This window comes from Populus alba, chromosome 11 (assembly GCF_005239225.2).
Source record: "Populus alba chromosome 11, ASM523922v2, whole genome shotgun sequence".
Lineage (NCBI taxonomy): Eukaryota > Viridiplantae > Streptophyta > Magnoliopsida > Malpighiales > Salicaceae > Populus > Populus alba.
In genome coordinates, this window is record NC_133294.1 from 5,791,467 (window position 1) to 5,859,451 (window position 67,985).

General features: G+C 32.3%; 2 protein-coding genes across 2 annotated transcripts; one reads left to right on the forward strand and one right to left on the reverse strand.

The window, feature by feature from the left end:
• Window positions 1–26,112: 26,112 nt before the first annotated feature.
• Window positions 26,113–33,405, forward strand: LOC118051886 (apoptosis inhibitor 5-like protein API5). The gene is made up of 17 exons (XM_035062649.2): window positions 26,113–26,225; window positions 26,382–26,491; window positions 26,572–26,733; window positions 26,930–27,029; window positions 27,119–27,184; window positions 28,287–28,384; window positions 28,475–28,549; window positions 28,641–28,799; window positions 30,088–30,153; window positions 30,244–30,309; window positions 30,441–30,551; window positions 30,811–30,900; window positions 30,988–31,094; window positions 31,581–31,695; window positions 31,790–31,855; window positions 31,943–32,046; window positions 32,845–33,405. The coding sequence occupies exons 2-17, from the start codon at window positions 26,393–26,395 to the stop codon at window positions 33,029–33,031; spliced, it is 1,671 nt and encodes a 556-aa protein (XP_034918540.1). The 5' UTR covers window positions 26,113–26,225; window positions 26,382–26,392; the 3' UTR covers window positions 33,032–33,405.
• A 24,960-nt stretch (window positions 33,406–58,365) lies between these two features.
• LOC118051890 (glutamate receptor 2.9) lies at window positions 58,366–62,668 on the reverse strand. The gene is made up of 5 exons (XM_035062656.2): window positions 62,194–62,668; window positions 60,802–62,099; window positions 59,510–59,816; window positions 59,004–59,401; window positions 58,366–58,863 (listed from the first exon to the last, which is right to left on the reverse strand). The coding sequence occupies exons 1-5, from the start codon at window positions 62,519–62,521 to the stop codon at window positions 58,426–58,428; spliced, it is 2,769 nt and encodes a 922-aa protein (XP_034918547.1). The 5' UTR covers window positions 62,522–62,668; the 3' UTR covers window positions 58,366–58,425.
• Between the last annotated feature and the right edge of the window lie 5,317 nt (window positions 62,669–67,985).

Here is a 67,985-nt window from a genome sequence, read left to right on the forward strand (position 1 = left end):
TTTTCCAGTCATTTTCCATAAAACTACCAACATCGGAAAATACTTTTCCGGAATTCACTTTCCAGGAATTCATTTTCCCCGGAATTCACTATTCCAAAAGGAAAACCACTTTCCTGCAAACAAACGGAGCCAAAATGTTTTCACTTAAACATGTAATAAAATTATATATTTGAAACATGTAATTTAATGTATTTTCAAACTAAATACATGTTTTAAAACACACCCAAAACATTTTCCAACACAAAAAAGAAAAAAAAATCAGAGCTTGAAGCTCCAAAAGGAAAAAAATATATATACATGAAGCTAGAGGTAGGAACCAAGAGAAATGGTAATTGGGGGAGGGTAAAGAATACGTGAATACGTGAAATTGAGCCATATAAAAGTAAAGAATACCTCTTTAATGGCAAGCCTTCAATTTAATTGCATATTCTTGTCCAATTAAAAAATGGGGATCTAGCCATATAAAAGTAAAGAATACACATGAGAGTTGTGATCTAGTGGTTGAAGAGACTTTTTCTTCCTCCACACCAGGGTTCAAGCCCCACTTGTGTACGCCTGTCATCTTCACGGTGTTTTACATGCTCACTGGACTTGCAGGATGTTCAGTAAGCCCGAGGATTAGTTGTGGTACGCGCAAACTGGTCCGGACACCCCAGATTAAAAAAAAAAAAGGCGATCTAGCTAATAGAAATGGAAATGGCAAGCAACAATCCATTCACGGGAACAAGGCGTCGAAGAGACAAGTATCTTTTTCTTCCACGAAAGAGACAAATACCACTATTTTTTCTCCTTTTTCTTGCACGACAGCTCCAACTTTGTCTCTCAAGTTATGCTGATGAATATTAGGGAAGATCTTGTACTATAACTTGGGGTATATATGTTAGAACAGTGCAATCAAGTACACATATGACCTATTTAATAATAATAATAATTAAAAAAAAAAAAACATCAGGCCATCAATCACTACTAAATGCCAAAGTGTGGTAGCTTACAAATGCTGAAACCATATTTAAATAGAAAGCTGTGTAGAACTTGAAGGCAGATGTAGAGTAAACCCACTTAATTATGTTCTTAAATGCAGAGCCTGTGCAACCGTTAGGAGCCTCATCCATAAAACAAGAAAAAGAAGAACCAATGGTAATTTTTTTTTTAACAAAATAGCAAAATTAAAAACTTATTTATAAAAATAATATAGTTAATTGAGAAACGTAAGTTTCACCTGCGTGATCCTAAAACATGCAGATCATTACATTCACAACCCTTTTAAACACCTAGGTGTGACCTACTCATCAAATCAAATTAAAATTGTCATGAAACCTTTCTTCTTCTTTATCCTATATTTGTTTTTCCTCCTTTCCCTCCCCCACACCACCCCTCCCCTCTCTATCATTAAGGATTAAATCAATGAATTAGTTTTTTTATTATTATGTTAGGGTTAAGGTTTTTGCTGTTAGTTTTTGGGATTTGTTGATTTTGATTAAATTAATTATAAATTGTGTTGATTAACTCAAAATCTACACGGCAATTAAGTTGATAAATGATGTTATATAAGGATAAGTCTTATGAATAGTTTTATTTATTATGTTAGGGTTTAGGGTGTTTGTTGATTAATTGTTTTTTTTAAAAATTATATAACTTGATGAATTTATGATATGATAGATTTAACATTGGATTTTGTTGTGTTGTTTCACATAAAATATATTTTAGAAAGGGAATTATTATGTGATTATGATGATACCATTGTGAATAACAATAATTGATATTAATTATAATGGAGAAAGTAACAAGTTTTCTTAGTGCTAGATTATATATCTTGCTTGTTGAACTAAAACAATTAATAAATGGAGGCATTGGGTGTAATTTTTTAAAATTTAAGTTGACTTTACCTAAGAGGATGCAAGTTAGGGCTCATCCAAATCAATTATGTTGGTATGCCATTTCTAGTGACAGAAGTTTAAATTAATTGGGTTGGCTATTGAAAACAGGTTATGAATTCTAGAACTCTACTTAAATAATAGACTTAAACGAGGAAACTCATCTACTATAAAGTTCACCTTGAATTCTCAAGTTATACTCAAAGGACCACACAAGCATCACATGCAAGGCTGGTCCATCATAGGATCAGTGACGACGTTATGAACATAACATTGGGATGAGAATTATAGATAGAAGCTCCAATTGGGTATGATAATTGCTTCATATTATTATGATGACTCTGAAGCAAGTGATGAGGAAAATGGTCATCATGTTTGATGATGTAGTTAAGGAAGATGATCATCATGTTAAGCTAGTAAGAGTAATTCAAAAGACCCTTGTGTTTTCCTAAAATTTGAGGATGCTACTTGGGACTTCTTAAATGATAATACACTGATTTGATTTTGATTTTGTAAGATTTCAAGCTTAACTACTAAGATGGAGGTAAGACAAACATTTCAAATCAAGCTTGAATTAATAATATAGTTAAGTAATGGCATATAAAGAACTTATTATAATACAAGATGTAATCTTTCAACCATAACTCATGTACTGCTATAATGTACGTATAACAAAGCAGCATGTTAATAGTATTGTGTGTGGATAGTATCATAAGAATTGTGATTCATTTAAGGTCTTAAATTGAAAAGAACCTCGTACATGTCTCAACATAATAAATATGCATGGGCATACTTAGATTTGACTTATGATTTTATTGTTAATGTGATGTTAATCATTGTCAAAGACAAAATAAGTACTAAATATTGTTACCATTCAAGCTACTATTTGTAGGGATTTTTCGTATGATGTCTCATATAATAAGATATGGGTAGCTAAACAGAAAGTATTAGATTTAATTATTTGATTTGTATAAAGAGTCTTTTCAAATTAAATACAAGTACAATTGTTAAGTATGATCATAAAGTGGTTAATGGGAATTAAGCAATCTCTGAAAAAGAGAGTATTTTAGCCATTTGAAGTTGCAATCGAGGGTTTACATGCTATCGTTTCCACTAATAAATATTAATGTCACTCATTTATATGGAAACTACAAGAAAAATTTATTGATTAGAGTTGCTTATAATGTGAATAATAGGGTTTTCCTTAGTGTTATGCTTTAGTAAAAAAAAAAAAAGAAACAATAATTGAACATATATATATATATATATATATATAATATATATATATATATATATTGAACAATAATTAATTGAACATATACCATCAATAATTGAAAACATAATATAATTGAACAATAATTAATTTCGGTTTTGTCAAGATTTACTTGGATTGTCTAGGTTACAAGTCGACTCACTAATTCAACCAGATTTGATTTTTTTTTATCTTTACTGATTTTTCACATTACCCAAATTAGTCTAGTTATTAAAATTAATCAGTTTCTGAATTGACCTGTGGGACGAGGTTGAGTTTAATAGCTGTGGTTAAAGCTTCATGAGCCATCAATCTCATTACTCTACTCTTCCTCCCGTGGAAAGGTGTTTTAAATCGGTACCCTACCTACTAGAATTATGGGACCGTGAAAAGGAGAACTGAAACTCTGAAAGGAGCCGTCCATGACACATTGTCAAAAAGTTATTTATACCGTAGTGTGACCCTTTGCTTGTGGCACGTGTGAAACAGGTATGCATATCTGTGGGCTGGAATAGCTGATCTGTGGTCTGATGGTAGGGGCCTGAAATTGGTGAACCTGAAACTCGTCACAGCAGCATACGGTATCCTTTTGTAGTCTATTAAAGTCCATTTTCTGCCTGTAAATTTTCCCAGAGCAACATCCTGTCTGGCCCCACAAACATATTGCAATTAATGGCATATAATTTTATTGACCTTTATATTTTTAATACAGTTTGTGCTCGACTACAGGACGTGATGCAGAGCTCATGTGGGATATGTATAAGATGTAGGATGTTGACACTATTATTTGGATCATACGATTAGTCCTATCATATTATGTGACACAAAGTGAATGTGCTTTATTCTTAATATATATATATATATATATATATATATATATATATAAATCAATCCAAAAACTGAAATTAATTAATGAAACCTCAATTTATAGTTTATATAATTTATTAAATAAATAAAGAGATTTAAAATCGTGACCATTTGGTTATCAGAGTTCTAATATCATATCAAATATCTAATTTAACTCAAAAACATAAAATTTTAAATGAATTTTCAAAATATAATTTATATTATTTTTTAAAAACAACTTTAGTGAATATGATGAAAATGCATTCTGAAGTCTCAGGACACAAGAAAAATAATAAAGAGGAGGACTGTTGGATACTGAGGGGTGTACTTCAGCTGGTCAGGTTCTGAATTTTCTCTTCAAATATCATTATTTTCGAGTATCACAAACCTCAAGACCACTAAAAACTTACATGATTGTTAACTTCAAAATCTTGGGGTAAGCCATAAGATATGATTTATATTTCTCTTATAGGTGAAGCCACAAGATATAATTTATATTTCTCTTAACACTTTGGACTTGTTTGTTTTATAAAGTTGGAAAGCGTTTTTGTAAAAAATTAATTTTTTTTAGATTAATTTTTTTTTGTGTTTTTAGATCATCATGATGTGCTAATATCAAAAATAAATCCTAGAAAAAAAAAATATTATTTCAATATATTTTCAAATAAAAAATACTTTAAAAAATAATTATTACCACGATATCACACGGGCTCCCCAAGCATTAGCTATACAGTTTTGTTTACATTCCCCCCCCTTTTTCTTCTATGAATTTGGTAAAACTAGTTACACTTTTTTTAAATTTACTTAGGTAAATAAACCATAAGAAATCACTACCTTCTCTCTCTCTCTCTCTCTCTCTCTCCTCTAATTAATTAAAGGCAAATGTTGATCTATCTTCTCGATTCGTAATAAATTGATTAGCCTTTGTGGAGGGGTTGCTCTAGTGCAACAGTTGCTCTCAAGCTGGCAATCTGATCAATGTTCCTTTACAGCCAATGCATATGATTTTTTCATACATAAAGCCGATTCTGTTTATTAGGCAAATGTAGTCTGGGAGCAATGGTCTCTTCCAAGACATAGCTTCTTCTTATGGCTGGCAATTTTAGGCAAGCTGAAAACGAGAGATCGTCTTCATTTTCTCTCCCCTGATCCTATATGCCCTCTTTGTCAAAATGCTGAAGAGTCTTATGCTCATCTCTTCTTCAATTGTGACTGGTCGTCTCCTCTATGGAGAAAGGCCAGGCACTGGTTCCGACTACACAGAAATATGTGTTCCTTAAATATAGCCACCCGGGTTTTGCAAAACAGGAAAAAAGGCCTACAGCCGAGAATGTGAAGAGTTTCTCTAATCGTTCTTGTGTATTTGATTTGGGAGGAAAGAAACAGGAGAATTTTTAACAATTCTGAAAAATCAGTTGAGGCTATTTTCAGGAAATTTCATATACTATTCTACACTATATTGTATTTTCATGAAAAAGATCCCCTGGTTTACAATGTTGCATTCTGAATAATAGTTTGGAGTGCATACTTGGGTCTCTTGTCCCATCATGGTCTAACCTAACCTCTTCTTGCTCGTTTGCATAGGATTGAAGAAGTTTGTGGCTAGGAATGTTTCGGTCTTCAATGGCTGGAGTCTGGACGTGCATGGGCGTCTGCATAGGATTGATTGTGTTCTGTTTATTTTTGTCCTGGACGCTTCCTAGGAGAGTGCTTTTGGGCAATGCTTCTATCATCCCTGCATGGAAAGGCTTATGGATGATGAAGTAGCTGTTGGGATTTCATTGGTTCAAGGTCTTCTCATTGTTGCATTTGTTCTGCACGGAGTTGAGTAGCTGTCCACCGATTCTTGCATGCTAATGCTGGTAGTTCTCTTCATGGCTTAGCTATGTGCACGTCTTCCTTGCCTTGCTGGATGATTGTGCTGCTGGCTTCGATGGTTGCTCTCAGGTTGATTTTCAGATGGTTAGCTTGGGCTTTGGTTGTGCTGATTGCTGAGGAAATTGTCAGCTACTCTGCTGAGCTGTTTTGTTATTATTTTCTTCGTTCAAGGGAGTCTGTTCCCTTTTCTGGTTTTCAGCTTGCATTCCGCTGATTTTCAGTTTTTGTGTCTATGGGGAGTTTACTCCATATTTGCTTGTATGTATATATTCTGAACTCTGCTGATTTCCAACTTGTATTGCAGGCTCGTCTTGCTCTTTTTGATCTAATATACTTCTTACATTTGATAAAAAAAAAAAAAATTAAAGGCAAATGTAGGATTAAAACTACAACAGAAAGGACAAGTTAAATTATTCTTAGCTAGTAATTATTGTCATTTGAAAAAAAAGGACCAACCCTAATGTTTTGTTTGCTTTATCTTTTTACAAGTTTCGTTTCTATTGAATTTTTTATAAAGTTTTGAAAAAAAAATAAAAATAGCAAAAACAAAACAACATAAGACTCAAAAATATATTTTTGACATATTTGCATCATTTACGATGTTTTTTTCAAATAATTTAAAATTAAAAAACGATACATTTAATTTTTTAGTGATCTAATTGTAATTGTGGAAAGGAGAGGACCAATTTGAAAATTGAAAACCCTCTCACCAAGCAACCCATCTTTTTTAATCAAATGATCTATAATCATTCTCTTAATCCAATGGTTTATTTTCCTTTTCTTTGTCTCCAAGTTAGCAAATGAATGGTTGAGATTTATTTTTGAAATCCAATTATTGATCTTGGTTTGCTTTGCCTTCAAGCTAAAGAAACTTTTTACCTATAAATAGGTGGTTACACATACAATTAAAGAGTGGGAATTTTAGAAAAAAAAAAAACAATACCTACACATACTCTCCTCGTATCCATATAACACACACAAAAAAAAAAAAACCTTAAACCATTAAACCAAAACTTATCTATTGCACACAAAAAGGAAAAAAAAAAAAAAAAAAAGACTATCATTGTGCACAACCCACTACCCTCTGCCCAATGACCACAACCAACATACTCAATAGCCCCCATTATACCTAAAAACAGCTAGTTAGCCAACAAGAACAGACAGTCTACCATTCAACTTCTTCAGCCCTCCCACTAATCTTTACCAAAAATCACCATTATCCCTAACCTTTTTTCCATCATATTTTAACCAATACCCACATGTTTTTCCTCTTACCTAGTTCCATTTCAATCATCACACACACAAATCAATCTTCTACATTAACAACCTCGAGTTCTTCTTCATTGTGGGCAACCTAACAATCCACCTCCAGCTTTGTTTCTAATGCTAGCTGATATGTGTAAAATATACATATGTTTTCACTTATTCACACTATGATTTTTAATGTATTTTAAGCTTATTTGAGTTTATTAAAAGTTATTATGAATTTGGCATGTCTAAGAGACTTTGTGAATTAATTGCTTAAAATAAAAAACTCTGCATTTTATGTTCCAGACCTAGCTTTTTATGATAGATTTTTCATCAAGTTAGAGTTCTCAAATGAGAACGTGGGCTTAAGCTAAGTTGAAGTACACATGTTAAGCTTTTCAGGAAGGTATTATGGGTAAAAACCCAATCTTATTTGGATCTCTAATCAAACCTACAAACTCGGGTAAAATCTTACTCGCAACATGATTTTTTGCTTTCATACTAAATATTCAAATGAGAATATCTTGAGCTTTCGATATCGAAATCAGGAGATTCAAAAGCACAAATTAATCTACACATCCAGGACTACAACTTTAATGAAGGACCCCAAGTTAGATAAAATCTTTTTGAAGGCCAAACTCTGGATGCAATCTAGAGGACGAGATGGGTTTTCTAATCTAATCAGGAAACCAACGGTGTTAAGCATCCTACTACAGCTGAGAGTTGGAGATCAAAATGATGGGCTTTAGGACCCAAATTTTTTTTAGATAAAGCATCTAACATACCATAAATGAATGAATACAACTGGGATAGTCGGATATTGCAAGAAACAAAGTCTAAGTTACAACAGAGTTAGTATTACAATAGAGATATGACAGTAGTAAAATCAGTTTTCAACACTAACTCTAAGAGATTAATCCAACCTTAAAGACCAGATAAAGAAGGAACGAATTAAATATCATAAAGACTTCTAATTAACCTAATAATCCTCAAGAAATTTAGCAGCCAAATGGGTGGATAAATAAAGCAGAACACAACTGAAACAGGGTCCAAAAAAATTCCTTTCTTCTATGCTTTTGCTAATTTTCCACCAACTATAAACTAAACTCCTAAATTTGGTTTCAAGAGGGATACACACCATCTCCATTAATAAGTTGTGAGAAGTAATGTTATCATTGTAATTCTTTCATATTCAAGTATTTATTTTTTTCTTATTCAGAATTATGATATTGATTGTTATTCAAGTTATTGAATTGTTTTGAGATGGCATGTATGCTTTCTAATTTCTTTCAATCTGTAATTGTTGCTAGGAACTAGAGTAAAAAGTAAAAGAAATTAATTTGATTGCTGCAACGTCTCTCATCTTGATTTATTAGGAAAGAATAAACTAAGTTAAATTATCAAATCTTTTGAACGTTTTGCTTAGAATAAATGCATAGATTTTATTCCTAAGACTACTGCTGATTGAATGAAAATTGCTTTCAATATTACATTCACTTGGTGGCAAGAAATTGATTAGAGAGCTTTTTTATAATTAATGTACTCGTAATCTCATTGATTTGCCTCAGTTTTAAGGGGTGTCAAATTTATGTGCTTGACGTGAAAGAATATTTATTTTATTTCGATGATCAACAAATTTATAGAAATGGATGTATGGACTCTTGAACTGATTTAACAATATATCAATTTATTATTTTTAGAATTATTGTTTTCTTGAATTTTTCATTCAAATCCCTTGTTCTTCCTAATTTTTAAAATACTTTGAAAAGCAAAATCTATCATTATTACAAACACTTCCATATAAACTTTTACATTGCTTTTGTGAATTTAGCGGGAATAATCATACTTTGAATTTACCTCCATGTAGTTGCTATAATAAGGGTGTATTTGAGAGTATGATCAAACCGTGTTTTTTGAAAAAATATAAATTTTTTTAAAATTAATATTTTTTATGTTTTTAAATCATTTTAATGCACTATGTTAAAAATAAATTTTAAAAAAATAAAAAATATTATTATTTAAATATTTTTTTAAATAAAAAAAAATATTTTTTAAAAAATCTCAACCATACACTAAATGACACCGAAATCATGAACTTTTCATTGGGACCTAAAGTTTTTGCTCAAAGCTCCTGTTATTAAAATCCACAGAAAGGTCACCTTTTTCACATACCATTAAATGTCAGACCCAAAATCAAATATTAAAATTGACACAAAGAATCATAGGAAAACTGTTTTAACTTACAACGAGTTGCTTTTTGTTTTAAAATACAAGACAATCAAATGATTGCATGTGTTAAGTGACGTGTGTTAGGTCCTTGACCAATAAAGCTTGATTTTCAAAAAAAACTTTCAACATTGACATCTCTTAACTTTTATTTCAATAATTAGACTTGAATAGATATTATTTTTGAAAAGGTATGAGTTGATTCTAAAACAAGAGAAAATTCTTAGAAAAAAAAAACATAGACCGAGTTTGCAAAATCCTTGTTGAAAATGACATCAATACTTCTCAACACTCTTTAAATAGTTGAGCAACTAGGAGTAATACAGTGGACCCAAGATAAGAATGTAAATAATATTTAGATCAACTGAGGATAAAAAAAATTATCCCAATGAAATCCATCAAAGCTATGTTTAGCATCTAGCAATAACAAATGCCTCCTATTGATAGACAAAAGAACGAGCACATTTAGATCAACTGAAGGCAATGTTACTCAAAGACAGTCTATGATTGAGTGAACTCCAACAATAGTTGAGAATAACGATGCACTTAAGGGGCATATTTATGTCTAAAATTTTGGTTTACCCTCTGAAGTTTGGTTATGACACTTGAAAGATATGATCACATGGATGCATTTGGATAAATTACGCCACCTAGACTAAATGTGAGACAATATACTTTGAAGCCTATTGATTCAAGTTGCATTTCACTACATGAATATGGGTGATATAAAAGAATATCATTAATGATGACAATTCATTTCTTTTTATAATCCAGTTAGACGGGTTAAGAGGAATTCATTGAGAAGGACGTTGAGCATACAACAATGAGTCTTTGTTGCTTATCTGAATGACTTAACAATTCCATAAAGCTTGATGATAGCATATGCTTGAAGAATATGATTCAACTAAAGTCAACATCATGTTTAATTGACAATCTAAGATGATGTCCACACTAGATGATTATTTTCTAAAATAAAATAAATTGTTTTTTCTAAAAATCAAACCAAATTTTTATTTAATAAAAAAGTGATTTCTAATAACAAACTTTTCTAATTGCAAACAAATACAAGAAAATTTAGAAAATGATTTCTAAAAACTTATTTTCTATAAAACAAATAAGGTCTTAATAAAATCTAAAAGATCACCCCATAACATCTTGAATAAAAATTCAAAGAAAATGAAAATTGAAACTACAACCACATATAAATATAAATATAGATTGAGTTGCATATCTTTAAGGAATCGTGAAAGTAAAAATATTTTTCTATTATCATATGGATGGAAGTCATATTATAATTTGGTCTAGATTTTAAAACATTTTTAATTGTTTTAGCAATGAAATTAAGGTTAAGGTTTTCATAAAAAAGTGATTGCATCTCATTATTTAATTAAGAGAGAAAGTTGTTCGATCATCTAATTAAGGCTCTTTAAAAAAAAAAAAATTGTTATCATTAGTGAATTTAATTTTTTATCTTATTTAAAAATCCTTGTTCACTTCAAAAAAACGATTAAATGACATTAATTGTCTGTTTCAAATGAGTCAATTTTACAAAAACAATATTATTAAATAAACTATTAAGACAAGAGGTAATTCAAACACAATAGCAAGCGATATATAAGGAGTGTATGGCACATTGTTGAACTGGATTTGTTTTTATAAAAAAAAAAAATTTGAATTATTTTGATATATTAATATTAAAAATAAATTTTAAAAATAAAAAATATATATTATTTTAATATATTTTTAAATAAAAAAATACTTTAAAAAAGCAAAATCTATCATTATTAATTAAAAACACTTTCATAAACTTTTACATTGCTTTTATGAATTTAGCGGGAATAATCATATATTGCAGTTGCTATAATAAAGATGTATTTAAGAGTATAATCAAACCGTGTTTTCGATACACTAATATTTTTAATTTTTTTAAATTATTTTAAAAGCGTTATATTAAAAATAATTTTTTTTTTTTAATATATTATTATTTAAATAAAAAAATATTTTTTAAAAAATCTCAACCATACACTAAATTACACCGAAATCATGAACTTGTTCTCTCTTTCTAAGATTGTAAGCAAATATAAAATCAAAACTAGAAGGGAAAAGGACATCAAAAATTATTTTTAACTCGTACTTCGTGGTTTTGGAAAAGTGTGGCATGCTTTTATTTATTATTGTAATTCAACCAATAAAACAAATTCTAAGATAGATTTCAAAGTGAGGTGTTCTACACTTTGTATATAGCCTGACAATGATAGTTATTTTAAAAAATATTTTTTATTTAAAAATATATTAAAATAATATATTTTTTTATATTTTAAATTTTATTTTTGATATTAATATATTAAAAAAATTTAAAAGTATTAATTTAAAATTAAAAAAAAAATAATTTTTTAAAAAACACTTTTAAACAAATTATCTTGGGTAAAATAATTATAAGACCTTATTTGGGATTTACTGGGGCCAAAACACAAGTTGCAGGCAAAGAGTTTGACCCCAAGTTGATTTACATTAATCTAAACTTTTTTTATTTAAAAAAAAAAAAAAAAAAACAATGTCACTTTTGTCAAAGCATTTTTTTTCAACTTACCTGGCCTGAACTAAATTTCAAGCCGTTGGATTAGTAGATTCACCTATCAAGCGGGACAAACTCTTATAACTAGTCTTTCTCCACAACTTGCTAATGGCTACATAACATCTTTCTAATAGCATAATCTTCCCTTTCTTGATTTCATTTATTATCAAGGTTCACTCTACCAAGTAAGCAGACCCATCCATTTGTGTTTTAATTTAATTTATTGAAATTATTTTGTAGTATTTATATTTGTCTTGTATATTTAAGTGTCTTACTTGTTTTGTAATGATAATTTTCTTGTATTAGTGTATGATTTGTTTTTTACGGCTTTTTTTAGAATTTGGAAGAGATAAATTGAATTTATCACTTGATAGAATTGAGTGTAATTTTGTAACTTAGGTGTGCTAGAAATGAAATGATAGATAATTTAATGGTTACCAATTAATTGTTTTTGTCAATTTTATGGTGAAGTTCAAAATTATCAAAAATATATTTTGTGTGGAATTGATAATAATTAAAGGTATTCATTTAGGCTAAATAAGTTTGAATTGAATACTAATTTAATAGGTACTAGTTTTTTAAAAAAAAAATTTTACTAAGAAACGATGTGTAATTATTGAGAAAATTAAGAGTTCAACTAAAATCATACTTTTTAGATCACTGGATCAATGTTAGGCAATTAATGAAGCTCTAGCACAAGATACAATATGGTGGTGCGTAATAAGATTGAAATGACATAAAATGATTATGTATAGTAGAGCCATTGGTTAGTAAGTTTTCAAATGATATGATTGTTTAATGTATATAATCAACAAATTCAAGTAGTCAGACATGTCGCACCCCAAAAAAAAATCAGCGCGCGGCATCGGCTGGCGATTTTTCTCTCATTGTTGTTGTTTGTTTGAATTTGATTCGTTGGAGTCGCCACCTAGTAATTGATTTCGGGCTACTAGGAAACCGGATGTACTGGTCTTGTCAGAGATTCACGGGTAAGGGACTGGTTGTGGTTAGGGAAGGTATTAGCACCCCTAACGCACCTTACCTGAGGTAAGCTGCTTCGTGGTTTTGACGTGTTAAAGAAGTTTTAATAATTGTCTTTTCATCGGAAATTAGAAATATCACTTACGTATAAGTTAATAATTCTTAATCGTGATCCAATCAAAATATTAAATTCTTCTTTAATATCTGCAATTTTATCATTAAAAAATAAAATATATATATAAAAAAATAAAACACATACAAACACACACATTCACTTTCACTATTTTTATTTCATTTCATTTCTTTTCTTTTCTTTTCTTTTTTGTCTTTTCTTTTACATCCATATTTACAAAATACAAATAAAAATTCAATACTAAATAAATATTACATTAAACAATTCGGAAATTACAAAAAATGACCCCAAAACACCCCCTGAACAGTGGCAGGACGACTTCTGGAGCTGCTGGAACAGCGGTGGCGCGTCGTTCCACGCGCCACCCGTCACTGGCGGCGCGTGGATTCACGCGCCGCCGTGAGGAAAAGCAGGGGATCAGCCACGGCTTCCTCTCTTCTTCTCCTCCTCACCGGCGATGATGCTGTGACCTGAAAAATAACAAAAAACGCACACAACAGGCAGTTTGATTTTTATTTTATGTTCTTTGGTTTTAAAATCTGCTTCGGTTTTTTTCTTCTTTCCGACAGATCTGCATGTGCTTCTTCTTCTTCTCCGGTGGCAGATCGGTCGTGGAGGAGGAGCTGTCGGTGGTCGATTGAAGCAGGAGTCCGGTGGCGGTGCTGAGGAGATCGGATCTGTCCACGGTGGCTGAGAGAGAGAAGCCGGTCTGAGCTGAGGAGCTATGGGCTTCGGTGGGTGCTGGGTTTCGTCTTCTCCTCCTCTGCTTCGGGTGGCAAATCGGGCGGTTGCTCCGCGGCTGTTGAAGCTGTTGTTCGGTGCCGGTGGTGAAAGAGATGAAGAAGACCGTGGGTCTGTCGCCGGGTTGAAGATGGAAGATCGCCCGCTGCCGTTGTCCGTGGGTCTTGCTACTGTCGTCTGTTAGGCTCGCCGGTCGCGGTGCTGGGAGAAGGAAGGATAGATCGGTGGCAGAAGCTGGAAGGAGAAAAGTGGTTGTCTGTGGAAAATCAGAGGAGGTCTTGGCCGGGTAAGGGAGAAGAAGTAGGGGCCGGCGTGCAGGGGAGGTTGGTGTCGGCTGGGAGAAGAAAAAAAAAATAAACCGGTGGGTTTGGGGCTGTTTGGCTGGGTGTGGGGAGCTGTGGCTGGGGAAGGAAGAAGAGAAAAAATAAAAAATCCAAAGGGTGGGGGGCTCCGGCGGCTCCCTTTGGTTAGAGAGGGATTTTAGGGTTTTTTGTGGTTTAGGGTTTTTTTGTTGTATTTTTCTGGTGTTTCCCAAAATTAGCCCCCCTTAAAAATCAGTTTAGCATGGTATTTATAGGAAAACTTTTGCTAGGTTTTTCAACTTGGTCCCTCAACTTCTTTCTTTTTGTAAATTTTGATTTTTCTTATTTTTTTGTATTTTTTGAAAACGAGCAATATCAACGTCGACTCAAAATGTGGAAAATCAATGATTTAAAAATAACGTGTGAAAAGTCGAACGCGTTTGAAAAATCTTTTAACAATTTAAATTCTTTTTTAGACGACGTTGAAAATGCTAAAATGACGAAAATATATATAAAAAACATATTTTTGGATTTTCTTTGTTTTTCTCAATTTTTGGATTTTTTGAAAATATATCAAAACATTGGGTCAAAAATTGGGTAGCAACAGATGCCCCCTCTTTACAATGCTTACGAAGCAAAACTCCTCAAAATTTTGCATAGTAAGCTTGGTAAAGAAAACAAAAGGAAAATGATTTTATTATCTTGGGCGACCTGCCCACACACTCACACTGATCTGTTTTCACGGGCGACCTGCCCACGCATACTCACTCAAGTCTGTTTTCACGGGCGACCTGCCCACACGTACTCACTCAAGTCTATTTTCACGGGCGACCTGCCCACACACACTCACTCTGGTCTATTTTCACGGGCGACCGACCCACACTCTCCCAATAGTCTATTTTCACGGGCGACCTACCCACACATTGGGTTTACCTGAGATCCCATCTGGCGACCTCATTCAACTGGAACGAAAATATGTGTAACTCGGTTAACCTGAAATCCCATCTGGCGATTCCCTTTAACCGAAGCTACATGAGATCCCATCTGGCGACCTCATTCAACTGGAACGAAATATGTGTAACTCGGTTAACCTGAAATCCCATCTGGCGATTCCCTTTAACCAAAGCTACATGAGATCCCATCTGGCGACCTCATTCAATTGGAACGAAAATATGTGTAACTCGGTCACCCTGAAATCCCATCTGGCGATTCCCTTTAACCAAAGCTACATGAGATCCCATCTGGCGACCTCATTCTGGTCTCATTGTACGGGTGACTAACCCTAATGCTACTGGTCTCATTGTACGGGTGACGAACCCTGGTGCTGCTGGTCTCATTGTACGGGTGACGAACCCTGGTGCTGGTCTCATTGTACGGGTGACGAACCCTAGAAAAAAGCTGGTCTCATTGTACGGGTGACGAACCCTATGTTGGTCTCATTGTACGGGTGACGAACCCTAGAAAAATGCTGGTCTCATTGTACGGGTGACGAACCCTAGAAAAATGTCGGTCTCATTGTATGGGTGACCGACCCAAATAGAAAGAATGTGATGTGCGGTCTCATTATAATGGGTGACCTACCCAAATGGAAAAAATATGATGGAGTGTGGTCTCATTGTAATGGGTGACCTACCCAGATGGAAAAAATATGATGAAGTGCGGTCTCATTGTCATGGGTGACCTACCCGAAAATGGAAAAAATATGAAGTGGGGTCTCATTGTAATGGGTGACCTACCCAGATGGAAAAAATATGATGAACGGTCTCGTTGTGATGGGCGACCTACCCAAATAGAAAGAATATGAAGTGCGGTCTCATTGTAATGGGTGACCTACCCAAAAATGGAAAAAATATGAAATGTGGTCTCATTGTAATGGGTGACCAACCCAGATGGAAAAAATATGATGAACGGTCTCGTTGTGATGGGCGACCTACCCAAATAGAAAGAATATGAAGTGCGGTCTCATTGTAATGGGTGACCTACCCAAAAATGGAAAAAATATGAAGTGTGGTCTCATTGTAATGGGTGACCAACCCAGATGGAAAAAATATGAAAAACGGTCTTATTATGATGGGCGACCTACCCAGATGGGAAAAAAATGTGATATGACAAGTGTGAAAAATAGGACTTACCTGGTGAAGTTCTGAAGGGATGACAGAAGAAAGGGCTGGAAAACTTGGTGCTTCCTGATAATTCCCGATCATGGGGTTTGAAAACTCGGTGTTTCCTGACTGCAAGGGTTGAAAACTCGAGGCTTCCCGGTTGCAAGGTTGATCTATTCATTTCTTTGGGATTTTCCTAATGGTAGGGTTCATCCCATCGTCCTTTTATTCCATGATCAAAACTGATTCTTTATTTATCATCACCACAATGCTTCTTTCTCTTTCCACCATCTTGCTGGACTTCATTATAGATTTTCCTTTAACAATTCAAAAATATGTGCAAATGTTTTTTTTTTTTTTTAGATGATATGCATGCATCCTTACCTGATTTGAAATATAGGTCCCCCCTCTTTGATGCTCCATCGTCATAGGGTGCCCTTGTTTGTATCCCAAAGCTTTCTTTGTTCTTCCGATGTATTGGCTCATTCATGTGTTAGCCATCCACTCAGCTGTAAATGCAGTGCCCATCCTAGGCGGTCTTCGACAATTACTGCTCGCATCGTTCATCAAGCTTGACCCTGCCCCCAAGTGTGGTGCTGCTTGATTCATTATGAAGGATTTTCTCTCTTGGATTCTTCTGAGAATTATCCTTTGATTGATTGTGTGCATCATGTCAACACCCATCAAGATTGTTAATCAGTCATGAACTTGCCTCTAGTTGAAACATCATTCAAGTATATGTGGTCAATCATAATCATGGAACTGCCGCGTGATCCCGACATGCATCTCATTCTTTGCAGTAAACAACTCATTATTGTAAGCACGATGTATTTCTTTGCAGTATATGTATTCCTCTTAGCTTGTCAAATCAGATCGTGAAAATAACTGCTTTGGCATCATCAATGATGTTCATGTTATCACCCATATTCATGCGGTGAAGTGCGCATTTTGAGCTTCAGAATAGATGGTCCCATAGTCAATCTTAGTGGTATGCATATGTTCAATGTTCATTCAAATGCATTCACCCGATAACATCTGTCAGGAGTCATAGCCATGTTTTACAGGGTAACCCAAGATGAAGATATGAAAATATCCTTCAAGTGTAGCGTTGCTCGTCAATTGCTGCTGAAATGCACTAGATCATGGATTGTCTTTGAACAACATTGCCCCTAAAATGATCTGAAGGTTCGCTCATCGGTTTATACTCAAGAAGGTTTTTCTTTATCATCGTCAGATGTTAAACATAACTTTGACGAACTTTGACGACTCATCTTCTGATTCTTTCTTTGCCCCCAGCTGATCTGGATATTGTTTGCTTTTCTTTTAAGGGCCCACTGTATTACCCCCAGGTGGTCAACGTTTCAAGGAGTGTCGAGAAATGTTGATGTCATTTTTGTCAAGAATTTTGCAAACTCAATTGATGTTCTTGTTTGAAAATCTTTCTTGTTCTGGAATCAAATCTCAACATTTCAACGATCATGTCTATTCAAGTATAATTGTTGAAATGAAATCAGAGAGATATCAGTTTTTTTGAAAAGTTATTTTTGAAATTCGAGCTCCTTTGGTCAAAGACCCAACACACTATTCAATGCAGTCATTTGATTGTCTTGTATCTTGAAAACAAAAATGACCCGTTGTAAGATTTAAAATGACTTTTTCATGGTTCTTTGCGTCCACTTTAAACTCTGATTTTGGGTATATCTTTTGATGGTTTGTGGTGAGGTGATATTTTTGTGAATCTCAAATGACTAGATGCTTAGGCTTTATCAAGAAAGGTTGTTTCTTTTCTTAGCATTTATTTTATCAGCATGCATAATAACCAGTAGCTTAATTCATGAAGTCACGACCCTTATGGAAAAGCTCTTCAAGTTTCGAGAGCGCCATTTATCGATTCAGATTGCTTACTTGATCAAAAAGGGCTTTTAAAAGCACGTAATGTAGGCTATGGTTCATGGCTGTAGAAGAAAGGAATTTCAAAGGCTCAAAAGGTGTTTGAGGGTTTCAAAGAACTAGGATCAACATCAAATATTCATCAACTCTTTTTTTTTGATATTGACTTTTGTTGTGCCTTTTCTTGATTGAACTTTCTTTTGCTCTTCATAGACTTGATAGGCGTTCTCCTTCCTTTATCTTTGACTTGTCTTTAAGTGAAGGCAATTTCAACTTCTTCTTCTTCTTCTTTTTCATCATAGCCTTCCTTAAAAATTTCTCATATGCCCCTAGTCTATGTGTTTTCTTTTAGCTCTCTCTCTCAATCATTGGACCTTTGTTCTAAGCCTTCCCCTTTATCCATTAATTATATCAATGTCTCCAAAATATCTCTCATTTGCCCCCAGTATGGGGTGTGATCCTAGTCAGGGTTTCTTTTTTTGAAAGAAAATATTTTACCAGGCTCAAAATGGGACTGCAAGGGATATAATCTTTAGAAAGTGAAGGGATATCAAAGATGGCCTTTTCTCATTTCAAGCAAGGTTGGTTAAAACCGATAAATTTTGACCTCATCCAGTGTAATGATTGGGACTTGTAAGAATCATGATTCACGAGTCCATAACTACCGAATCCACTACATGTCATTATGCATACTGTTAAAACTTAGCTATATGATGTGTGGTTCAGTTTCAGGAGGTATGAGTTCAAAATTGTTTGGTCACCTCATGTCATTTTCAAGCATAGAGTCATTTCTGTAATCAAAACACTTTTAATCTTCCGGATTGATTAACCTTTATTGCATGTTGGAGTTTGATCAAAATATTTTGTCATAATAAAATGTTAAACATCTGTTGATTTCAAAACAACAAAGAGACAAAAGCAAGGCATGTTTCGTTGAAGGATGAGATGTGATCCCAAAACAAAATGCAGAATTCCATAACAATATGATTGATTGTTCATCACCATTCTCGAATCAGCTTTTCTAGCAATATCTGTGTTTAGCAAAGCATTTTCGATCACATGTGATCCTGAGTTGTTCGGGGAACAATATAGACAGTGACACCCTTCTTCAACGACTCCACCTGTCTCTTGCTCACCAACTTTCAGACTCCATTCTTGCAATTCTTGAAACTGTTCACTTGAAATGTTGAGGACCCCACCATGACATCACATCTCTTATCTGGATTATACCACTGAGAAATTGGTGGTTGCATGGGAATTTGTCGGAGTCAAGCAAAATTCTGGAATCTTGCGGATGCTGGTCGACAACTTAAACGGCAGAGGAATGTCCCATCTTGGCAAAGATATTTGGGCAATTGATGCTGCCGTGAGACCTGGCTATACCACATAATTAAGGGTTCACACCGTCAAAGTCATCTCCATGATTTACCTCTCCTCATTGTTCTAGAATCCATGACAGATCCTTCAATCTTTCTCTCTTCATAGCTTGTTCAATTCTTGGGCAAATCCTCATAACATTATTTCAATCTTCCAATGTTGCTAGGGTTGGTTGAGGATTGTTAGAAAACTTTCTAACAGCTTGGTAATCTTGGCAGCGCCCAGAAACTTGTAGTATCGCCACTACCGACGTGTGGAATCACACATTGTCTCTATTGGAAGAGCACCTGATGAATCCAAAACTTCTTTGTCCCTCTTCGATTTCTCACTGACAGTGCAGCAAACAAACACCTATAGAGGAAGTCCTGCTCTGTTGAAGTTTCAGTATTCTTCATGTTTTTCAGTCTAGGCATGTCTCTTTTCTCTACTTTTGCCTTTTAATACTGACATTGTTGGAGGAACATCATAGATGACCTGAAACTACTGTATTCCTTCTTGGATTTCCCACTTGCGGATCCACAAACAGATTCCTACCGAAAGAGCTCTGCTACGTTGAAGTTTGATGCCTGCTCATATTTTTCAAACCAAGTCTGGCTCTCCAACCTGCTATAGTTTCTTCGTACTGAAACTGAGGAGAGAAATATTTGTAGTATATGCAATTAGTAAATCCCCTCTTGCATTTCTCATTGGCAGATCCACCAAATAAATCTCTACAGAGAGCTCTACCGCGTAGAAGTTCAGCGTCTGATCATGGTTTTTGGACCAACATCTTGTGCTGGAATTGAGCTCATAATTGGGGTAACTTCAAAGCAGACTAATGCACATGTACATGAGGCTAGTAGTTGTTTGGTTCCATTAGATGATGTGGAGGCGATGATATTTAACAGTGCAACTAGACAAGAACCAGAGTTGTCATTAGTTGATGACTAAAGACATTGTTGATGTTGTTCATGACTGAAAATGAGAGGTACATCTTCAATTGGATGTGAACAAACAGTGTTCCCACAGAAGACTGTGCAGACATTCTCTTTCCATTTGATGCTCAACACTTGTTCGAGCAGATCTGAGTCTAGTTGTTTCACCTTTGATGCTCTCAACCTTAATCTGATAATGAGCCTCTATCTGACACCTTTCTTCACCTCCGTCATTTTTCTCCAATCACGTGTAGCACAACTTGCGTGGGGGACCTACCTTTCAGCCCGGTACATGCATAATAAATGTATGAACATGTAATCTATATGATGAACTCACCCTTCGAGAGGTGACAATATGGTCGTAACTCTTGTATGATGGACAAGAATCGTGATTTTTGACCAAACTCTACAATGAAAATTTTCGGAGCAACGGCCAATGTGTCACCCACAAGTCTTGAATTCAAGATGCTTCAAGAAGGGTTTGCCCTTATGCAAAAAACGGTAGCACATACAACCTAAGGACAGGTTCTATTCATTATGTGAACATGGGTAGGTTTTCTATCTGGTCTCAAAAGGGTCTCATATCTGCCCAGTGACGTTCTTCGTAAAGACAGTATGGGGGCGTTGCAAGGAATGGTTAAGGCACATATACCCACCATTACCAAGCAGGCACTCAGATATGAGTTGGGTGTTTCACGCATCTGAACCCTGACCAATAGTCTTAGGGCAGATCGCTAGTTCCCCACCTAACCTAGAAGCTTGTGTGTGCTTTTAAAAATAAATACAGGTGATGCATGAGACAATTCTATAAAATGCATGGAAATAAATATTAACAAAAAGATAAAAATGCAAAAACTTAAACACATCAAATACACAAAGCTTAGTCCAATAATCGAAAAAATACCTTCCCCAGTGGAGTCGCCATTCTGTCGCACCCCAAAAAAAAATCAGCGCGCGGCATCGGCTGGCGATTTTTCTCTCATTGTTGTTGTTTGTTTGAATTTGATTCGTTGGAGTCGCCACCTAGTAATTGATTTCGGGCTACTAGGAAACCGGATGTACTGGTCTTGTCAGAGATTCACGGGTAAGGGACTGGTTGTGGTTAGGGAAGGTATTAGCACCCCTAACGCACCTTACCTGAGGTAAGCTGCTTCGTGGTTTTGACGTGTTAAAGAAGTTTTAATAATTGTCTTTTCATCGGAAATTAGAAATATCACTTACGTATAAGTTAATAATTCTTAACCGTGATCCAATCAAAATATTAAATTCTTCTTTAATATCTGCAATTTTATCATTAAAAAATAAAATATATATATAAAAAAATAAAACACATACAAACACACACATTCACTTTCACTATTTTTATTTCATTTCATTTCTTTTCTTTTCTTTTCTTTTTTGTCTTTTCTTTTACATCCATATTTACAAAATACAAATAAAAATTCAATACTAAATAAATATTACATTAAACAATTCGGAAATTACAAAAATGACCCCAAAACACCCCTGAACAGTGGCAGGACGACTTCTGGAGCTGCTGGAACAGCGGTGGCGCGTCGTTCCACGCGCCACCGTCACTGGCGGCGCGTGGATTCACGCGCCGCCGTGAGGAAAAAGCAGGGGATCAGCCACGGCTTCCTCTCTTCTTCTCCTCCTCACCGGCGATGATGCTGTGACCTGAAAAATAACAAAAAACGCACACAACAGGCAGTTGATTTTTATTTTGTGTTCTTGGTTTTAAAATCTGCTTCGGTTTTTTTCTTCTTTCCGACAGATCTGCATGTGCTTCTTCTTCTTCTCCGGTGGCAGATCGGTCGTGGAGGAGGAGCTGTCGGTGGTCGATTGAAGCAGGAGTCCGGTGGCGGTGCTGAGGAGATCGGATCTGTCCACGGTGGCTGAGAGAGAGAAGCCGGTCTGAGCTGAGGAGCTATGGGCTTCGGTGGGTGCTGGGTTTCGTCTTCTCCTCCTCTGCTTCGGGTGGCAAATCGGGCGGTTGCTCCGCGGCTGTTGAAGCTGTTGTTCGGTGGCCGGTGGTGAAGAGATGAAGAAGACCGTGGGTCTGTCGCCGGTTGAAGATGGAAGATCGCCCGCTGCCGTTGTCCGTGGGTCTTGCTACTGTCGTCTGTTAGGCTCGCCGGTCGCGGTGCTGGGAGAAGGAAGGATAGATCGGTGGCAGAAGCTGGAAGGAGAAAAGTGGTTGTCTGTGGAAAATCAGAGGAGGTCTTGGCCGGGTAAGGGAGAAGAAGTAGGGGCCGGCGTGCAGGGGAGGTTGGTGTCGGCTGGGAGAAGAAAAAAAAATAAACCGGTGGGTTTGGGGGCTGTTTGGCTGGGTGTGGGGAGCTGTGGCTGGGGAAGGAAGAAGAGAAAAAATAAAAAATCCAAAGGGTGGGGGGCTCCGGCGGCTCCCTTTGGTTAGAGAGGGATTTTAGGGTTTTTTGTGGTTTAGGGTTTTTTGTTGTATTTTCTGGTGTTTCCCAAAATTAGCCCCCCCTTAAAAATCAGTTTAGCATGGTATTTATAGGAAAACTTTTGCTAGGTTTTTCAACTTGGTCCCTCAACTTCTTTTTTTTTGTAAATTTTGATTTTTCTTATTTTTTTGTATTTTTTGAAAACGAGCAATATCAACGTCGACTCAAAATGTGGAAAATCAATGATTTAAAAATAACGTGTGAAAAGTCGAACGCGTTTGAAAAATCTTTTAACAATTTAAATTCTTTTTTAGACGACGTTGAAAATGCTAAAATGACGAAAATATATATAAAAAACATATTTTTGGATTTTCTTTGTTTTTCTCAATTTTTGGATTTTTTGAAAATATATCAAAACATTGGGTCAAAAATTGGGTAGCAACAAGACATAACCTTTATTTGCTTAAATGTCTATAAATGTATCAAGTTATTCTCCATGTGTGATATTTCGATCTACATTAACATAATGGCATGGTATTCATGGGTAATATTACTTGTGGTAATTTATCAAAGTTTGTGGAAGTATAAGTGGTGTAATGAGAATGAGTATATGATTAGTAGAAAATAGAATGATTTTTGAGAAAAAGGTATTGGTTTGGGATAAAAAGAATATATAGATATGAAGGGTACTTGAAAAATAGGATGCTTGAAGAGAAAAATAATGTTTACATTAGGTAGTGAGAAATGAGAGAGTTCGTGGTGGAAATGATTTTAAAAGGGTGGAATTGGATCTTGATAGGTTAACATGTATTTGACTTTTGTTATATTTTTCTTAGGCAAATTTATATGGACTCTGAATTCTTGAAAGTGAAGAGAATTATAGATTATCTTCTAATTGTACTTTAGTCTCATGATAATTACTCTAGTGAGGAAACAATATCATCAAATGACAAGCATTTTGGTAAACTATTTTTATATTATAATTCTGCTACCTTTGAGATTTACAACAATCAATATTGAGCTAATTTAGTTTAGTGTTTCTATATCAGGAAAAAAGAAAAAAGAAAAAAGAAAAAAGAAATTCACATCATGAGGAAACATCAATTCAGGGTTATCATATATTGTTTGATATAGATTGGGTAATAGAAGATTGATATGTATTTTCCTTTCAAAGTAAGATTGATATGTCTTACTTTGTATTTGCTTCAATTTTTCAAATCAATTTTCCTTATCTCTTTCTAAACATCTTCCATGCTATATCTTTCTTGGGAATATGTTCATATGACATGGTGACAAAGAATTGTGGTGAAATATATGAATGATAAATATAGATGATTATCATAAAAAATTGTGCTTAGAGATGTTAAACAACATGAAATAAGTCCACAAAGACTTGGACTTAAATACAATATTTGAACACAAATATTTATACTAGTCTAAGATAATTTAAGAAACATAAAAAATAAATACATTTTTAAAAGTTACATGCACCTAGGAGATATCGAGAAGAATTAAAAGATACTTTAAAATTTAAAATTATTTTCAACACTCCTTTTTAATTTTGAAAGTCTCATAACTCTTGAAATTTAGATTCTAATGAAGAATCATCTTGTCATGACTTACTAATAGCATCTCATTGTCATCTCTTTAATCATCATTTCTTTGACAATTGTATATCTTTATATGGCTACTCTTAGCTATTTTTTCTTATTTTGTGTTTGTTAGTACAATTCTCTAACAAAACATATATTTTCAAGATTTATCTCTTTAAGTGGCTATTATATTTTGGCTCACTCTTCTTTAGACTGTTGTCTTTTTCTGTCATGGCTCTATGATCATTTATTGTCTTTTATAGTAAGAGTTCTCTATGATTAAGAAGAAGTCCCAATAGACTTGGACTTGAATATAATATTTGAACCATATATTTACACTTGTATAAGATAAGTCAAGAGACTTAAAAGATAAATATATCTTTAATAGTTATATGCATCTAGAAGACACTTAACAAAGTTAAAAGACACTTTGAACTTCAAAATTAATTCCAACAATACATACATACATACATACATATATAAAATATCTTAGATATCATTTGTTAATACATAATTTTATTTTAGGGATTAGATTGGTATGACACAGCTATTTGGACACCTTCTAAAGTTCATATTAAGAATAAATATGGCCTTGGTGAACAAGTAACAATGCTAATTCAAGTCTTTTGGTTATCAATGAATTTGTTTCTCATGGAATAGGTACATTGAAATAGAATGTTGATTTGTTGTATTTATTGAGTTAAGATTTGGTTGATTTGGATTCAATGACTATTCATTTTATAATGATGCCTTTAGCATTAGTAAGTGATATTGAGTGCTCGACAACACTATTATATTCAATATTGAATTCTCAGATCCTCTTTTTTCTTATACCTTGTTGTTTATAAGGTAGATATGGAAAACCTTATTTGAACATGACTATGCTTATTCATCTATTTACATGTTCATCCAAATCTTTTCTCTTTATAAAGTTACTGACTTAAGTATATGAGAGTTCTAGTTTTCATTTAAAATGATTTTTTGCAGGTACTAATTATCAACTAGATTGGATATAAAGAATGAATCATATTACTTGAACTAAAAAATTAATTGATTATCCAACACATAAACCTTATTCTTAAGCTTTTTAGATTTTAAAGTTTCATCAGAATCCATACACAATCCATCTTGTGATTCCAGTAAAGCTTAACCTTAACTTCTGTAGTGTTGATGACAATTCTAATATATAAACCTCAAATAGAATCTATAAATAATTTAAGTTTTTTTTTTTTTGATTTGTATAGATAACACAAATCAAATAAATACATAATATATATAAATATATGTTTTTCAAAGAAGAATAATAAATAATAAATAATTAAGTGGAGGTCAAACCTGCACTTAATTTTAATTTTTAATGTTATGGAATAAAAATATGATAAATTTAAAAATAATAAATATAAAATCTATATTTCTCATGACATACTATGTTATATACCATAAGAAAATTGAATTAAAGAAACCAAACACATAATTATTCAATAGCATTAAAAAATTAATAAAATAAAATAAATTATTTTTAATTCTAACTCACAAGTCTAGATATTTAAAATTATTTTACAAACAATGTTTTATAAAAAATTAATTGAATTATTTTTATTTAAAATTATTTTTTTATTTTTTCAAATTATTTTTATATATTAATATTAAAAATAATATTTTTAAAAATTAAAGAAAAATCTTATTTTAATAAAAATATTTTAAAAAACAATTTCTACTAATTTTAAACTAGTGTTTTGAATCAATCGTAAAAGCAAACGACGCCGTTAAATCCTCGAAAGAATACCTGCGAGATAAACGAAGGTGTTTCTTCTTTCTTTTGGCTATCAACCAAAAACCCTTGAAACTCTCTCCCCCATCTACTAGTAACTGAAACTGCTCCTCCTGTACGTCTCCTTCTCTTAAATCTTTCTCTCTCTAACACTATTTTTTCTTATAAAAATGAATAGATAGTATAGAAATAAATAAATCTTCTCATCCAATGAAATACTACTCATTTTCTTCAATCTGAATATATATTTTTTAATTTCACTTTCTCCCAGTTTCTCTCCAAATGAACGACCCTGCCGCCACCGCCACCGACGACGGCATCCACATCGAGAAGCTCTACGAGTTCGGCGAGCGACTCAATGAGTCCAAAGACAAGTCTCAGGTAAAGCCTTAGGGTTTTATTTAAATTATTTTATACTTAGGTGATCTTAACAGCTTTGTCTTTTTTGTTATTTATGATAGAATGTGAAGGATTACCAGGGGATTATGGATGCAGCAAAAACGAGCATAAAAGCGAAGCAATTGGCGGCACAGTTAATCCCGAGGTTCTTCAAGTTCTTCCCTGAGCTTTCCAGTCAAGCTGTCGAGACGCAAATCGATTTGATTGAACAAGAAGAGCTCGGGGTTAGTTTACTTTTTTTTTTCTTTTGTGTTAGAAACCATGTCTTTTGAACATGGTGCATTGGTGCAGGGTTTTTATATTGTGTGCTTGCTTGAAGGATTAGTATCTGGAAGTGTTTGGTTACGCATTTGTTTACAAATTGAAATTAAAGTGGATTTTAGGCTTTTGTATGGATTTAAGTGTTAATTGGTTGTGCAGGTCCGGGTGCAAGCAATTAGGGGACTGCCGCTATTTTGTAAGGATACGCCGGAGTATTTGTCAAAAATTGTGGATATTCTTGTGCAACTCCTTGCAGCTGGTAATTGGATTTTCTAAAAAAAGAATTTTGAGAAGGGACTTTTGTTGGTGTAGTAGGGATTTGACGTTGACTTCTCTTTATGGTTTTAGAGGAAATTGTGGAGCGGGATGCAGTGCTTAAAGCCCTTATGTCCCTGTTGAGGCAGGATGTGAAAGGTAAATCTTTAAGATGGATGAAATAATTTGAATGGATATTATATAATGTGCAAATGAGTATATATTAACTATCTTTGGACTCCAGGATACAAATCTTGTACAGTTCCAACTTGGCCAGAATGTCGGATGGAAGTTCAGGAAAATTAGCATGTGCTTTTACAAGAATTCTTCTTTTTTCATAGTGACATAGGGTGCTTTCTGTTTTCATGCAACATAAATGTAGCATGCTTTTCTGCAACTCCTTTACATTCTTAAAATTTATATAGATTAACAGTTATCATGCTTTAGACCTCTATTTCATGTAGAGCTTTCCTTGAAGGTGGAAATGTCATGGTTTTGTTTTAGGCAAATGTTGTCTTTATAGGACCAGGCAATGGTGAATTACATCTTTGAAAAGCTGCAATTAGTGTTGTTGTTGCTATCTAAGCGTACATTTGTAAACTAGTTGGCATCAAGCCACAAGATTCTTGAAAACTATAATTGTTTCAAAGAGAATAGTATTTCTTTGAAAGAGAAAAATCCTGTTAGAATTGTGGGCCTCTTCCCAACTTTGGGGAGTTAATAATACTAACTGAAAAAAATAAAAATGGTAAAATCCATCTTGTTAATAACCACTACATTTTAAGCTACAATTCTACATTTGGTTCACACCAGAATGAATTAGATATCGGTGAAACAGAAGGGCATTTAGGGAAAAAATCAACCTGAATTCTTAGAAGTTTGGGTTTTTAGTTGATTACGCAGTGGAATATTGGGAAGCATTTTTGCTAAAAGGATGAGTTTAATTTTTTCAATTACTAGTTCGGACATATTTCATACGAAATATAGTAAATGAACTTGGTAGTTTATCATGGTTTCAACTATTTGTCAATGGTTGCACCTCTTGGCAGATAAATTAATAGATTTCTACACCTTCACCTAGGAGAAAGAAAATAAATAAAAAAAAAGAGAAAGAAAATGAGAACTTGTAAAATTTTACCTGAATATTCTCAATTAAGCTTGTATTAGGCACCATACACGTTTTCTAGCATGCCTTTTGTTGTGGGTTCTTTTTTTCCCTTATAGTTTTTTCTCAAATGTATTTATTCTTCTTGCTATTCAGCATCGTTGTCTGCCTTATTTAAGCATATTGGGACTGTTGAAGAACCAAGCACGGATGAGCTTATTCGCGAGAAAGTTCTGAGCTTTGTAAGAGATAAGGTTAGAAGTTTACATAAAGCTGTTTGTCAAGGTTATTGTTAATTTGGTTCACTTTTGCCAACAATTGATGGCTAATAACCTAATTTTCAGGTTTTCCCACTCAAAGCTGAACTCCTGAGACCTCAAGAGGAAATGGAGCGTCATATAACTGATTTGATTAAAAAGGTGCTCATAACTTTACCCTTTTTATTATGAGACTTCAAATTCTGCTGATCTATTAAAGTATGCATGACTAGTTTGAATTTTTCCTTTTTAGAGTTCAGAAGATGTAACTGGAGCGGAGTTCAGAATGTTTATGGACTTCTTAAAAAAATTGAGCATATTTGGAGACAAAGCTCCTTCTGAACGCATGAAAGAGCTAGTTGGAATCATTGAAGGACAGGCTGATCTAGATTCAGCATTTGATGTGACTCATGTGAGTGATTGTTTGAATTCAGCTCCTAACTTTAATGCTGCATTGTGAACTACGAAACACTAACTTCCTTTCTAATCACTGCAAGACCTGTTGTTAATCAACAATAGAGACTTGTGCATTTTCTTCTAAAGTAGATTCCGTCTACCGACTTGTATGAATATTGAGGATTAGTTATGAGTAAATAATGCCTTGTGCTATAATCCACATTTGATAGGCTGTTTGCTATTTCTGATCTCATGTATGTGTGGATACATGGATAAATTGCTTCTATGTTATGCAACATGTAGCTTCTAACAGTATGCTGTAAAATGCACTCATGCCTCTTGTCATGCTCCTTGTGTCAAAATTAAAGAATAGATGGGTTTGGCAATTTGATGAAATATGTTTTGACATATTTCTTAGAACTCTGAATAAGATCCATTCTACTAGAAATCTTAAGATGTGTTTAGTCCATAGTTTTCTATTTTATGCTGGGAGATGTAACCCTTGCATTGGTAACTTATCTAAAATTCCCAAGAACAGTGCGATGCATTTCCTGGAGGAGTAATTCTATACAGTTTAACAGAAGACTTTAGAGATGCTGGAATGTATATGCTGAATGAAAAGAATACCACCTTCACAAGCATGAGAGTATTAGTGCTAACCGAATAATGCGCTGAAAAGATGGCAGAGCAAAGTTTGCACATGAGCCTTGGAAGAATACTCTTGCTTTCCTTGTTATTTAATTTTTTAAGCCTAGATATCTTGATTTGATATTCTCTAGCTGTTGTTTGATTAGCATGTGCCTTTTTGATTAGTGATTTCTTTTTCTACAACTGTTAAGCTCAGGGCTTTCAATTACTATAAATATCCTGGTCAGGCTGTTTGCTGAGAAGATCATTTATTCTCTTATAATAAATTCAGATTTTAGAGGTTTTCTCTACAAACCGTAAACTGTGCTTTGTTTCCAATTTCAGTTTCATCCATGTTTTTAGCCACTCTTCTTTTATGTTTGCTGTTTTATGTTGTTTTCCCTTTTTCATCATCAATCAATCCGCTAGTTAGTTTTGTACAATGTTCATTTGTGCATGCTTGAACATGTGATCTACTTATATTTTCATGTGCTGGGTGTTTTAAACTGCAATGATTTTTTCAGAAATCCTGTTGTAAGTGGTGGTGTTGATTCTTCATGCTCTTCTGCATTGCATGTTGTCATTTTGCTTCAAAATACACAATGATTGCAAATTTTGCTTTTACTCCCTACTGTTACAATCCCCTTAAAGTGACTTGAATTGGTATCCAAACACAGGTTTCGGATACAGACCATATTGACAGATTGATATCATGCCTGTATATGGCACTTCCATTTTTCCTGGTATGGACTGTGTTTTTCATTATTGAGATTTTGTGTATTTTGCATCTTTTCCTGACCTTACAACTTGTCCCTATTAATTTATGAACACAGAGGGGTGCATCGAGCAGCAGGTTCCTCAATTATTTGAACAAACACATCATTCCTGTTTTTGACAAGGTAGTGCACTCCCTTCTCTTTCGTTAGTATCTTTAAATATCTTATTCTTGTTTTTCTTTTTTTGTTTTGTTTGTGCTTGCATATGCCTTTTGACAAGATCCTGTCAATTCTAATAATTTCCTCTTTGCTAGTTTCCCGAGGAGCGGAAGCTTGATTTGCTCAAAGCACTTGCAGAAATATCTCCTTTTACATTACCACAGGATTCACGCCAGATTCTTCCCTCTGTTGTTCAGCTTTTGAAGGTAACCTTTTCTTTTTCAAGATTAATTTAGTCCTTGCCCTGGATGATTTCAAAAAAGGTTGTTAAATCAAATGCACTTCTAATGTCATAGTAATGCTTGTGTGTTTGTTCTCACAGATTTTCAGTTTCATGTCCATGAGAAGGATTCTTATTGAATCAAATCGTTAAAGCCTCTCTAAAAACTCTGCATATACCAAACACTTATTTATTGATGTAGACTGGTCTCATATAGTTATGCCTTCTCTTTTTTTGCCACTCAGAAATACATGCCACGGAGGAAGAGCGGAGAAGAGATGAACTTTACATATGTTGAGTGCTTGTTATATGCGTTTCATCACTTAGCTCATAAGGTTGTAATTTCATGATTTTACATTTGCCAGCATACTCTTGCATGTATCAGCTCGGTGACACATAATATGATCTTTGTTGTTTTAAAGGCTCCAAATGCTACAAACAGCCTGTGTGGTTACAAGATTGTGACTGGGCAGCCATCAGACCGTCTTGGGGAGGACTTCTCTGAGTTTTACACTGACTTGACAGAGAGGTGACATTTTAATTCAGAAGTAGAATTCTTAACATTTGTTTTGGTATTTAATTGAGTGATTCTTGTTTCTTAACTTGAAAGGAACAAAATAGTATTTTCTGTAGTTGTATTTGTTTTGTAATTCTTGGTGCAACTTTGCTATTTCAAAACTTTTGCAGATAGGAACTTGTGCTTTATTGCTCATTAGCTTACCTTCATACCCCGCCTAAAATGACAGTGGTTTTATTTTTTAAATGCATGTTGTTAGCCTTGGAGGAAATTTCACTAATATAAAGATAAATTTTAAGCTTAAGCAATGAGTTCACTTGTAGAGAAATAAAATGATAAATAATGTCCTTAGCTGTGATTATTATTCCAAGGACTTATTAATGTTCTTTTCTTTGAATTAAACAATTTTCACGGTTTTGAACCAAACAAGCATTGTCATATTTCTGTAGCTCTAATATGGGTCTTCCATTGACATTGTTTTTGGTGTCTGGGGTGCAGGTTGAGTAGTGTAGAAGATCTAACCAGGGCTACCATGAAAAAGTTAACTCAGGGAATGGCTGAACACAACAAAGCAATGGCAGCTGCGAAGTCTGATGAAGCAAAGGATAACATAGTAAGTTAATTTCTCAGGAGATGGACATCTTATGGTCTTCTGTAGAGCTTTTCATTGCAGTATCTTACAAACATATTTCTTGTTTAATGTGCAGAAAACACAAAAACAGAATACTACAACTGGGTTGCGTACGTGTAATAACATTTTGGCAATGACAAAGGTTTAGAAAGAATGAAATTTTGACAAAGTGAATTCCATGCCTATGTATTTGTAAAACACCAATAACTTCTTGTTCTACAATTTTCAGCCATTGCATTCAAAGACACCTTTGTTTATTGGAGATAAGAGTATCAACCTCTCTTGGAAAGAAGTAGCAAAACCTTCTGTGCCATCCACTACTGTCTCAGCTGGGTATGAGAGATGTCTAATCCTTTTCTTTGAATATATATATATATTAATTAATTAAAAAATTTGACTAGCTTAAAATGAAAAGGGTGAAGTACATTTTGGTTACTTTGACAAGCTTAACATTTTTTCCAAATGTTTCACTGTCAACATTAAATTTGGAAATTTTGTGATTTTATTTTAGTTGCCAAGCTGTTATGATGTAGTCTTCTATCATAGACTTGGATGGAAATTTGATAGACTCGTGCTGTGTTGGATGGAAATTTAATTGCATTATGTGCTGTGAAAGCAATTGAGTATATTTGGTCCCTTTCAGTAATCAATATGAACTAATCTACATTTATGAGTACAAGTATGCAGCTTCCTGAACTATTAGGATTAAGTGGTGGAATGTTAAGAAAATGATGGGCTAAATGTACCCTGCCCTAGAGAGTTTTGTTATTAGAATAGGCTCCTGAAACTGAGGTCAGTAGTCCTTGCAGTGAGTGATGAGACAATGTCGCTCAAATTGACAAGGTTTTTGCTACTGGCATAGGCTTAAAAAAAATAGATTTTTTTTCTCTCCTTTTCCCCTTAAATTCAAAATATGAGGTCAGAAGAATCTACAGAGTGATAGGATAATGTCCACCGTGATTGAGGAAACTATTGGAAATGATATTTCCCCATAACAGTAAGATGAAGTGAAAGTCACTCCCATTAAATGCCTAGATAGCAATGCCAGTAAATGTTATATTAGTTGAATGAACCTTTTTTCTTTACAGTTTCTCTTTTAAAGAGCAGTTCTTAGGCTATTTTTGTGTGCAGAGGGAAACGACCTGCCACCACCGCCAATGGTTCCGGGAACATGGAAAAAAAGGGTCGTGGGGCTGGTGGCATGCATAATCAACTCGTTAATAGGGCGCTGGAAGGTATATCTTATGGTGGAAGGGGCAGTCCAAGGGGCAGGGGCAGAGGGTGGGGTGGACGTGGAAGAGGAAGAAGCTTTCGGTAAATGTCATGTATTCCCACAATAAAAAGAAGTATGAACCGGTGATTGAGCTGCCCTAGAAGAATATCCAGCCGGAGTGGTTGATGTACCAAGATTCTTTCTCGGGAGAAATGAGATCATATATACATACAAGGAACTGACACGTTTTCTGATTTGTTGTGGACTAACACCAACCATCGTATTCCCAATTTCCTATGAGCATGTCAATGTAGATTAATGATTTGGATACCAATTAGGGCTCTGAGGTCCCAATCCTGACTCGTTTAGCCATCAAAGTTGCATTGCAGGACTTCTGATTCCTTGTATTTAGTCAGGGCGTGGTTGCTTGTATTTTATGTCAGTATTTGTCAGCAGACTTGGTGACTTGTTTATTCAAATTCCTTTTGTACTTTTTGATACAGGGATGGTAGGAATATAGAGGGGAAATGGTTCATGCTCAAGGTACAAAATCAAAATGATTTTATGCAATTAACCTACCACTTTAAAGATAAAGATTTGCTCATCACTTTACTTATGTAGAGTTTTCTATTTGATGCTCAATTTTGCAACAAAAAATTCCATTCTACTGCTTGAAAAAAAAAAAAGAATAAAATGCGAGCATCTTAATTAACATAATAGATAAAATAAATGGTTTATTTTTTTACGTGGTTCAAATTCACCTTTTATTTATTTGTTTTTCCTTCATAATTGTTTTGATTTTTTTGTTGTCGCCTTTTGTAATAACCCAATTTTGGGTTTACCAAAGTTTTCTCATATTTTATTATATTTTATTTTTATTCAAAAGAAAAAGAAAATCCAAAAAATTAAGAAAAGTTTAAAATTAAAAAAATATTTTTTTTCAGGTCAACTGTTTTCTTCCCATCAAAATTGGGTTAATATGGGTCAAACATTTTGAATTATTTTAGGTTAAAATTATTATTTTTAGTTAAAAACAGGTCTACCGAGTTACATGGGATAAACTATGTTGGCTAGGGTATGAAATGTACCTTGTTGGATTTTTTACGGAAATATACCTTATATGCTAATTATGAAAAATCAATCAATACATAGTATTCTTCTATGGTAGTTAGTAGATCGATATCCCTAAAAGTGAAGCAATGTTATAATGGATCTAAAAAATAGACTAAGGTCATGATAGTTGATTTTTGAATTAGTCTCTTTAAAATAGGCAGGATTCTCTTGTATTTCTCAGTGAAATCCACCTGATCTTGTATACTTGTCTCATCCAATAGTTTTTTAATTTATTGGTGTAACTTATGAGGCTATTCAAACTTTTCATATGAGACAACTCATTAGTGTTCAGTCAATTATAATAACTCAAGTTATGTTTGTTAAGCTTGTATCAATGATATTGCAGGATACATCCTAAGAGAAAGTTTTAGTCATTATATACACTTGGATATGTTTTGTAACATTCTTGATTTTTCCATGAAAAAACACTTTCTTACTTATAGAGATACGGTCATAGTTTTTTTTACAAGAATGTTAACTCATTTCAAATTAATAAGTGCTCTATTGCAATTTCTTTCAAAATTCTAGCAGAGTTTTCTCTATGATAGAATGTTCTAAGTTATTGACTTAAACCTATTTCACTTCTATACACATCTTCAATTCCTTGATCCAATCATTGTGGATCATAATCCACATCAATCATTTATCAATAATTTCAATTCATCTCAATATCACCTCCAATTAATTATAAAACATATTAATTACCAAGGCTTAAGAGTTTATAAAAAATCTAGCATACATAAATAAAAGTGAACATTTAATTTCATGTATCTACAAACAAAAGTTAGGCATCAAAGTTTACATGCTTATAATAAAATATGTGACAATCCAAAATAAACATGATATACCTAATTTATATGAACAAAAAGATAAAGTAACTCTACTCCTAGTGTGAGTGTGATAGTCCTAAACAAAACATCAGCTAATTGAATAATTAATATACAATTATCACATTTGATAATATACATAGATTCCCTTATCATTCCATCATCTTTTTTACTCCAATTATCTACAATAACATTATAATACTATTAGTCACTCATAAACCGGGTCAAATAATCAACATCAATATCGATATCAGATTAATATCATTAACCATTACCTCGAGCATGATTAATCAGGGGTATTTTGATACCAATCCACTTGGTATCATTAGCTTGCATTCCATTGGATAGCCAATCAAGTTTTCAAGTATATGTCGATGCCAATGTGTTCACATTCACATCATTAACCTTCCCCATTTTTCGGGGATAGCTAATCAAGTTCATTTCCATAAATTCCTTTCATGTTCATGCCGATACCAATAAAACTCGTTAATATTATTAGTCTCATGTACTTGAAAGGACTAATAAAGTCTAATTAAATGTCGATACTAATGATCATTCTTGGTATAATTAATCTCTCATACCAGGAATGACTAATCAAGTTTAAGAAATGTCGATACCAATGCAACTCATTTGTACCATTAGCTTTCCAAACCTGGGAATAGTTAATCAAGTTTATTTTCAACACTTTAATTTCATCACATTAATTTCAATGTCAATAAAACTCCACCGATATCATTAACCTTTATTTCAGGAGCAGTTAATCAAGTTCTCAACAAATATATTTCCATCCAAGTGAATGCCAATATCAATGTATCATATTGATATTATTAAGCTTTCAAATTACCTTGGATAACTAATCAAGTTAACATTTATTTCTTTTCTTTCCCTCTTTTTTTTTTTCTTTTCATTTAATATTCATGAATTGTATATTTAAAGAACTTGTCGTTACAACAATTTAACTGATACAAATAAAATTATCAAAGTATAAGATACCTACTTGCTGCACGTGAAGTCCCTACTCCTACTCCAGACTATAGTCTAGTTACAATAGTATCCTTCTCAACACATGATAAATTCATCATCAATCATTTTTATTATAACCTTTGGATCCATATCTAAATTCCTAGAAAAACACCCTTCTATTAACACACACACACACACACACATTTCACTCTTATAAATTTGTACATCCATATTCAAGTTTCATATTATCATTTAATTCATTAACATTGGACTTAGGATTGTCCATATTACGGGTTCCTATGGTGATCCAAGTAAAAAAGGATTGATTCAATTGTGGAGTAACAATAACCCAAATATAACAATATCCAAGTTGCTACAATATCTTCTCCCCAATATCTTTTTATTTGATTGTATATGGACAATACTCTTGTAAACTATTCTGAAGTATTCTCTGATTCAAGTATATGTAACTTTTCAAAGTCACCATATAGTTTTTGTAGATGTACCTTTCTCACATTGTTAGCCTTTTGGTTTATTTGTTGTAAAACTTTCTATGCTTGCTTGGTGATGGTTGTGTTTGTCACTATCTCAAAAGTGGCATCATCCAAACATTGGTGAATGATTATGAGTGCTTGTTAATCTTTTCTTCATGAGTTTTACACAACATCCCTTTAGGTTGAAGTCAACGTTGCTTATTGTATACATTTCTCAAAGCACTTTTCAACTGCTTCCCACACATCTTAGGATCTTAGCCAAGCTTTCACATGAATACATCAAATTTCATAATTGTCTTTTGTTAAATGAAAACATTGAAGTGGGAAATATGAATTGACCATGATAAATAATCAAAACAAGCTCTAATACCATTCATTGGAAGAAGAATTGTTGTGGTTGAAGATAAAAAAAACAATAATGCAAAGTAAGAAACTCAAGAACAAGAAGAAGATTGAGCGGAAGATATATTTTTATTACGTGTCTCTCTCTAAACTCTCTTAGGTATTCTCTCTCTTTTGTGTTCTCTTTTAATAATGTTGAATTATAAGTCTTTTTATAGGCATAAAGTTTTAAATAATTAAAGAATTAAACTAATACAAGGAAATCATAATCTGAACAAAAATTGTATTCTACTAACTGAATTGTACCACTTATTTTAATCCAACCGGTCGACTGGTTCCTAAATGGTGGACCGGTTCTTCTGTTCTTCAGAAAACCTAGAAATTGAGTTCAATTTTCATCAACGCTAACATCAATTCAATAAGAAAAGTAGTTAAGAATCAAGAAATGGATGTGTTAAAGATTAAAATGCAACAAAAGCATATTTTTTATTTTGAATTTTTTGAAATGGCATCAAAGATTATAATATGGGTACAAATGCATCGAAAACACATTTTGTTTTTGTTTTTGTTTTAGAATTGGGGTAAAAAAAATTAGATCATGAAAAGTTTGAAAAATATTTATATTTAAATTTTAAAAACAATATTGTCACCATAAGTGACTTTGTTTCTTATAGGCAATTATCTAGATGGCTAGAGGAGTAGTTTTAAAAGATATTGTTCGGAGCATGCTTGAATCCACTAGTCCAGATTTATTAAAAAAAGGAAAAAAAAAATTATTATTATATTTTTTTATTATTTGAAAAAATTACAATGAAAATATGATATCTTGAAAATGTAATGTATTAAACGGTTACAAAACCAATAATCAACATCCTATGACAATGCCTGATGACAGTTTATTTGTCATAGATAAGATTGGTGAATAACAAAATCATTAATACATGATAAAATTGCAAGGAATACAATCTTTATAATATTTTAAATAGAATAATGTAATGTATTATGAAATTGTATTATTTACTAATTAGCACCCTATACTAATGTATGGTGACTGTCTTTTTCCATATATAGGATTTGTGAATAATAAAATCATTAATACATGACAAAATTATGAGAAAACAATCTTGAAAATATTTTAAACATAGTAATATAATGTATTAAGCAACTTTATTATCTCCAAATCAAAACACGACGACAATTCCTAATAACAATCCTTTTGTCACAAGTAGGATAAATAAACAATAAAATCATTAACGTGACAAAACTAGGAGGAAAACAATCTAGAAAATATTTCAAACACAATAATGTAATATATTAAATAATTTTATTATCTACAAATCAATACCCAATGACAATTTCTACTGACGATCAATTTGCTATAAGTAGGATACGTGAACAATAAAGTCATTAATACATGACAAAACCATGTAGTAAAAACATTCATGTAACCAAACAAGTTTAAACAATCACATAAATTATACTGTGACCTAATCATTAAATCTTACATAAACCAAATCAATCAAGATCCTCCTAACCACATTGCAGGGTATTGGACCCTAACACTTTTGATTTTCATCACAATCATGCACACTAAATCAATAATAAATTAAAAATTATTCCAAAATAAAAAAATATTTGTTTTGGGGTTCAAAATTAACTTTTATTATGGTTGGAGTCGACTAGAAGTTTTTGAAACAAAGAATGGAAATGTTAATGCGTGAACTCCACACATTTCCTTCACTTTTAGATTTTAATGTGTTTACGTGCTTTGGCAAAGAATGGAGGTGCATCTACTGTTGGATCAAATGCATTGCTTCTTCCTTTCTCTTTTTACATTGATAGTGAGCTTCATCCTTAACCGTGTACGAAATTGAACCACCAAAAGTTTTTGTCATCTATCTTCTTCTTTTTCTTTTTTAGTTTATTCTTCTCTTTTCATGACATGGTAGTTGTTGTGGTTGGTTGTTGCAGTGGTTTAGGTAAAGGAGATGGTTAGTCAGCATAGTGATTGGTGGTGTGGTTGAGTGGGAGAAAGATAGGTGGTGATGGTTTCTTTTCTTCCTGTTTTCCATTTTCAGTTCTCTTATCTTTTTTTTTTCCCCTACCTTTTTTTTTTCTCTTCATAATTATTCTTTAAACTTTTCTCTATAGAACTTTTTCTCTGTTTACTGTTCCTCACACACACACACACACACACACACACATTCTCTTATCATTTTTTTTTAAACCTACCTTTTTTCTTTTTTCTTTTCATAATTTATCTTTAAACTTTTTCTCTATAACCTTTTCTCTGTATACTACCCATCCATCACACACACACACACACACACACACACAACACACACACATATTCTTTAATCCCTTCTTACCACTTTATCTTCTCTTATCTTCTACATATTTATCATCTCTTCTCCTTTGTTATTTTCTTCTATTTGTTTTTATCTTTTAATTGCTTAGATAGTGCTAAAACTATGTGTTCATTTTGATCCTTCTTTCCTTAATTGCTCATCAATCCATCCAGAAATTTTTTTTTTAATTTTTTTTTTCAAAATTCTCCAATATTAAAATGATAAGTGAAAATGTAAAAAATTAAGAAATGGCCACAAATTGCACCAAAAATGCATTTTTTAAGAGTTTTTTTTAGAATATTATGAAAAATATAATAAAAAATGAGTCATGAAAACAAAGAAAATAAAGGTTTAGTGACTGAATTGTAAACTTTGAAAACTACAAGGACCAAAATATAAAAATTGGGAAAATGCATAGTGAAATAATAATATTTCATGAGTGTGTGCATAATGAGTTTTGAATAGTAAACCCTAGATTTGTTTTAGTTATTTCGTGTTAATAGATTGTTTAGCAAATCTAACTATATTTATTAATTTTTGTTGGGAAAACATAAAATTTTAGTCCATGGATAAAAAATAGGTTTACAATAAAATTTTAATACCAAAATTTGTTTTTGCTAAACTCGGCTTCATTGTTTGAAAAAAAGTTTAGGTAAATAATTTCAACAAAAAAAAAAAAGAAAAAAATGATGGACAGTTAATTAATTAAATTTTCTTACTAATTCTACTAATTTAAAGGATCAAATTCTTTTAATAACATGTTAATTATAAGAGAACTAAATTGTGAATATCATGATATTTAAAAGATATAATTATAATTTGTTTTTAGTTGACGAGCTGATTTTCAACACTATCATAAAAATATGAGACTGAAAAAAATAATGTTTGTAGAGACTAATTAGTTAGACTAATATTATTTTACTTTCCTTTCAAAAATAATTAAGGGCACATATTTAATATGGTAATTTGACTAAAATGTTGAATTTCTTTACTAATTAGGTAACTGTGGTTATTTTGGTATGAAAATCTTCTTATATATCTCAAATTTGAATCGTAAGGGATAGAAATTTATAAATAAAGTACTATAAATATTGCTTCAAATAAGTAGGAAGTCCTATCACCTTAATTCTTTTATTTTGTAAAACAAATTTACAGAAGAATAACAATGAAGAACTTTCATGTTTTTTGTTGCTCTTGTACTTATTCTCTTCTGCTTTCAAGGTAAACATCCATAACTTGTTAATTTTTACTAGCTAATTAATTTAGCATCCATAATGTTTGATGCATTTTTTATTCAGTAAGAAATTATGAAAATATAAAGTTGCCTTGTAAATTTTAACTTATTGGCCTATACTTCAAATCCCAAAACTCTTGTATTTATTTATAAATTAATTTCATTATAAAATAATGGTTGTTGTGTGCTTGATTAATTAATTCAAACTAATTATATTTTTGTAAGAAATCAAAATAATTTTATGATATAAAAGTCGATGAGAAGTATTTAAGTTTAAGAGTTTTATCATTGAAATGTAATAAACTATAAAATAGCTAGTTTTATATAAACATACTTTAACCATTACAGGTAATTATGAAGTGATGGCATCACGTATTTGTGTGAGGGCAGAACCCATGGTCAATTGCAGAGAAGAAAAATGCACTGCAGTGTGTAATAAAAAATATGGAGATCCCACAAAAGAAGGAGGAGGATCCCGTGGACACTGTGTTATTTCTGGCACTTGCACTTGCACTTTTATTTGCGATGTACCACCACTTGCACCTAAATTTCATTAATGTTATCAATGTTAGAAAATAAAATAATGCTTAGTTAAATTATGCTTCGAATAATATCTCACTTCTTACAATAAAAGAAAAATATGATGAGTTTCTCATGTTTCAATACGATTGTACTCTTGAGACAAATTTATTAGAATATCTTCTTCATCTTTCATTTTATAATTGCAAAATACTGTTTTGCTTATGTTGGTTTTTCAATTTGTTGTGCTAAACTTTGTATCCTCCCTTTCATTTCAATCTAGTTTACATCCTTATTTGATATGTTTTTTTAGGCAAATAATTCTTAACTATTCTCATTTAATATTATTTGTGTTTGTGGAAGTTTTAATTAACAATATATAAGTTTTAATCATTATAGTCAATTGATCATGATTGATTTATAATTGATTTTGTTGAAAAAATATAATATTATGTCCCATATCTAATAAAATTATATTATAAAAAACAAAATAGATATACTTATTTATCGAATAATTACGTTCAAACAAAGGAAAGAAATCTCATTGTTTTCAAGAATTTAATTATTAGTCTATAAAGCAAATTGCTTGCAACTCGATACAATCGATCCCATTCAAGTTTTGTTTTTGAAATATTACATGTTGATCATTATAATTGATTTAATACCCAAAGTGCTCTTATAATTTCTGCATTGGCTACCATCATTTATGCATTTTCTTCTTCCAAAAAGAAAAAAAAAATAATAATTAGATATTGTTATCCCATGCAAATGAAAATTAAAACATATAAAAAGTGAAGTTGATTTGAAAAACGTGAATTGTACGTCATTTAATTATTACATGCTATTTAGAAAGATTGACTGCTAACCACCAAATTTGACCCAAGATAAGTCGCTGTCCTCAAATAAATTCAGTCTTCCCTGCTAATTCACGCATATTCCATCTTTCTCGTATAAGCCCGCTTCCATTTACACTACCAAAGGCTCTTGAGTCATAAAATTTTAGATCGCCTTTTTTCTTTTTCTTTTCATCTCCAACTATTACCTTTTTTATTAGATTTAAAATAAATTTATAAATATATTAAATTAGTAAGTAATGATGTTTAATTTATTATAACAAGTCATGCTAAACATAAATATATTTTCAAGAAAAATCTAGAGTTCATAAAAATTTTAAATCTACAAGTATGCAAAATAATAACAAATGACAAACTTGCTTTGAACACAAATATAATAATAGAACATAAACATGCATACTAAGTATTTATCCAAACTTATAATTGTTACTAATTCAACGTCCAAGCTTGTATATTAATAATAAAAATATTTATACTTAAATTAAAAAAAAGGTAGATTATTACTCGTCAATGATGAATCAATTGTCCTTGAGGATTTATTACACATCACTTGTGCAACTAGAATGTTTATGTTATGTCTCCTAAGATTCCAACAATAACATCTTGATTTAGATAAACTTCAAGTTTTGAATTTATGATTTAGATACCAATTCTATAAGGTTTGGATTTAAGAATTAGGGTTTGGTGTTTGGATTTGGTATCCAGTATTTAGGGTATCTTTGATATTTCAAGAGAAAATGCTATTGGAATCAATGTTTTTTTTTAAACATTGTTGGGACTATCATATCCATATTCAAGGATTCAATGTGAGAAAGAGGTTTTAGGTTTGTAAAATTTTATAATGAAAAATAGATTTATAATGTAATTTTAATATCAGAATTTGTTATTGCTAAACTTGGCTTCATCGTTTGAAAAATGTTTAGTTAAATAATTTTAAAAAAAGAAAAAAATAAAAAAAAGATGATGGACAATTTTAACTTTTCTTACTAATTCTACTAATTTAAAGGATCAATTTGTTTTAATAACATGTTATAAGAGAACTAAATTGTGAATATCATGATATTTAAAAGATATAATTATAATTTGTTCTTAGTTGACGAGCTGATTTTCAACAACTATCATAAAAATATGAGACTGAAAAAAAATAATGTTTGTAGAGACTAATTAGTTAGACTAATATTATTTTACTTTCCTTTCAAAAATAATTAAGGGCACATATTTAATATGGTAATGTGACTAAAATGTTGAATTTCTATACTAATTAGGTAAATGAGGTTATTTTGGTATGAAAATCTTTTTATATATCTCGAATTTGAATCGTTATGGGATAGAAATTTATAAATAAAGTACTATAAATATGTTTCCAATAAGCAGGAAGTCCTATCACCCAAATTCTTTTATTTTTTTAACACAAATTTACAGAAGAATAACAATGAAGAACTTTCATGTTTTTGTTGCTCTTGTACTTATTCTCTTTTGCTTTCAAGGTAAACATCCATAACTTGTTAATTTTTACTAGCAAATTCATTTCGAATCCATAATGTTTGATGCATTTTTCAATCACTAAGAAATTATGAAAATATAAAGTTGCCTTGTAAATTTAACTTTGGGTTTAGACGTTTTCTTGAAATGATATCTAAGTCAATAAGACTTACTGGCCTATACTTCAAATCCCAAAATGCTTGTATTTATTTATAAATTAATTTCATTATAAAATAATGGTTGTTGTGTGCTTGATTAATTAATTCAAACTAATTATATTTTTGTAAGAAATCAAAATAATTTTATGATATAAAAGTCGATGAGAAGTATTTAAGTTTAAAAGTTTTATCATTGAAATGTAATAAAATATAAAATAGCTAGTTTATATAAACATTTTTTTTTTTTTGAGAAGTAGTTTATATAAACATACTTTAACCATTACAGGTAATTATGAAGTGATGGCAGCACGTATTTGTGTGAGGGCAGAACCCATGGTCAATTGCAGAGAAGAAAAATGCACTGCAGTGTGTGATAAAAAATATGGAGGTCCAACAAAAGAAGGAGGAGGATCTCGTGGACACTGTGTTATTTCTGGCACTTGCACTTGCACTTTCATTTGCGATGTACCGCCGCTTGCACCTAAATTTCATTAATGTTATCAATGTTAGAAAATAAAATAATGATTGGTTAAAGTGTACTTCAAATAATATCTCACTTCATATAATAAAAGAAAAATATGATGCGTTTCTCAAGTTTCAATAAGATTGCACTCTTGAGACAAATTTATTAGAATTTCTTCTTTATCTTTCATTTTATAATTGCAAAATACTGTTTTGCGTATGTTGGTTTTTCAATTTGTTGTGCTAAACTTTGTATCCTCCCTTTCGTTTCAATCAAGTTTACATAATTATTTGATATGTTTTTTGGCAAATAATTCTTAACTATTCTCATTTAATATTATTTGTGTTCGTGGAAGTTTTAATTAACAATATGTAAGTTTTAATCATTATAGTCAATTGATCATGATTGATTTATAATTGATTTTGTTGAAAAATTATAATATTATCTTCCATATCTAATAAAATTATATTATAAAAACAAAATAGATATACTTATTTATTGAATAATTACATTCAAACAAAGGAAAGAAATCTCATTGTTCTCAAGAATTTAATTATTTGTCTATAAAGCAAATTGCTTGCAACTCAATACAATCAATCCCATTCAAGTATTCTTAAAAGATTTTAACAATAATACCTTGAAAGATTTTATTTCCAATCAAAACTTATAAACTATTTTGAAAAAGATTCAAGTTCTCTCCATGACAAGAACTTAAAGCTCTAGGATAGATTGTGAAGTGAAAAGAAAACCAAAGAGCAAAAATAAAAGAGTACGGAGGTAAATGATTGATGGTAGCAAGAAAGATTGCTCCAATATCATGTTTCTAAATAGTCTTTTTTTATCATTTATTTATTGATGGTATTTAAGATCAAAATTAATGTATAATTAATTTTGTTAGAAAATATTACCTACCCAAAGTCAAGTTAAGAATGCACAAAATTAATCAACAAAAGTTTTTTTTTTTTTGAAATATTACATGTTGATCATTATATTTGATTTAATACCCAAAGTGCTCTTATAATTTTTGCATTGGCTACCACCATTTATGCATTTTCTTCTTTCCAAAAGGAAAAAAATAATAATAATTAGATATTGTTATCCCATACAAATGAAAATTAAAACATATGAAAAGTGAATATTAAAATATTAAATCCAAATCGAAATATTAAAATCCAAATGAAAATTTTTGCATTGGCTACCACCATTTATTAAAATATTTGAATCTAAATTCGAATATTAAAATCCAAATCCAAACCTTAAACACCCAACCTTATCTTAGATCACAACCTCATAGAATTAAAACCTAAATCATAAATTCAAATCTTAAAAAGACCATCTAGAAGCTAGACCATGGGAATAATACGCATTTAATCCATTATGGAAACATAATAGTCACCGAACCCTAAATTCTAAATTCAAACCTTGAAATTCATGGGTAATATTATTACTATCATGTTTCTATTGTAGATGAAATGCTTGTTATTCTTTTGGTGTGGCTTCTAGATGATCCTCTAATTTAAGTAAATAGTTTTACTCATAAATTTCAAGTTTTGGATTTATGATTTAGATATCAATTCTATAAGGTTTGGATTTAAGATTTAGGGTTTGGTGTTTGGATTTGATGTCTAGTGTTTGGGGTATATTTGATATTTCAAGAGATAATGCTATTGGAATCAATGTTTTTCTTTTAAACATTGTTGGGACTATCATATCCATATCCAAGGATTTAATGTGAGAAAGATGTTTTGGGTTTGTAAAAGTTTTGTCACCAAGATTTCTTTGAGATCAATTTCTTATTTACTCATAATTGATTTTAAATATTTTAATATTTAATGTTAAGGTGTGTGTGTGTTAAAGAATATTTTCAACAAATTCTTAACCCAAATTATAATTAATGCCATACTTGAAATCACAAAGACCATAACCTCTTTATTTAGAAGGGGAAAGACTTTTATGGTTTAAAGAGAGGAAAAGTTCTTATATTAAGAAGGATTTTCCACCTAGTTTTATGATAATTAGAAAAACCTAACTGATTTTTAGAGTTCTAAGATATGAAATTAGTTATGCTAAAAAAAAAGATATTATCATCCTAAAATATCTTATCTAAGGTAAGTTACATTGCTACTTGTCTTCTATTCCTAATGATTTGTTATGTCTGATACTAGTGGTTTATGTACATGGGTGAGCAAGTGTTAACTTTAATGAGTTATATTTTAGGTGGACAAATGTATTCAAGCATATCAATTTTAAAGTCCAAGTCATCTTTGACACTCCAAATTGCTTGGTGAAGTAACATATCTACAATCATTTACTCTTGATCATGACCTATGACTATTAATAGTCTATCAAACCATGTCAATGATTAATTGGGTGATATTTTACTAAGCTAATTAAACTCAACCCAAATCTTAAGAGGAATTGTCACTAAACATTTTGTTTATGCAATCATGGCCTATAAATAATGAATTGTTCAAGTTCATTTATTCTATAGTATTGAGGATCACCTATAGTTTTTGCTGAATGAGATTTTTGTGCTTTAGTCCTAAATATCAAAGTAGTAATCTTTATGAGTTGATCTACTTAGAGGTAGAATTTAGTGACACGAATGCTTTGGACTTACTATGGAGAATTAATACCATCGATTCATACTTAAGTGTCATTTATGAATATTAGATTTAAAGGCTTGAATTTCTAAAAGGAAAACATGTTTTAAAAATAAGAGATAATGAGATGTTTCTCCTCATTAAAATTCAAGATAATAGCTCGTTATGAGTCTATTTATCCAATACACTTTGATAAATATAATCAATAATATTTATTTATTTTTTAAATTTTAAATATAAAATATAAAATATATATTTTTTAAAAATTACATATTATTTTTTAAAAAAGTCACATATGCTATTTATGATTCCCAAGTCGCATATGTCATTTATGACTTTACAAACTATGCTATTTTTCTAATTAAATTTTTAACTATGTTATTTTCACAATGTTTTATTTCTACGGTGCTATATTGAAAAAAAGCCCCTGACAATACTTAATCTTGAAAGATAAAGGACAAGTGGGGACACTGTATCATTTTTTTTTTTTTTGATGTTGTGGAGAAGGTTATTGTAAACCTCTAGCCTAAAAATTGATAAATCAGAGTTAAATAAGGCAATCCTCAATTGAAAAATGGTAAATTAAAAGGAAAAACTGTTATAATTTGGATAAAAATCCCTAATAAATTAATTTAAATCTCATATGAAATAAAGTAATAAATTAGTATGTAAAATGTCAACCATTGATAAATTGTGTAAATCCTCTAATAAGGTAAACTAATTATTTAGAGAAAAGAATTTGTGAATTAGGGTGAAAATCCATAGGAAATATAATGAAACTTTGAATAGATAATTATATAAATTTACACGGGATAATGCCAATCATCGATATAAACCCTCATATTTAACTGTGTAAATTATTTAGATGAAAATGGAAAAAATAGAAGAAAATTTAATGAGAGTAGTAATAAATATATTAGAAGAATATTATTAATTCTAGATGAAATGAGAATAAAATTATGTACGAAATATTTGATAATTGAGGGCTTTATGAAAATTATTTATGTTAAAAATTAAATGATGTGAACCTCTTGAACATGCTGTTAAATAATCCACACACAAAGACATCAATTCCTAGAAAAGTCAAGTAAATCAGGTTTAATAGAAGGGTGACATAAAAATAACTTATATTTAAGCACCATTACTATTGAAAATGAAAAACCCCTACCCAATAAATATTGATTCACGAACAAGAAGTATAAGAATGACGCCACAAAGTCAGTTGTTCTTTGATAAGTGATTTTCAGTCTTTTAGAGAATCAAGGAAGGGAAAATATCTCACCAACTCACACAACAAAGTACAACAAAAAGGTTTTATAAATATGAATTTCATGCCCTACACTTCTGGTTATGACTTTATTTATACTGAATCTAGACTGAAATAAACTCTAATGAACCTTTTATATGGACTTATATGAGGCCCACTTACAATTAAATCCAAATATAACCCAAAATATAAAAAATAAGAATAAAATAAAGTCAGATATTGTTGCCGCATATAACAAAGAAAATAAAAGCTAAATAATCTGATTTTCCTAGTTTATAAGTTGTTATAGCTGAATAAACCTTCCTTGTATGCACAGGAATAATTGTTGCCACTGTAAGTCATTTGTAGACTAGGAGAAAATCTTATCTGATTTGGATTCCTTTGCTGCCGCCTCTTTAGTTCCATGATTAGCTTGGATTTCATTGTATAACTTTGATAAATAATAAATCCAATGTCCCTTTTTGTTGCTAATTCAATTACTTTCCTAACTTTTTTAGAAAAATAAAGTGCTGACTTTCTATCCTTATAACATTAGGGAAAAAAACAAGCCTAACAAGGTTGTTATGAGGCCGAACACATAAGCCCTTTGATCCACATGAATTGAGCTTTTCTTAGACTTGGATTAGATGAATTATAGGCTTTCCTTCATGCTCCCTAGGCGCCCCAAGCTCCTCTAGGTCCATCTTGCTTCATATGTTCTGAATAAGCTCATTCAATCTCTCTTTCAACTTATTTGCCCTAACTTTTGTAATTGTCCAACTTGGTACCTTCAATGGATCTTTGACATGATTAAACTTGGTGTTGGGTTGATCCTTATCATTAAATGAGTGGTAGTGTTGTAAATATGTAATAAAAAAGCAATTTTGTAAATTCAAAATAAACATCCCCTTCCCTATTATCAGAGTTGGTTGACATTACAGTAAAATAAAAAATCATGGAGAGAGCTTTATTCTTCATATTTTTCATAAACTCAGTGATTTCTCTTAAAATTTAGGACTTTGAGAGTATGTGAGGGTAAAATCCACTAGAAAAAAACAGCTATTTCCAAGAGATGTGCCTGATGGGTTTGATAGCAAATTGGGAGAAGAGAAATTCTTCTTCTTATTTTTTTCTTGATTTCTTAGGGAGAGTTAAAATGAGTGACAAAGACAGTGAGGATTGAAGAGAAGACCAACACAAAAAAAAAAGAGATTGAAATAAAAGAGAGAAGTATGCAACCAGTTAAAGGAGGGGGAAGAATTGAGGAAAACTTGCAAAACAAATCACCAAGTGATTTCAGAATCTTATTGGTAAAGAAAAAGTTGTAAGTTAATTATATGTTCTTTGTGTTTTTCGTGAATAAGATGAGAACCCCTAATTATTAAGAATTCTAAGGTTTATGATAAATTTGGGGGGGGGGGGGGAATGATTGTTTTGTGGCAGTGTGATTAATTTTGCATGGAATGGGTGTTAATAAAAGTGAATTGAAAGAAAAATTGAATAAACATTAATGGGTAACAAAAGTAATAGGATCAGCCACAAGGAAAAAAAATTAGGGAAATGGAAAATTTTGTTTTATTATGAGGTATTGTATGTTTATTAGATGTATTAATATGAATTGTTATGTTTAAGAAAAACATTTAGGTGAATATGTGAATTACATATTGTATGTATGTTTTGGGAAGGTTGAGAATGTGAAATTTATGTGATTTTGTGATGTTGAGTGTTTATGGATTAATATGAAGGCGTTAAAGATTTTAATTGAAGTAGAAATTCTTAATCAAATGAATGTTTACATGTTGTGATATATGTTTGGAAAGTATAGGAATGATGTTGGAAACTTTAATGTGAAATGTTATTTGAACATATATTAATTGAGGGTTTAAATTGTGTTGAAAATGAAAGAATAAGGTGTAAATGAGAAACAAATAGATAAATATATTGAAATAAAATATAGAATCCTTGCCCTTAGTGTGGTTGGCCAAGAGGCTAGAAAAATTTAGATTGGATAGATTAAATTTGTAAGATGGTATGTTGATTGATAAATTATGAGTTTAAGGAATTGATTAAATCATGGAAAATGAAATTCTCAAGTTAGACCATGCAACTAAATTATAGTTTTTGTTTGATTTGATATGAAATTGTTGAATTAGATTTTATTTTAAAATTTTGTTGAAACTTATGTTTCAATAGTATTACAAAAGTCGTGTATTGATGAGGTGATATAAATATTGAAGATTAGATAAGTCGTATGGAAGTTATTTACTTGGGCATCATGATGAAATTGTGGAAGATTGGGAAGATTGTATGAGAGGTAATGTTTTTAAATGGATAATTGTGTTTAGAAAATATAAAAAATAAGAAATTCTAAATTTGATGTGATTGAGATGTATAACGACTAAAGATTTGGTTAGTTTATGTTGTTACAATGCTTTGCATGTTAGATATTGCATGTTAATGGGGTACGATTAATTATTTATATGTAAGACAATGAGAAATGAAAGATTAAATTAAAATGTGAATGGGGTTGGGTGATTAGAGTCAAATTGTTGTGTTCATCAATATGAAAGTAATATATTATGTGTTCAATAGTGGATTGAGATTGTAGAAGTGTAGAAATTTCTATATTAAAATCTTAAATTGATAAGGTAAATACAAATTATTAGTTGTGAAGTATTAAATACCAAATTCAAAATTTGAAGCTTAAAAAGTACTAAGTAAATATTTAAATTATGGCATGGATATTATGTTATGGATTGTAATATGGAATTGATGTTTGTAATATGTTTAGAAATAAATTGGAATGTTGGAATAAATAGAAATATCTATGGTTGAATTTTAATTGGAAGAGTGAAGATGCATAATGGATTACCTATATGTATTATGGTCAAACGAGGTATTAAATTAATGTCACTAGTTATGTAGGAAACACAATTAAAGAAGGACACGTTATGGTAGGAGATGTGCGTTAGGAGTATCAGGTAAGGATTATTCCCTCTTTTCTTTTTTACTTATTTAAAATGCTTCCATAGTTGTAAGTTTTCAATGAAATTTATATAAGTTGTAATAATTACTAGCATAAGAATTATGTTGATGATGCAAGATGAATATATGTAATTTGTATTTAACCGTAACGGTGGTGACCATAATATAGATATGAATGATTGCAACAACAGTAGTTCATATATATAAATTAAAATCGACTACAACAATGAGAACTAAAAATAAATAACAACAAATTGTTCTATTGTTTGTTAAATGTGTTTGGAATAAAGAGAATTGAGTTATGTGATTGGAATGGAAAGATGCATAATATGGCTGAAATGAAAATAAATAGATTAAATATTAAAAGAGAAATATATGAATTAATTGTGAAAAAGGTGATTAGTATGATACTTAGTTAGCCGTATGGATAGTAACTAAGGTTATGAATATGATATTTAGTCGACTAGAAGAGACTAAGATGATAAATATGATACTTAGTCAGCGGTGCGGATAGAGCTAAGATGAGGGAAATGATATTTAGTCTGTCATGTGGATGGTGAGTAAGAATATAGATATGTTACACAATCAACCATTTGGATAGAGGCTATGGATATAAATACAAAAATTAATCAGTTGTTTAGATGGAGACTTATGAAATTAAATTAAAGTTGGCTATTTAGATTGTGACTTGTGGATATAAATTAAAGTTGACTATTTGAATGAAGATGAACTAGTACTTCATAATAATTGTGGCTAAGGAAAGTGTATAAACATTGCATATAACCAAATACTTCTTAATTATTTTTCATCTTAGTATGATATTTAAATTGGTAGCATGAACTCAATTTTTATATTATTTCAAATGACTTTTAATTTGATAATGAGTAAATGTCTCTATATGTCAAGAACATATGATATTGATTTTTAAATGTTTATGTTATATTTTCTCATGTATTTCATGGACATTGTATAAATGATAGGGAGAATGTATTATGATCCCTAGGGTGAGCAATTGTTCATAATTTTTGTTTACATGTTAATACTTTTGAAAGTATTAATAGTTTGTCATCATCAAAAAAGAAAAAAAAAACATTAGCAAAAGGCTAGCATTTGCTCACAGTTTTGATGAATCAAACTAATAAGAAGTTATTAATCTTTCTTAAGAATGTTTTGATATAAATTCTTTATTATGTCTGACATTTCAAGAATTATTGACAAGTCTTAAAGTTGTGATAAAAATATAAATCTATATTAATAGTATATTTTTCTTCAAAATTAGTCTTAGCATGTTATTACATGTGACTTAAGTTTTTTTTTAAATAAATTCTTAAAACCAAAATTTTATAATTAAAATATTATCCTGACAAATTAGTCATAAAATTCTCTAAAACACCTTATGACCTTAAAAAGTCTAAGACCTCTAACACACCAGATAATCATACAAAACACATCTCTAAAGCCTTTTGGAATGCTACATATTGAGCCAGATAGTATGTGGTATACCAATTAACTAAACTAGATATAAAATTTAAAAGACAACTACTAAACTAAACATCCTTATTAAATAAATATTTTTGAGACCACACATATACTATATTAACTTTTAGAATATGTGGTGGGCCACTTATTACTTGAATGAGTTGAAATTATTCTCTATCTTTTTTACTCAAGTGTGTGAGAGCCGTACCCGACTTGTTGTTGCACTTATGTTTGAATTTAAAAATACCTTATCTCTCGTCATCCAACTAGGATAAGCAAAACAAGCAATTTAATTTTCATTTCCATGACACCACTCTTTTTTTTTTTTTTTTTTTAACATCATTTAGCTTAAACCATATTAGATACCAATCTTTAAAATTTTAAATTTCTTGGCCTATTCTTATATGTTCTAAACAACTACAAGCTTAATTTTCTCTATAAATTGGCATTTTCTTATAGATTTTAAAGGTTGTTACAATCATTAAGCTTTTATTCCTGTTTTTATAAAATCAATTTCCTTTAATCTCAAAGCTTACTCTTTATTATTCTCTTACATATTGATTGCTTTATCTATCTCACTTAAAAAGAGTTAGATTACACCTATTAAAGACTTTGAATTATTTTCTAATATAATCTATTTTTGTGTGTCCATTTGATTTCATTTGTTTTTAATAAAACTTCTTGTTAAAGTGTATATTACACTATAATCACTTGGATTTCAGTTATAAACTTTTATGTTTGAGTTTGTATAGCTTTCCGTCTATCTTCGTCAAAAAGGCAATGTTGGTAGATTTGTACCGCATAATAAGAGCCAAATAAAAATTAAAACATATTTTAGAAGCGGTCCCATAGCATCGCGTAGACAAGTTTGCTAGTTTTTTTTGTAAGATTTACTTCACTTTACTTTAAAATTCAAGAGTTTTGCAATATTTGTTTTCCTTTCAATTCATGGATTTATTTATTTTACAAGCAAATGTACATAAATTAATAATATTCATGAGTTTCCTGAGTTTATAAAAAAAAATGGAGATAAATCACCCTACCAAATCATATCCTGAATCTATAGACTTAGTTTAGTGTATACATCTAATCTTCTTGACAAATTTCAGTACTTAGTCAATAACGACTTAAATTACTGCAAATGGAGTTTGGAGAACTAATTAATATTCACAGTAAGCTTGATCTCTGGCCAAGTTCTGCATTTTCTTTTCATCTTTGATAGGTCCCAACACAGATAATGAAGTGTTTAAGAAAAATAATGCATTGCTTTCTCTTCAGGTGAGAATATACCTTTGTTCTGAAAATAAATTGATAACCACGGATAACAACTGTGGTTGCTTAAATAGCAAGACCACGTACACATAGATTGAAATATAATTGCATGAAATAAAAGTAACTAAGATAATGCCAGTTTTGTCATCCCATTTGCACGTAATGTTTCCCATGTATTATATTCAACTGCCAGCACTCCCCACTCTGGACGTCGTGGCCTGCATGCACAATCAATTACGTGCTGTAGACATCTTAAAGTACTTGGCATTTGGCTTAAGCCCTCTCTTTGAACGACGTGGTCTATCAATACTGCCCCCAATAAGTGGAACCTTGTCCTCAAGGTTCAGATTCGGAAACTTCTACTGTAACTGAGAAGTGGGTTCCCACGTGGCGTCCTCTACAGGCAAATTTTTCCATTGAACTAAGCTTTCAGCTACAAGATGACGTCCCTGTTTGTGCCAGCAATAATCCAAAACAGACTGTGGTTCAAGAAGTAGCTCACCAACATCGGTAACAGGTGGTATGTCGACTGACCTTGGTTCAACAATGCCTGCTGTAGTCTGGTAGCGTTTTAGTAGTGAGACATGAAACACTGGGTGAATGCGTGCTTCGGCTGGTAACTGTAAATGATAAGCGACCTGTCCAATTTTTTCAACAATTTGATATGGTCCATAATAACGAGTAGCCAGCTTTTGATGGACCCGCTTGAAGACTGTTTGCTGGCAATATGGATGCAATTTGAGAAGCACCCAATCACCGGTCTGAAACATGACATCCCTTCGCTTTTTGTCAGCCATCTGTTTCATGTGATTCCACGATATGGCTAAGTTATCCTTTAATTGACAAAGTAGTGCATCGCAGTCCAGGAGCTGTTGGTCAACTGCACTTACAGGCGTCAAACCTTCTTTGTAGACAGGAATAGATGGTGGTAGGCATCCATACAACGCTTGAAATGGTGTCATGCCAGTTGAAATATGGTACGTGGTATTATACCAGTACTTCGCCCAAGGTAAATAAGAACACCACTGCGTTGGCCACTGATGAATAAAACATCTTAAATATTGTTCCATGCACCGATTGATGACCTCTATCTGTCCATCCGTCTGTGGGTGGTATGCTGAACTGAGCTGAAGCTTGGTGCCTAACATTTAAAAAAACTCTTGCCATAAATGACTAATGAAAATAGGATCCCGATCACTAACAATGGATTGCGGCATTCCATGGAGCTTAATAATGCCATCAACAAATTTTCCTGCCACACTTTTTGCAGTAAATGGGTGACGTAAAGTGAGAATATGAGCAAACTTACTAAGTCTATCAACAATCACCATGATGGTATCCCTGCCATGCGAGAGTGGCAATCCTTCAATAAAATCCAAGGTGATATCATCCCATACTTGACATGGAATAGGGAGTGATTGAAGAAGTCCAGCTGGAGCCAGTGTCTCCGTCTTTGTCTTTTGGCAAATCTCACACTCTTTGACATATATGTGCACTGCTTTATACATGCCAAGCTAGTAGAATTGTTGGTTGAGCTTTTTAAATGTACGTAGAACTCCTGAATGACCGCCCACCTTGGTGTCATGCATTTCATGTAGCAGTGTAGCTCGTAACGTGGCATCTTTTGGTACCACGATCCTCCCCTTGTACAATAATAGCCCATCATGCCATGTAAATGCACTATCAGGTTGTGCATCAGCTTTACGACCCATGGACTGAATGTATAGGTCTTGCTGTGAGGCCGTCTTTATCTATTGCCATACACTAACCTGCGAAGTAAAAATATGATGTAGAATTGGACTCCCTTGTTTTCTGGAAAAAGCATCAGCAGCTGAGTTCTCACGGCCTGGACGATAGATGATTTCATAGTCATAACCCATTAGCTTAGTAACCCATTTCTGCTATTCTGGAGTTGCTATTCTCTGTTCCATAAAATACTTGAGACTACATTGATCGGTCTGAATGTAGAATTTCTTGCCGAGAAGATAAGGACGCCACAATCTGATAGCTTCTAAAATCACCAACATCTCCATAGCATATATCGACCATGATTTCTTGGTTATACCGAGGGCCCTGCTCATGTACGCCAGTGGTTTGCCTAGTTGAGTGAGGATTGCACCTATGCCATCTTTATATGCATCAGTTTCAATAGTAAATGCTTCGTTGAAATTAGGCATGGCCAATATAGGAGTGGTTGTTATGGCCCGTTTGAGAGCGAGGAAAGCGGCTTCAGCTATATCATGCCACCGAAATTGATTCTTTTTTAGCAGATTGGTGAGAGGCTGAGCAATAATACCATAATTCTGAACGAATTTGCGATAATATCCTATCAAACCAAGAAAACCACGTAAATCTGAAATGTTAGTAGGCCGTGACCATGCCACCATAGCCGCAATCTTGCTATCATCCACTTTGACATCGTGATTGGTGATAATATGTCCCAGATATTCAAGTTCGTGCTGCCTGAAAGCACACTTGCTTTCCTTGACATAGAAGTGATGCTATCGTAGTATTTAAAATGTTTGTTGGACATGCACTAAATGCTGGTCCCGAGTAGAACTATATATCAAGATGTCGTAAAAAAAAACCAAAATAAATTGATGAAGATGTTGACGAAATATGGAGTTCATGATAGCTTGGAATGTAGAGGGCGCATGACATAGGCCAAATGGCATAACCAAGTATTCATAATGTCCATTATGAGTGCGAAATTCAGTTTTATGGACATCTTGTGGATTTACTCGTACCTGATGATAACCAGCTCTTAAATCCAACTTGGTAAAGTAAGAAGCTCCGTATAATTCATCCAACATATCCTCAACGGTTGGAATTGGGAAACGATCTTTAACAGTGGCAGCATTGAGAGCTTGATAATCAGTACAAAACCTCCAGTTCCCATCTTTTTTCTTCACTAATAACACAGGTGAGGAAAAGGGACTTGTACTTGGACGAACAAGCCCTGTGGTCAGCATGTCTTGGACCTGTTTCTCAATCTCATTTTTCTGAAAGTGTGCGTACCTATATGGCCGAACATTAACCGGTTCAGTCCCTTCTTTCAACGTGATTCTATGGTCAACAACCCTTGTTGGTGGTAAACTGGAAGGATCAACGAATATATCTGAAAATGTTTACAACAATTCCTTCATGTGGGGATGTATGGTGCCTTCTGTTTCTGTTTGAGTAATTTGGAAACATAAGGCAAACAAAGCTTGACCTGGCCGAGTCATTTTGGACAACTCCTGCAATGATGTTTCCTTGATGTATCGTCTGTCAATGCCAGTTAATCACCTAGGCCAGTTCTCCCATAAGAATTCCATTGTTAGCCTTTTCCAATCACACATCACAAAACCAGTAATTCAAGCCATTGAATCCCCAACACTATATCCAGCCCTGTGAGGGGTAAAGAGTAGAGAGTTAATGAAAAAACAACACCCTGGAGATCCAATGATACCTCTTCAAATCGCCCTTGACATTTGAGACTGTCACCATTGGCAACCTGTACTATGAAGGTTTCTGTAGGCACCACTGGCAGTCGTAATAGGTTAGCAGTTCGCTCACTAATGAAGTTATGAGTGGAACCACTATCTATCAAAATAATGACGTTGCAGGAGCCAATCATTGCTGATATTCGCATGGTCTTAGGCGTTATCCAGCCTGATAATGCATGCAATGTAATTGATGGACCTGTAAGCTCCTCATATTGCTCCTGATTTAGTTGGTCTTCGAGAGCATTGTCACATAACAACGTATCATTATCATTGCAACCTTCCAACATAAGTAGGCGTGACCCCTGACACTTGTGACTTGTAATAAAACGGTCATTACAATTGAAACATAGATTTTGGGCTCTCTTTCGTTGCATTTCTTCCCATGATAGTCATCTGATAGGATTGGTAGGGGTAGACTGTGCGGCTTGGTTTCCAGGCGGAAGAGCTAGAGGTGCCCTCACTGAAGAAACAGGTCTGATAAACCTTCGTTGGTGGGTAAATTGATCATCTTTCATCCGTGCTAAGTTGATGGCGTCTTTTAAAGTTTGTGGTTTGAACATGCGGATCCCATTTGAAATGTCTCTTTTTAATCCACCCATAAATGTTCCCATAAGAGCTTTTTGTGTCCAACCACGTACATGATTACCCAAACGTTCAAATTCACGTTGATAGTCATGCAGCGATCCTTCCTAACGTATCCGTGAAAGAGCTTCATCAAAATCTTCACATTCGAAAGGGCCAAATCAAGCCCAGAGTTCACCTTCAAAATTAATCCACGAAAGAACACGTCCTTCCTCTTGAAATGTCCGGCGAATCCATTGCCACCACTGGTTGGCCTCTCCTTCCAAGTGGTAGGAAGCCAATGACACCCTTTGCATTTCGGGAGTACTTTGGAACTCAAAGAACTGGTTCACCCTATTGAACCACTCCGTTGGATCATCTCTAGAAAAACACGGAAATTCAAGCTTCACTGTTTTAGAAGAGACAATAAGTCGTCCTCCATTGTGACCTTCGTAATGGTTGTTATCGTGATTTGTAGATACGTGATCTGCAAGAAGTACATCAGAGAGTCGATTAATAGTTTCCTCCAAATGATGCAGTTTATCTGTCATGCCCATCTCCATCCGGTGTAGCCCATTTTGCACTTCACCGAGCCTTGCCTCTAACTATTCAATACACTCTTTATTGGTTCCCATGGCTATGATACCAATGATAGGTCCCAACACAGATAATGAAGTGTTTAAGAAAAATAATGCCTTGCTTTCTCTTCAGGTGAGAATATACATTTGTTCTGAAAATAAATTGATAACCATTAATAACAACTGTGGTTGCTTAAATAGCAAGACCACATACACATAGACTGAAATATAATTGCATGAAATAAAAGTAACTAAGATAATGCCAGTTTTGTCATCCCATTTGCACGTAATGTTTTCCATGTATTATATTCAATTGCCAGCACTCCTCAATTTGGACGTCGTGGCTTGCATGCACGATCAATTACGTGTTGTAGACATCTCAAAGTACTTGGCATTTGGCTTAAGGCCTCTCTTTGAACGACATGGTCTATCATCTTTGATCCTTATGTCGTGGAATTTTTGGCATTTCAATCTCATCTTGCGGGGAACCCTAATTATTCTCCAAATTGTCAGAGTTACTAACATATTCCCACTTCGTAGAGCCCCATTCATCCTTATCTAGTGCTTGAGCAAAAGTTGAAGCCCTCCTAGGAACTCTGGTTTTTTCTCCGTTGTGAAAGTATTTTGTACCACTCTTACCACCTGGAGTGAGATGGCCTCCATCTGCTTCATGATGAGGCCGTGAATTCCTTAACAAGCGAAAGAGAAATAGTAGAAAACAGATGGTAGATATCGCAGCAAATACAATGTAGATTCCCTTGAAGCTGCTGAGGCTCAAGCTTTCGACATTATTATTAGTTGCCGAAGTTGAACACTCAGGTGAGGGAGCAAACCACTTTTGTTCCAAAAGTGTTATGTTCCCATCCTCCGATAAGCATAGAATCTCTCTAGAAAAATCAGCAGCGAAAGGAGAGCCTTTTTGGAATGCCTGCAGGTGCAGCAAATATCATAATATTTAGTAATGAACAAACGTTCAAAGAAATGGCTACACCGTGTTTCAAGTCTTTAAAAAGGTTTCCGACATCATAATGCAAAGAAAATAGAATTGCAGTGCATATTAATACTTACAAAGCCGAGCCCTCCAAATCTGTATGTGGCTTTTGTGCCGGTGTACCTCTTACAATGTTGATTGAGGAAAAGTCTCTCATATGGGAGTTCAAGAAAAGCAGCAGCTATGCTGTTCCTTTCAAATTCAGTTGTGTAATCATTTTCAGGGTTAAAGATCTTGATTTTATCGTGATCAAATCCAAGAACATCCTTGACGTACTCCTGGACGAAAGATTCATTATTACAACCAACATTTAACTTGTCGTTCTTTAGTTTCTCAAACTGTGAAAAATTCGGTTGCATTCGTTGCACGGTGAGCATTGAAGTCAAACTGGCAGTGTAGCTCGAGGTTAAGATAAAGACAACACAAAGCCACGCTACCACCACAACTCTAGTGAAGTTGCTATAAAGTCTCTCCCCTGCAAAACGTAACACTGAGCTTCAGATTAAGGTTACTGACAGAGAATGTGCCATAAAAGAGTCTTGGATATATATGCCATATGTAACTTGTGAAACTGAATACTTACTCTGAGCAAAGAAGAGAGATGAAAATGTGAACCAAAGCGCGGTCCCGAACTGATACTTCCATGGGCCTCTAAATTCTGGATTCGTTTGGTGCTCCAGGAACCAAATAATAAGCATTGTGTAGATGAATAAAGCACTACTCACCATCCACATCTTTAAGTTGAAAGGCTTCAAGAAAATCCATGTTGTATCTTCAGTCTCAAGTGGAACTACCATGGACAATCCTGACTCTGCATAAGGTTGAGTGAACTCTACGTATTCTGCTCTTTCAGCTAATATGGTTATATCTCCGATGGCAGCATCATAAGTCTTCCGATTAACAAGTGGCACAAAAGTCAAACAATGGCACTCAGCACAAAAATAATGTTGAAAAAACAGCTGATAGAACCAGACAGGAGCAAAATAAAGGCAAAATCATACAATTCCTCAGATAGGCCTCAATGGACAAGTCAAAGTTTGTCTAGCTAAACTATGAGAAAAGTCTGAAGTATCTCATAGAAATGTATGGTGGAGAAATTTCAATTTCTTATCAGAAACAATGCTATATGAATTTATTCTTGGTTTTGAGTTGCATCCAATTTTGACCCTGTGTCATCTCTTCTATTCGGATAAGAATTTATAGTCGGCAAATTAGGGATATTTATATATTCTATCTATAAAATATAATAATAAATCAGAAACAATTCCAATTAAAATTTTAGAATAACATATGAATTTCTGATTAGAATGGGCTCATATTACTTAAATGTGTGTGATAGATACATGTGGATATGTAGTATATAAACAACTTTTTTTTATATCATCACCATAATTAAATCTTATCAATAATGTTTTTATTATTATTATTATTATTATTCTTTAAACAGCGTCTAGTAGCAATAGCGTGGCATTACTAGTTATTCTATAAGGCTATATTGATATGCATGCGTTCATAGCGAAAATTAGAGAAGATCACATTTGGATATTTTGACAATTGGGGTTTTTGTACGAAGATTATGGAATCAATATTTAAAGATATTAGTTTTTTATACTTTAAATTTATACATATTTATATTAATGTTTATTTAAATTTTATTAAATAAATAAAAATAATGAAATTCGAACTCATTATTATTTGATTATCAAAATTTTAATACCAAGCTAAGCTAAAATATTAATTCAACTAAAAAATTTAAATTTTTTAAATAATATTTCAAAATATAATTTAAATCATTCTTTAATAAATATCTACTAGCATAGTTAAGGAGTCGATTCTTTAATAAATATCTACTAGCAAAGTTAAAAGAGTCGTTACCTTGTTGTAGACACCTTGAATCATATCACCATACTGCCCATCAAACTCGAAGAATACGGGTGGTATAGAGTAATTCAATCGTTTCACGACTTCGTCAAAGAGGTCAACGCAAAAACCTACAGGCCGCTTCTCGCCAATTCGAAATGTCACAAACTTATCGAACGAGGTTCTTCGCGGGACTATTATTCGCAATGGGTTTTCTTCAGTAGGCATTGCCCATCCTTTTGGGTCTCGGCCGTTGAGATCCCCAGGCCAAATCACTGGACCGGACAACCCTCCTGAGGTTTTATCACCATCACTGTTTCTGCACCTTCCTTTGCCTTGTTCCACGTAGAGGGTATCCGAGAAACCGCAATTTGGCAACCAAAAATCCAGTTCCTTACATTTCTTCCCAACAACATTAACAATCCTTAGTGTAGGAGCATCTGACAGCATCCCATCCTTGAAACGTATTCTACCACTCAAACCACTGAAATCGCTTTCTAATACGCTGTTTAGAAACCTTTTTGGACTAGTAATGTTGCTACCTAGTTTTTCTATGGCCCGTGTGATTATACCAATGCTGTCATAGGCTCTTAATGCTTGAATTCCTGGCTGAAAATCATTTTCATTTAGATACTCTGACCGAAAACTTTTCTGGAACAGTGCTTCGAATCTCTTGTAAGAACTGCTGGAAGAATAGTAGGTTTTGATTCCTAGAGTGCCTTCCATAGAAGAAAAAACAGGAATGTCCATAGAATCCAAGAAACTAGTAATACTGTTTGCAACTATCCAGACTGTGTCATTGCCTACAAGCCCCGCTTTCTTAGCTTCTCCGAGAATACAAGTGAGCATAGGAAAAGATGACTGAAGAACAATAAAAACACGAGCTTTTGTTTGATGTTGTAGCTTCATAAGCTCATCTTGAACAACATCTTTTGGATCTGTTAAAAATGACAACGGTGGAAGAACCAGGCGGTATTCAATCTTCGAACCAACCTCTTGTAGAGCCCCGGTTAAAAGAGCTAAATTGCCATATTCACTTCCTAACACATCATCTTCATAAATCACTACTACCCTTCTCCAATTATAAGAATGGACAAGAGCTGCAATGCATCTCATCTGTTCTGACCCATCACTGGCAATTCTAATTAGAAAAGGCCAACGAAGTGAAGTTAATATCGGGGTTCTGGCTGGTGCTGCAAATGAAAGAATTGGAACTTGAGACTGGTTTCCAATATTAGCAACCAGGGCTGCTTCCTCCCATGTGTCCATGCCAATAATCACTTCCACTTTCTTCTCTTTGATCAGCTCTTCAGCTGCAAGAAAAATTGACCACACACTATACTGCTTCAAATCTTGTTACTGTTAAGCTAGAAACTCAAAATCATTTAGAGATGGCTAGATTATTACCTGCATAAGCTGCTTGAAGAGGGTCTCCTTTAGGATGCTTGAAGTGAAGAGAGAGCTTGTGGTTTCTTGAGATGTTGTTGAAGTTTTGGACTGCAATTTGCATTGCCGTTTTCTCTTCTTTCCCTGTACGGGAATTACCATCGATGATAGCACCAATATTAGTAACCTTGGTCGTGCTGGCCGCAGCTTCAACTCCATTGGAGAGGATGAGAAGGAAGGTGATGAGCAAAGATGAAAGAAAGCAAGGTTTTAGAACTTTATTAACAGGAATAAGAGGGCAAGTGCTTAGTTGGGAATTTACTTTGGTGAACAAATTAGTCCTTTTCATTCTGTTTTACGGAGTTTTGATTTTGAAAGTCTGAATCCTTATAATACCTGAAATTGCTAAGAAAATTGGTATAGTTGAAGATTCTATCTGACCTGGTCAGCCTGGACCACATCAAACTAATTGTCCTCGGAACCCAAGCTACCAAGAATGGTGTCGAAATGTCTAATATTGAAACTTTGACTCTAATATGTGCTAATTAATAATTGCCTACAAGAGTCAAATTTCTTGTTTTCATCACGTTTGAGGGGTCGTTTCGGTTTAGTGATGCAATTGCGTGTTTTAACAAAGTCCGTGATATTAAACAATTGTAGTTTATTCAGTCTGATCAACTATTAAAAATGAACGACGAAATCAACTAAACCACATAACTAAATCTCTTCTTAAAAAATATAAAATTATTTTGTTCTGTTGTTTATTAAAAATAGAATAGTATTTTCAAATTTTTTATTTACTTATATATATATATATATTGTATTTAAGTTATACAAATTCTTTGTAAGTATTTAATTGTATTTCTCTTTAATTTTTTTTTTGGATTGCTTAACAAATATAAGAAGAGCTAAAACTAATAAGGAGTATATTATTAGAAATTATTGTTTAATATCATAATGAATCCATTTTTTAAGAAATTACTTCTTTAATATCAGTAGATAACTTTCCAAACAAATAACCGTTGAATTTTATCATGTTTTCCATGTAGTTTTAGAGCGTGTTTAGCAATGTGGTAACAATTGCTTTTCAAATAATTTTTTATACCGAAATACATATCAATGATTTTTTTTATATTTTTTAAAAATCATTTTTGGCATCAGCACATCAAAACGATCTAAAAACATACAAACTGTATTAAATTAAAAAAAAAAAGAATTTCTCTCTTAGCTTATTTATTATCGTTTTTTCTCTAGTTGCGGTACTTGAGTTTTTGCCATATACCCTTAATCTACATGTTTTCTTCCTTCTTCCAATGTATTTCTTCTCGTTAAACTTCTTCTTCGCGGCGAGTTGTTATCACCGATAAACAAAATTTAATGCTGGCGAGCGTATGTCAATTTTAGGGTTTCAAGATTTGATAAATGTGATCCAACGACCTAAAAACTGCTGCGTGATGATTAACACACCTTCTGTCACCTTGGTGCCATAAAATCATCAAGCTTGGTTATAATTGATTTTTAAAAAATAATTTTTTAAATATTATTTTTAAATTTTTTTATATTTGTTTTTTATTATAAAAGTTAGTCAATGAAAAATACTTTCTAGTCAAAGAAAAATTTGACTTGTTTTTTAAGAAAGTGTTTTTCTTTTATTTTGGACAGAAAACACTTTTCAGAAGTTATGAAAAATTTAGAAATACTATATTATTTGATGATTATATCAAATTTGATCCTCAAACTTTTGATTGCTATAAATATTTTGTTTTGAATATTTGTTTTTTTAATTTCATCTCTTAGAATTTAATTTTATATTAACTTTGGTCCTTATTTTTATAATTGTTATTTGCTTTTCCCAAATTATTTTTTATTCGAAATTTTTTATCTATCAAATTTGGTCCTCATTCTTTTAATTTTTTATCTTTTTTTTTTTAGATTTCATCTCTATTATTTTAATTATTATTTATTTTATTTGAGATAATTTATCAAATTATATATTTTTTTTCAATTTCATTCTCATTTAATTTTTTAATTTGTAAGATTTGTTCCTCATTATTTTAATAAAATTGAAAAAAATAAAACATTAATAAGTTATTTTTCAGCTTATTTTCCATGACATAACCAAACACTAAAAAGTATTTCCAACTTATTTTCCATTGCACCACCAAACATCAGAAAATAATTTACTTTCCAAAAATAAACTAATTTACAGCAAACAAACATGGCCTAAATATGTTCAAATCCCTAGAAATGCTTTGTATTCCTGACAGCTTCATGTTCTATGAGTATATATACCTTGGACTTAATGATTTAACCGATTTTCTTTCCTTTGAACATCAATTCTTCTACAATATCTTTAAAAAACTTAGCAAATTGTTTGAACAAAAAGAATAGGGTGTGATAGCTAATTTATAAGAGCAAAGCTAAAGAACAAGAAGAAGAATGAGAGGAATGATATTTATTAAGAGTTTTCTCAGAAGATTACCTTTATAACTCTTTTTTATATTTGTATACAATGCTTAAGATAACAAGTCTATTTATAGGCCTCAAGTCCTTGCTAATCAAGGAATTGAACTATTCAAAGAAAATCCTAATCTAATAAGGAATCTAACATTCTGATTAATTAAACAAGAATTCTAATAAACTAGTTTATTACAAATTAATCCTTCTTCATCAAGGATTGTTATATTAACTAGGATTTCTTCTTTAGCTAATATTAAAACTCCTATAAACACTAAATCCTAGTTGATATTGAATTTCAACACTCCATTTTAATATCAATTGTCATCATTCTTCATAATTCTCAGCATATCTCACTACCATAATTTTTATATTTATCGATGGAATTTTCTGTCGGTATTTATACTATCATTCCATTGGTAATTAATTTACCATCAAAATCACCGATGTAAATGCTTTGTCGGTAATTTTTTGCCTGTTGATAAATCCGTTGATAATAAAAAAATATTATTACCAATGGATTTACTGACAAAAAAGGTGCCCAAAAAACATTACCCACTTTATTATGTTGGTATTTCACTTGGAAAAATACCATATGTAATTCCGTCTGTAATTAATTAAAAATATGTTTAAAAAATCCATTTTAAAAAACTATAAAATAATTAAATTAATATAAATCAACACTCTATAATACTCAAAATAGTTGAAAAAAAAGGAGAAGAAAATCAACTCAAACAAATTTGCAACAAATAATTAGCACGGAAAAATAAATTCAACTAAAAAAATTCATATGAAAAAAATGAAGTTGCGATTGTTAAAAATTTTAAAATCCTATAAATAAATCAACTAAAAATTGATCTCATACAAAAAAAAAATCCTGAAACAATATTCATAAAATTATTAAGAATAAAAACAAATACAAATAAAATAAAATAAAAAATATAGTGAAAAACAAAACATGAAAAAAAAAAGGAAAAAAAAATCTTACCTTAATGTGATTGCAAGTGAAGTTAAGAAGAAAGAAAAAAAAAAACAAATTTGTAAAGTATATTAATTAAAAACAAACCTGAGAAGAAAAAAAAAAGGAGAAAAATACATACTTGAGCATGGAGGAGAAAATAAAGAGTTGAGGGGAGAAGAGAAGAGAAAGAAATGGATATTGAAGTTTTATACATATAGGGAAGAAGAACAACAAATGAGCCCTGTCTATTGTGAAATTAATGATTGTAAGCTTTTTATTAGAGCATTTTACCGATGGATAATTAAATATTAATATTTTTAATCATTCCATCGGTGATTCCGTCTGTAATATTTAATTTAAAATTTCAATTTAATTAAAAAATTTTAGAAACCGTCAAATATTACCGATGACTTTTCAATTTGTCGATGATTCTGTTTGTAATATTTAATTTAATCAAAATTTTTCAGAAGACCGCCAAAAAACACCGATGACTTTTCAATTCGTCGATGATTTTTTTATAAAGAACAATAATTAACAATGCAATTGAGAAGTGAACGGTTCTAGAGCTCTTTGAAAAATACCTATGGAATTTTTTGTTAGTGATTCCCTTTATAATTGACATGATGAACAGTGTTCATAGTTTACCAACGATTTTACCGATGGAATAAATTCCGTCGATAATTTTGTTCGTATAAATGACACATCATCATTTTTTTTACTTTGTTTTAAATATTTTTTTCCATAGTAATTCTCTCGGTATATACCGAGAGAATATTTTCATAGGTAAAAGCCGTTAGAAATTTACCAACAGAAATATTCTCTTGGTATTTCCATTTGTATTTATCAATTTTCTGGTAGTTTTTCTCATCTTTGCAAAAACATCATAATTTAGTGGCTTTTTAAAAATATCTACGACTTGGTCTTGAGTCTTCACATACTTAACTTCAACTTTCTTGTTTGCAATGCAATCTCTTAGATAATAAAATCTTGTGTCAATATGCTTACCTCTGTCATGAAAAACTACATTTTTAGCTAATGCAATGGCTAATGAGTTGTCCACATAAATCTTTGTAGGCTTCTCTTGTGACATTTGCAACTCCTTCAATAATCTTCTTAGCCATATGGAATGACAAACACATGTTGTAGTAGCTACATATTCAGCCTCACAAGTAGATAATGTGATAATAGATTGCTTCTTTGAACTCTATATGAAAACTTTGTCTCCTATAAAAAAAGAAAAAAAAAAAAAAACCTATAGTGCTCTTTCTACCATCTATATTTCCAGCCCAATCACTATCACTATAACCCATAAGATCAAAGCTATTAGAATAACCGTAAAATAAGCCAAAATCTATGGTACCTTTGATGTATCATAGAATTTGCTTCAAGGCTTTGAAGTGAGTCATAATTGGTGTCTCCATAAACCTACTCACAAGTCTTACTCTATAAAGAATATTCAGACGAGTGCATGATAAATATCTCAAACTCCCAACTAAGCTCTTGAATGTTGTAGAGTTTATCTTATCCCCTTCATCATTCTTTGACATCTTCATTCCACACTCAACTAGAGTATTCACTTTAGCACAATTCTTTATTTTGAATTTCTTGAGAATCTCATTTGCAAACTTCCCTTGACAATCCTTAAGCAATAGGACATGGTACCAATATTCATCATCTCAAGCTCCGTAATCATTGCTTGCTTGAAGTCTCTAAACATTTTTGGATTATTTCTTGTAAAGATTAAGTAATCCACATACAAACATACAATAAGTGTATCACCACTCTCTTTGATCTTTACATAGATAACATATTCATAAGAGCACTTAACAAATCCATTCTTTAGGAAATAGCCATCAATGTGACTATACCAAGCCCTTAGGGCTTGCTTCAATCCATACAAGCCTTTATTTAACTTTAAAACCTAGTATTCATGTTCCTTTACTTTATAACTCGTAGGTTGCTCAATGTAGACTTTTTCTTCAAGAAAATCAATAAGAAAAAGTTAATTTGACATCCATTTTATAGATTATCCATCTATATTGGGAAATAGTGGCAATGATTAATTGAATGGTCTCCAATCTAGCAACAAGAGCCAAAACCTCTTCATAGTCAATCTCATGCTTTTGACGAAGCCTTATGCCACTAACCTTGCCTTATGTCTCTTAACCCCTCTCCACCACCAGCAGAAACATAAGATGAAATAGAGAAGCAATAGAGACAGAAAGATGAAGCCAAGCAGAAACAAAGAAAGAAGGAGAACCACCGTCTAAAACCATCGACAGACACGACAATGACGCCACCGCGAGCCACCATTACCGCCAATACTGCTAGGTCAGCTTCTTCTTTTTTGTCATCCCCAACTCCTCTATTGTTCTGCACAAACAGTGGAGAGTGA

Bases quoted from the DNA above. Each gene is read 5' to 3' on its own strand.
- LOC118051886 (XM_035062649.2), top strand. From the start codon at position 26,393: ATGAACGACCCTGCCGCCACCGCCACCGACGACGGCATCCACATCGAG. The intron at 30,552-30,810 runs GTAACCTTTTCT...TTTGCCACTCAG, and splicing joins CTGTTGTTCAGCTTTTGAAG to AAATACATGCCACGGAGGAA. The intron at 31,856-31,942 runs GTTTAGAAAGAA...TACAATTTTCAG, and splicing joins ACATTTTGGCAATGACAAAG to CCATTGCATTCAAAGACACC.
- LOC118051890 (XM_035062656.2), bottom strand. From the start codon at position 62,521: ATGAAAAGGACTAATTTGTTCACCAAAGTAAATTCCCAACTAAGCACT. The intron at 62,100-62,193 runs GTAATAATCTAG...TTTTTCTTGCAG, and splicing joins TCTTCAAGCAGCTTATGCAG to CTGAAGAGCTGATCAAAGAG. The intron at 58,864-59,003 runs GTAAGTATTAAT...CTGCACCTGCAG, and splicing joins GATTTGGAGGGCTCGGCTTT to GCATTCCAAAAAGGCTCTCC.